This window comes from Citrus clementina, unplaced genomic scaffold (genome assembly GCF_000493195.1).
Source record: "Citrus clementina cultivar Clemenules unplaced genomic scaffold, Citrus_clementina_v1.0 scaffold_5, whole genome shotgun sequence".
NCBI lineage: Eukaryota > Viridiplantae > Streptophyta > Magnoliopsida > Sapindales > Rutaceae > Citrus > Citrus x clementina.
The window spans coordinates 34462545-34529480 of record NW_006262201.1 but is presented as its reverse complement, the minus strand read 5'-3'; the positions used below and the strand labels follow the sequence as shown (position 1 = coordinate 34529480).

The following is a 66936-nucleotide window of genomic DNA, read 5'->3' as shown; positions in this document are numbered from 1 at the left end:
AGTGTGTGAGTGTTGAATTGACTACTGTTGAAAATATCCTTCGTGGAAAACTCAAGGTTAAGGTTGATAACGAAGTCCATACTTACAATGTGTGATGTGTTGACACATTGTGGACGGTATCACTAACACATGGACGCCCTTGAGGGTCCATGCCCCAGAGGACCACTTTCCAGAGCAAATTCCTTCATTGACACTCTATTTCGTCGAAAAGCATCTTTCTTTCGTTTTCCCGGTTACTGCTAATTATTTGTACTCGTTCAGCACGAGTTTTAACCTTTAAGCTTGTGTAAAGAACATTAATGACAATCAATCATTGTTTTTTGGACATTATATGGTAAAAGAGTAGTTAATCAATTATGATGGCGCAGAATTAGCCGAACTTAACTTGATTAATTATATCAGCTTTGTTGTTATTGCAATTGCCAGAAGAAGCTCGTCAAGCCCCCACTTCTCAACATACATACTGATGATTTTGCAAGGATAAAGCTTCGAAAGCATTTCTTTACAGGATGATCCGTCCCTTACTGTCTGTCATTGAGACTCCGTCCCAGCTGCCTCAGTTCCTTTTTTTTAATCTTTCTATTGCTTTATAAAGGGACCTATTTTTCTACTTTACACAGCTCGGCCACTGCACTCATGGTAACATAGCCATTGATGCACAAGTTGGTAGCTTTGATAAAATTACAAGATTCAACCATCATGCAAATTTTACTTGCTTAAAATTAAAGTTGAAAAATCATGCATGTACTAAGTAGAAATGTGTTTCATCACCGCAAAATTTAGTAACAATAATATACAGGTAATTATGTAATCATCCAGTTATCTTCAGGATTTAACAGGAGAAATGAATAGGAATATGATTAAACAAACAGAACAAAGTTGACAAAGGGCAGCAACTGGGGGGTGACGTGTGCAACTGAACTGTAATCGACCCTTTTAATAACTTAAATTAATAAAGATGATGATGTTCGGTTAAAAATGTCTTTATTAATTAACAAATGATGGCCGGTAGGAGTTCGAAAGCGTCATTACTTGAGCAATACTTCATATAATAATTGGTCTTAAAGTAATTAAGCCTTGTTAATCACTATTTTCACTTTTACACTCAGCATAATACCCACATTGAAAGCGATTCTAGGCCTAGGAATAGGATGCAAATCACTTTCAGCACAGCGAGGCCCCATTACTTTTCATATATAACTAAAGGAAAGCAGAGTGTCTTTTTAGTGAGATAGTGGGCAAAACAGAATTGGCTGCAGATCAATTAGCAAACTGTTTGGTTGATATTTGATAAAGAACCGAAATGGGTGGTAACGAAAGTCGCTTGAAGACGAAGAGATGTCCTCAGTCCTCATGCTTTTGGATGTCTAGTCAACGAGTTTGGTTGGTGACATGGAGAAATCCAATCACTTAATTTTTCTTTTGGCCTGCTGTGCTTTTTAGCTGTGATTTTGGTCACCCTCTTTACATATTCTAACAGAAATCACTATTCCGAATTCGCCCTCTGTATGTGCATTATACATTAGTCAAATATTGGTCCAGGATGGGTGGCACCATGATCATTTTGTTCTCTCCATGTCTTTTGCTTGTTTTCTGGTAGTTGTTTGTTAGATGAACTCGAAAATGTACTAATGGTGCATTTACGTGTAGAATTAGTAAAATTAAAATTCAAAATGAGAATGATCGATGGTTGTACTTGTTTAAATAAAAGGATAATGAGAATGGAATATATGGAGTTCACATATTTTTTAAATTAAGGAATGAGAACTCGATTCCCACAACATTGAGAATCAAATTTCATTCTTTTTACTCACCATTTTACTCCATTTAAATTATATAATTTCACTTTTGTCTTCAATTAAATATTGTTATGTTATTATATTATTTTTATTGTTATTATTCTTATTCTTGTAATTGTTGTTAATAATAATAATAAATTTTAGATGATAATAATCACAATTATTATAATAAATAATAATGAAAATGAAAATAGTTAACTTAGGGCAACTTATTAACTTAAAATAATCCATTCTAATTTGTAGACAAAGCAAACAAAACAATGGGAATCCAGTCCACTCTAATTCTGATTATGACAATTCAAATAAATAATTTATTCTTATTTTCATTCCCCATTTGATTTATAACCACCCATTTTAATTGTAGTACATTATGATCACCAATTGATAAATGTACCATGAGGTCAAGCAATATTAAGGGGAAAAATAAATTTATGGGCAGGGCTGGTCGTAGCATATGGGCAAATGTGATTTGTAAGGTTTCCATCAATTGAATACGAGAAATTAATAGAAGCTACAACTAAATTTGACTTGCAACATTTGGGAGCTTGTGGTAGGTATAAAGTAGAAATTGAGCTGTAATCACTTGATAAAGAAAATTTAAAGGGTTTGGAGTTCTTTTATAGATTGATGTTTGGAGTAGTTGATTGGATTAAGTTGTATACCATAACTATTTGTGTTTCCTACCAAATTACAGAATATGTTTTCTTGTCAAAATTATGATAAATAAAAATGTAGACAGTTTGACCAACAGGCTTTTGGCCTAGTGGGAGCACCCTTGCACGCACTTACAATGTTGAATGTAAGTATTCGAGCCTCTATAAAAGTATTATGATGATTAATTTCAATCCTCCTTTAATTATCAAATAATTGAATAGAACTAGTCTATCCGTCACGAAATGTGAGTAGAGTGGACAACCTTCAATTCTCGAATATTTGAGAGTTGTATAATCTGTTTGTAAATATTAATTGTAATATATGATGTAATATTAATAATAGTCATGTATAACAGTATTAAAAAAATATAGACAGTTTGAATATAAAGATAGAGTCTCAACTTATATTGCATATGACATGATATTATTACAAATTATACCACATGTATGACACATGAGACAAATTTTATAAATGCGACGTTATTCTTATTGCTAACTTCATAAGAACATCTTTTGTAACATTCTAAAACATACAATTTAAATCATGTTTAACATTGAGGTTGAGAAGTTATAACTTAAAAAATTTATAACACTAAAGTATTTGTATAAACATTAATTGTTTTAACTTAAAAGTTAAAATTAATTTTATCCATCATTTATATAATGAAAAACATATTATATATTTTATTATTTTTATTAAAATTATTATTTAAAAATGATATTTATTACCTACCATTGACTTTTATTTGATAAATATAACTTTTTTTTTCCTTATAGTCACCTCAATGTCCAACAGAGCAGTAGTTGGGCCAAGGTTGGGAAGGGCAAACTCCACCCTACATGGTTCCCAAGGTCCTAGCCTAGATTAGGGGAAAATAATAGAGCAAACATCGTGGTCCAAACACTAGTCCCTACTGGCAGGACTCTAGCCTTAACACTCGAATCTTGCTCAGAGAATTGAAAGGCTATTATACAACAATGCAAGAAAAATATTTTACACACAAATGAGTTTGTTATTACGTAAAAGGATGAAAGTTAAACATTAACATTACACATAAATGTCAAGTGCATAATAACATGAGCAGAACACACAGTCGATGTTAAGTCTTTCAATATTGATATTACGCTAGCTGATGAGAAAGCCACACACAACATTAAGTAAAGTGGTACTTCATTTTCTCTAGCATAAACTGGTTTCAAGCACCATTGGGATTACCAGGAGGCGAAGGCTTTGGAATGTATGGGATTAGAGGACTGCCATGCTCGATAGGTCCAGGCTGTATGGAAGCCTTTGAACTTGGAACAGGATCGATGCGGTGGTAATCGTCTAGATTCACCTGGCCTACTTGGCTCTTCTTGGTGGTACTTGGATTATAGCCATTCTCCTTCAATTTCCGAAAGAATTGTTAACTCAAAAAAGTATCTCTAGAAGTATAGATGTTTATAATTGATTAATATATCTTCTGAATTGTATCTTCTAGTACAGGTTTAATAAAAAAGAACCCTTAACTACGATTTCTTTTAGTTAAGTGCATGTACCTTTGCCAATGGGCTGGTAGCCCATTGGCAACTCATGCGCCCAATAACCTTGGGTGCATGATTGTTGGGACTCAACTCCCCTTCTAATAGAAGTTTATTTGGCTCTCCGCGTTAGGGGTAGAGTAGATTTCCTCAAGTATTAAGTAAGGGTCGTTGTTCAGGATGTGTCATACTAGAATTATAAAGGAGAGTCTCAATTGCTATCTGATTGTAAATATTAATAAAGTTCTGATTGTAATATTTAGTACTTCAAACAAAAAAAAGTGCATGTACCTTCAACTTTCTGCTTATTGTCGTCATTGTCGTACCGATGTCACTCTGGCCAGAGAACACATCTGGAATAACATTTTAGCATGTACATAAGTTTCCGGTTCAGGGCAAGCAAAATACAAATATATTCCAAAGAAATAAATAATTGCGAATTGGTCAGCCAGTCCACTAAGGCATCAATGTTATGTCATAAATTTCTTAACAGACAATCACAGTACAGGGTAGAAAAATAAGCATTACTAACTTTATCTTTAAACAGACCCAACAAATTTTAGAAGTTAACTGAACAAGGACATATAAGACAATAACTTGAGAGATGTAATCTATGGGGACTAAGGGTCAAACTCTATGTGATGGTTGTATCCCATGCCTCAAACTTACCAACCATGCTCAAATGAATTAACAAGCAAAGAACTTATGAATCAAATTCCCAATCAGTGACCCCAAAAGATGACTTACTCCTCCCGAAATCTACCAAAGAAAATGGCAAAAGGACAAGCTTCTAAGTAAAATTCTCCGAGCCATAATTCACAATTCACACGATTGCGTTACTTCTCAGATGACTGCTTCAACATTGCCAGGGCAAATAATTCTAAAAGGATTTCACTTTAGAAACACTAATTAACTCAAAACTTCTCATTACCATGATGTCGACATGTGATAACAAAATGATCGTAGCTAGGCATATTGTAACGACACCAGCGAAAAGTACCAAATTGTTCGCTGGTTTGAGAAAAGGTGAAAGGGATCTTTCAAGCACAAGTGCTCTCTACTTCATTTGCCGAGATCAGAATATTCGGAACCATCTGAAATTATGCATTAATATATCTATACACCATTCTAATTTCATTTTGCATTAATAGCTAACCACTAATTAAATATTATTAATTAGCAGAAAAAATAGGAATTAATTTCAAATCTACAAAATGGAAAAGCCAAATTTCAATATATATGAGAACAAAAGAAAATAAGATTTAAATTCAGTACTGATCTGATCTCTTTATTAATTTTTTAAAAAGTCACAATTAGTAGTTATTAAGTAAAAATATAAAACTAACTCTTAATCTTATATTATTATGCATGCACGTAAGATAGAAGATTATAAAAAAAATTGAGTACAAATCAGTTCAAAACGGAATTCAAATGCAAGAAAATAATAATATATGATATTCAGAATAAGTCTCTGAATCCTGCATTACTAGATTTTGTACAGCACCGACACAGAAACGGTAATTATTTAATTAATTGCCGAGAAGAGAAACCAAAAGAACACATACCGGGAATTGAGGAGCTAGCTTTGTAATTAGACAAGCTAAGAAGCATTAAAGCTGTCCCAAGCACAGACAACAGAACCCAGAATCCAGAAACCTTCATTGTTGAAAAATTCCAATGTGACACAACACACACAAAATTCTTTTTGTCAAATTCCAAACCCTAGTGTCTTTGGTTAGTATAACGCTCTGCAAAAGACACAAGACTCCTTTCAACTTTCATGCAACTCAACCGACGAATTTTATATAAGTTATGTCACAAGAAGCCTTTCGTCACTCAAGATTCAGTTAGCCAAAGTCCACCAGAAAATCCGTGGAGATAAGAAATTCTAAGACTTAAGAAGAGCCCATGCTCTTGAACAAGTAGTGCAGTGTTGTTGTGTAGTAGGTAGACTTATTTATTTATTTATTTTGAAATCTAGCTATTAATAATAATAATAATGGCGGCAAGTGAACAATAAAGAAAGCATGTGATCATATTATCGGTTGTCTCGCATCGCTGAAGAGATGCAGGAAAAGAGTAAATGCCTTCATTGTTAAATTGTTGCAGAGACAGTGGGGAATGAAGAGAGAAATTTAATGCTGGTAATATAGTTGTGTGTGCTGGAACGCAAGCCCTTGGGGCACGTCTTGTGGTGGCTGTTAATGTTTGCTGCGTGCTGACACTAATCACGATACGTTTGTATTTTGGCGCCAACAAGCAAGAGTGTTTATTGTCTTCTTCCTAAGACAATAACATTGTCGTGTTGCAAAATCACTCATCCGTGTCAAGACACTGGGGGTGTAGCTCATATGGTAGAGCGCTCGCTTCGCATGCGAGAGGCACCGTGTTCGATTCCCCGCACCTCCATACTCCATTAGTACTGGAGTAATTAGCTTTTATTTATGCGGCATTCTCTTGGGGGTTTTGAAATAGCTTCTTTCTCCTTTTATCCATTTATCTATCTTGTAGCTCCCAGCACCAATCATGTACTTGTTAAAGGCTCTCCGATAGGATGTGTCATGTGCTAATGAACAGTGCTTTTAAAACTAGTACATTAATTGCTCTTTGAAATATATTTTAAACCATGAGGTTTTACGTGACCGACTAAAAACATGTATAGATCATATCAGCCGATGATCTCTAGAACTGTACCATCCTTCTCTGTGGGCCAGCGGCAGTGGTCTTGTTAATGCTGTCACATGTGATACCTTGACTGTTGGGAGGCATTAATAGACTTCCATAAGGCATTATATAGTATTCAATACCTATTAGATATCGACAAAGCAGCGTCTCTTTTTTGACAAGAGTGATTTTGGAAATGGGTTAATTTTGTCCTGCCCCCAAATGTTTTAATATTTTTTTTCACGCACCTATATGTTTCGAAAATACTCACTCCACACCCAATTCCGTTATTTTGACCGTTTATTCTAACGGTCAAAGGGCAAATTTGAAAATTCGTATTTTAAATATTATTTGATGATGATAAATTAAATTTATTTAATAATTTAATTAATAAAATTATTATTAATTATCTTTAAATAAATTTTTTTAATGTAAACATTAATTATTAAATTAATATTTTATCTCATTTTATTTTTCTCTAATTCAAGATAAGGGGTATTTCGGATATTTACTTAAATTTCAAATAGGACCGTTAAACATAACGGTCAAATTAACGGAATTGGGTGTGGAGTGAGTATTTTCGAAGCATATGGGTGCGTGGCGAAAAATGTTGAAACATTTGGGGGCAGGACAAAATTAACCCTTTGGAAATTCAGGGAGCGGTTTGCGCGGCACATCAAGCCACTGCCGGTGACGGTGACTAGGATGGAACAGAGAGCCTTCCCCTTCAAGGAATACAATGGTTCAAAATACTAGAGGAAATGCTATTTTCATTAGTAACACAGTGGATAATCAATCACCCATATATAAATATATATAACAGGACAAACACATGAAGTCATGAAGGCATGAACCATAAACCACATATCAGTTTATGTAATAGGATAGAAGACCTGGAGAGAAGGGAAAGAGGGACAAAGACAAACATTCATTTAGAGACCATATCCCAAAGATGAGGCAATCCTGAGTCCGATTCATTTCATTACAGTGAAAGGATTTTACGAGCCACCAAAAAGTGGAGGACTAAGTGAGATATATATATCACGGACATGGATATGGACAGCTTCGGCAGAGATGTGGAGTGCATGAACTTCTAGCCCACCCGAAGAAATTCAAACATAATCTCTTTTTGCTCCTGCTTGGTGATCGAGCAAGTTCCGGTTCATTTCTTTTTAGCATCTCCCACATCACACGCACATCTTCGTACTCGCAACTTCTCACATCTCGTCGCAGCCTTAATAAACCTGTGCTATTTCCCAAACACGATAACTGTTGAGAAATTTACTTTAGAAAAGAATTACCGCTCTCACTTCTAAATGCTTACATAACAACAACAGTTGTTTCATAAATTCTCTAAAATGGGATGGAAAAAGAAACTACATTCAGGAAATGGACCAATAAGCAGACCAGGTTACTCTGCTTTGAATATGTGTAGACTGAGCATTAAGGTCAGGCAAAAATCATATTTCAAACCAATATGGTGGTAGTCAACGACTTAAAGTCATCTCATCCATCTTAAGCCATTAGCTACAAATCTGTTGCAGAGTTCTGGTTTCTTATGCTTTATTGGCCGCGGTTTGCCTCATCAAGTCAAATATCAACCAAGCATAAGAAACCACAATAGCTATAGGAGGGGATTAAAAAAAAAAAAAAAAAGGTCTCAAATGTTGCAAAATATTTTAGAGGAAAAAATTTAAAAGAACCAAACACATAGAAAAAACCACAATAGATTCAATCTAAATTTTTTTCAGAAAATCGAGTGTCAAAATTTAGATTGAATCTACACCAAGAAACAAGTAGTTGCGTAATTCAGATAGCATTAAAGAGACCCGGACACCTAGAATACCATATCAGTCGTTCATCAGTTTAGAGCATGTATGGGATTGTGGTGGATTGTCAAATAAGAAAGACGAACTTTTCGATAATCACTTATTTGATGATTGTTATAGTATTGAATGCAAAAGAAAGAAAAAAAGAAAAAAATCGGCTGTGTTTGATAAAATAAATGGTTATTTGACAATCCATCACAATCCAAAACATATACTTAACATGCATAAGTGTAGCAATCAAATCAACCGAAAATATAAGATAATAATTATTCAATGCAAAAATGATTCGTGAAAAAAGTTCTGAACGATCTATATACATTGCAAGTTTTACAAGCACCCTATAATGTAATATCAATACGGAGACGTAGCCAAGGATATCAAGTAATAATACCATTGAGGGCAGGGTGAAGGGGGAACTCACCGCTTTTGCGAATTCCCAGACGTAAAGCGACGCCGTTCCAGACTCTCCTCATAGGTAACGCCATTTTGTCCCACAACTTCATCTACTCCTCCTCTTCCAGCCAGAGAAGAGAGAGAGAGAGAGAGTATTGATTCGAAAAAATTCAGAACTTGGTGGAGGTCAGTTTACTGCCAAAAACCAGCACCTCTTAATTAAGCAACATCAATCATATACAAAATAAACCAATATTTTTGTATTTCCGAAATCGAAACAACATCAACAGAAATTAGTGGAAACGTTTTTAATAGGAAAAGTTCTGAAATTAATAGAACAACTAACTTTGTCAACACTGCCCCCCTTTCTCTCTCTTTCCGTCTTTCTCTTCCCTGCAGGGGCAAAGGGGTCACCATGTTCTGAAATAGTCGCCAGCTTACGTACGCGGCTTACGCGATCGTCTACTAGAATTTGACACGTGTCGTTTCCAACCGTTAAGGATTGTGATTCGAATGAACGGGCGCGCTTGTGCCATTGTGTGTTCGTTTTCTCTCTCTACAGGGAGACCACGAGATTTTGAAATCGTACGGTCCGTGTGAAGATATTATGATCCGTGCCTCCGTGGCGTATCACGTAATTTTTATAATTGGGGCCATTGCCCACGGGAACGCCAGATGTTAGGAGATGAATACAACTGTCGATGCGGGCACGTCAGCGATCAGAGAGGAAGTTACGTGGCATCCTATGACAGGTCGGTCGGGTAATGACACATCAATTTATGGGAATTCGAGGTTGTATTCTACTCGTTGGAAGGTCGCTGTTCCACGATCAGCTTTAAACACCCAGGCAAGTGCTTCTCCAATCGTGCATGATGATGTACACTTTGAAGTTAAATGGTTGTTAGGCCGGCCATTAGTTGTGGTTGTGGAGCTCTGATTGTGATGGTGAAAAAGACTCATGAGTTATATAACTAGAAGACTCAAATATAAAACATATAGATATTTTTATTTTAAACTCTCCTTCCTCTCTCTGGTATTAGTGGGGAAGCTTGGGATAAGTTACACCAAATTTGAAATCAAAAGTAGAACTAGAACATCTATCTGCCACTTTAGACTATACATGCCCCAAGCCCCTTTGCACGAATAGGAAGTATTTGCTAAGCTTATTTAAGAAGTGCTTATTGATGTAGGTGTGACGATCATAACTAACCGTCAAGTAAAAGTCATTTGTTATCATACTTAGAACTTATTTCAGTTTTTTTTTTAATTCCGCTAATCATATTTTGGAGGTTTCTTCCACCCCCCCCCCCCCCCCCAATAAGCAACTATGGAAAATAACCAGGAGTAAAGACAAGATGCAAGTGTTTATGAGCAGTAGCAGCTTGCCTTCGACTGGTAAGCTGCTAACAAGCTAAAACAATCAGGCCGTAAATCCTACTTCAAAACAGGCCGTATGATGTTAATGCTTGGCGTTAGTGGGGTAATTGTAAAATTAACTTAATAGATTAGGCCTGTAAAATGTTATGGTGCATTAGTTGATTACCACTTCTCAAATCATGGAACAGTATCCAAACTTAAAACTTGAAACACCATCTGCTTGCCAGGATTAATGCACCCATTCAGTCAACCATCAGCAGAAAAACTAACCACAGGTCAATTCATCAAGCAATCACTTCTGTAATAAGTATAAAACAGAGTTCAGACCTAGCAATATGTTCCCTATCTGGTTAACCATTGCTCTGTTATCTACATTCAAAGCCAATGCAGAGTCTGTACCAGTCAAATTGTGCAAGATGCCAAGATCTCTAATCTAATTTAATGAGAATAAAACTTTAACATCAACAATCAGGTCTGGAAAAGTCATTAATTAGATTTCATGATACAACCATTATTGTAAATTAATCTGATGTGGTTGCACAAGCAGGAAACTAATGATTGATTTCAAAGAGTCCTAGAAATTGGAAAATCTTGCAGGACTTTTTATTTCATGTATATGGTGTACCTCTAACTGCTGCTCACTTTACTTAAGCTGGCCTTGTACGTCAGATAAATTGTCCAAACATATGCAAATGAACTGTTCACTAATGGCTGCAAACAAACATCATAAAAAATTAACCCTAACTGTTAGTTTTCAAGAATTAAGTGGTAAAACAGACTTTTACCCTCCAATCAGAAAAGTGAACAAAGAACTTCTCTGTTTACCTGTAGATGAACAGGTATAAATTTGAGTGTAATAAAATCGCAGATTGGCCAATACACAAGATTCCTTCCCATTGTTGGAAGAAGATCTCGTTTCAATCTGGCCACAATCTCACCAGTGGTTTCACCTGAAAAATTGACACAGGAAAGCAATTCATGATTACAGGAGTACAAGCGAAGTATCTTACATAACCAGAAACTAGAACTTCTCACAGAATGAGTACAAGAGATAAACTTGGTCTTTACTTTGATTTGCCATGTAGCAACACTAAAACCCTGTATACCCAGCTCTATAGCCACCAGGATTCATGGCCTCCAAGTTAAGCTAGCCAATGTCTGGAAAGTTAATAAGCTAAGAGCCAATAACCCCAAACTGCCCCTGTTGCACATGCTGGCGATAGCCAAGTAATGGTGATGTTACAACAAATGGAGCTTAGAATTCTATCATGTCCAAACAATGAGTATTTGTCCCCAATAGGAGACCAGCAAGTGTTGTACTTAACAGAATCTGCAAGGAATTGATGGTTAATACCATCTGAATCCACTTGTAGACGCAAGAAAGTAACCTCTTAATAAGTCATGCTATTTCAGGAATCATGAGATGTCATGAAGGTCTAGATGACCAGCAATAATGAGTTCACCTATAAAGATGCTCAAACAACACCAATAGAAGTATAGCAGTGACGATACGATTTTTGTTTACCTTGTAATGCTGCATTATAAGAGAAGAAAATAGTGGTTGTCAACGGTCCATATATGGCCTGCCCCATAAAAATCTTCTTCAAGGTTGTTAATGCATCCCGCTTTGGTAAAATTCTAGACAGAAAATTGAACCAATAATGCTGTGATGGCCCTAAAATTAGCATCCCATATACTGCCATGCGTAACGTCCTTATTGAGTCAATAGAACCAGAAGGTGGCAATGTAATCATCTGAAGTAAATATTAATTTAAAGAAGAAGAAGACAATAAGAATGAGTAATTGAGACTGTGAGATTACTGTTAAACTCAGATTCAATTAACTAACAAGTCACTCAACTTATGCACCACCTGAGAGAGAGAGAGTTCATTAGTTGGACAATATTTGCAGTACAGACACTTATCAATTAAGACTCCCAGCTTTGTATATCAAGTTTATAAACGAGTTTTAAAAATAAAATATTTGATAAATGGAATAAACAATTATGTACTGCTACTCTGCTGTGCACAACCTGCATGTATTCCTAAACTATATAATGCAGCAACACATACAAAGGCAAGTTCAAATGCGTAAGAACAATTAACTAATGTTGGACTAGTATTTCCAGAGGGCTCCCATTTAAAGAAGGTGAAGGGAGAAAATAGAATCAATCTATTCAATAATGCAGTGTCTGCACTCTGCATAATAAAAATGGACCACCAACTTGGATCATAAGTCCCGGAATACGCAAACTCACTCACTTATTGAACTATCAATCAACATCATCTCAATTATGCCATCCCCGATTCCAAATAATATCCAACAACGGAAATGTTGTTAACACAAAACTTTATTTTTTAATATCAATTTTTATGATCAGAAATCTACCAAAATATCTATTGAATCATTGGTATTAGTTATGCCCATTTGACATAAAGTTGTTGTCACTAATGGTGATGGGTACTTTCACTCAGGACTTCCAAAATAAAAATAGCTTGCACTCCCAATTAGTTTATATTTTCCACAAACTGCATTGTTGATAGTGGTCCTTGTCCCTTCAAGGAATATGAGTATATGACCAGTAACAGTCGTTAATAAAATGTTATAATATATTGCATACCACACGGACAAATTAATATTCTATGTAATGTGCCAACATTTGTTATTGCCAAACTGGGAACAATTTGAAATTCACTAGTCCCAGATACCTCAAACTCCTAAACGGCCGTTGATATTCAAAAAAAAAAAAAAATTCCAGAACCGAAAGGAATGTGATTTCATATATCCTAAGCGGCAATCATGAGTCATATGATAATTATTAAACAATTTCTCTTATAAAAATACAAAATAAACAAATAAGAATACCTGAGATGTTAAGTCAGCGGCCACGTAAATAAGTGAAGATGAAATGCCCTTCGTGGTAAGTGGATGCGATTCGAGCTTGCCCAAATACCATCCCACAAATCCAAACTTTGACGAACTTGAATTAGACGAGAATGAAGAAAATGAATGAGAGTGAGAACGATAACGAGACGATAAATTCAAAGAACGAAAGATTTTGGGATCTCGAATTTTGCTGAGTGGGCGCGAACAATAAAATCTCCTCCATTGTTGGTTGGTAAGGAGGGGCTGGATAAAGGAACTAACTCCGTGAAGAGATTGTTGTTGCTCTGAGAGTCGAAGGAGGAAGCTGTAGCTTAATGTTTTTACGGATTTGCATTTGCTGCCCATTTTTCTCTATATCATTTGGGAAAGGCTGAAAGGATTTCTACCGAAGGCGGCATATGGATTCAGCCATTCGGGTCTTTGTAATCGTCTAGCTACAAATTTTTAATTGTCAACATTTTATTTTGATTAGTAAATGAGTTGGTGAGTTTTGACCCTTCACTGTATCTCACAAATCCTTATTAATCATTTATATTATAATATCCATTTTATTATTATATAAAATAACTTAAAAGAATAAACACTTCTAAGTGCGTTTGCATAATAATTTCTATTAATATTTAATTTAACTAATCTAATTTATTAAATCCTAATTTTTTAAAAAATTTTAAATTATTATCTATTCTCAAATATTTTATACTCGACTTTTACAATCATAAAATAAATTAATTTATAGTACTTAATAGAGGATGGTGAAAAAGTATCGAATTTATTTTTAGCGTCCCGTTAAGCTAAAACTTCAATAGTAATAGTGGGATAAAAGTGTACTAGTGGATGAGATTCAACGATTCATATTAATTAATTGAAATTAAGTAAAATATCAAAATTTATTGGGTAAAAAGAATTTCACCAGTTAAAGAAGATTAGATTGAGATGTTTTACTAACTAAATAAGATGGAGAGTCCAAAAAAATACATTTTATGTGATAGCATTCTAACAAATCACAACTCCTTTAATTTTCTCTATTCAAATATAAACAAAATAATTTATACTAAAATACTACAATATTATATTTGTATTAGAAACTAGAGGCATAATTTCGTTCACACGTGTCAATTCATTTATAATTTTGTTCTAAGGGCCAGTTTAAGAATACTGTAACTTTTAAAATAATAATTATTAATTGTTCTGTAAAAATAATCATTTACGAAGAGAATCAGTTAAGTGTTTGGTAAATTTTATTTTCAGAAATATTGTGAGTTTTGAAAGCAGTTATGAATGTTTGATAAATTTTATTGTTAGATTGCTAAGAGAAAAAAATGATTAAAATGTATATAATATAGGATAAAATTTACTTATATATATAAAAACATGTACATTCAATATTTTTAACTAAAAATAAAATTTATAATATATTGATTTTTTTTAAAATTTTTTATCTTAAAACAAGTGATAATTAAATGTATAAAATAGTGAAACAAATTTAATAATAATTCGACCAATAAATTGATATTGATGAATTATAAAAAAAAATATTAGTTTGGTTTCCAATTTGAATAAGGATAATTTTAGGTTTAAATAATAATTTTAAGGATATTTATGAAATTTTATTAAAGGATAAAATTAATTCTCAAAATCAGAATATGAAAGTTACTTTTTACCTACTTTTCAAAATTAGTTATAGGAGAAGTTGATTTTGAAAAAAGTGATTTTGATTTTTTTTATCAAATATTAAAATTAACTTTTAAATTATTTTGAAATCTCTCAAAAGTAATATCAAACGGGCCCTAAATACACTAATAAATTATTTTAAATTTATTGATACATCACTAATAATTAATTTAATATTTAAATTTTAAATTACAATATGTATAAGTAAAATCTATTAACTAATCATATAGTTTATTTTTAAAAATAAACATATGAGTAAAAACTGGAAAAGAAAATTAAGTCAAAAAATTATATTTTAACTTAAAAAAATTATCTTCACTAGATCAGTGTTTTTTTAATGAACTTAAAAAAATCTATAAATAATTAAAAGAACAATTTTCTTTTAAAAAGATAAGGAAGTTACTTAAATCTAAGGGTTGACAATAATTCTAATATTAATGATGTAAAAACACATACAGGATCATTGAGAAATCCCTATTTTACGGTTATGACAATAATGGATAACACCTTTAAAAATAAAGAAAGAAATTATAGTGATTTTGAGTTTTTTTTTTCTTAAAATAGATTTTATAAGTTTTATATGGTGGGTGATTAGGAAAAAGATAAAAATTATAATAAGAGTAAATTCGAGATTAGGTGAGATATATTGAGAGATAAAAATTAATTTAAAATTTTTAATTGAGTTAATTAAAAAGTGTGAGCTAGTGGATATAATAAGAGAGTCAAATATAAAAATTAATATTGTGTTTATGTGACTAGTATACAAAATATGTATCTAACTTCCAAGAGATGTGTCACATAAATTTTTCAAGCCATGTGTCACTGTCTTTTCTGCATAGACACTATTTATTGTTGGTCATATCGCGTGTCATCTAATTTTAATATTTATTTATTTATTTAAAATTTAAATAAATTTAAATTTTATTAAAGTGTAAATATTTCAATAATTATTATTTTTATAATATAAGTGATATCTAGTATACTTTTTATAAATAAAAAATTTGATATTTATGTTAGTCTAAATCCATTGAATTTTATAATTTGGAAATAATATATTTAACGAAAATATTTTCAACAATATAGTATTTATTTTTTATTCAGATTGTTTTCAATTTAAATAATTTTTTTAATTTAAATACAAATATATGAAAATTAAGAAAAAGGAATAAATAAATTTAGAAACATTGAAATTAATAAAATTTGGGATTCCATTATTACCGCTTAGAAATTTAATTAAAAAAAAGATTAAAAAAGGAAAAAAAAAAAAAAACCACTGTTAGGTTACGTCTGTGTAAAGCCGAAGCCAATAAAAGAAAAGCGCTTTCGAATTCTTTTAGTGTTTTTATCTTTCACGCACTGGAGCAACTCCGTTTTCTCATTTGTGATTCACTCACATTTGTCAATAATTATATAAGAGCCCAGATTCTAGCAGTAAGCGAAGAATAACTGCCACCTGGTTCCAGAGAAAATTCTCCAGTGACCCATCGGTGAGGCAATACGCGACCACAGTCGGAGGCGCAGAAAAATTATAGTCATGGACCCTTCCATAATGAAGCTCCTCGAAGAAGACGAGGTTGTCTCTATTTCTGTTTTATTATATTATATCGGATTATATTAATTTTTTATTCTGCCAAATTAATGTTCTTTCTTGGCTCTTACAATTGACACAGGACGAGTCTATGCATTCCGGTGCTGACGTGGATGCCTTTCAGGCTGCTTTAAATCGGGATATAGGCGGCGATGTGTCCACTTCTCAGCCATCTGATTCGGAGTCCGGTATGAATTCACCTTATTTGTATAACATATATATTTTTTTAATTTTTAGTTGTTTCTACTTTGCAATTTTATCTGTTTTTTATGTGAAAAACAAAAAAGAGAGAGATAGACTGAGATGTGAAATTGAATCTCTTTGGAGCCAGAAAACTCATGATTTTGGGAGCAATAGTTGGCAGGAACTAGCTTCTTCGATAATATGCTGAATTTTTGCTTTTGCTTGTCTATGTTTGTTGATACTTTTGCAAACGATGGTGCACATGGATTATCATTATTACAGCTAAAAAATATGATGCTGTAAAAGTGAATTTAAACAAATTGTTTTAAAATGAAGAGTGATTTCTGAGCATGCTCTATCTCTTCCTCTCCCTCTCACTTTCTTTCATAGCAAGATTTCTTTTGGAAGAGTTTGTCCTCTAAAGCCTGATCAATAGTTCTGCATGCATAGGGTTGTAACAGAACAATTAATTCTCGAGGAATGTGATTTTGCTGCCTTCATCCATTCTTTTGCTTTTTCTTGATTTTACCTTTGAAGTTATTTTATTAATTTTCTTGGGAAGAAAAAGTCATGTAGTACTAATACACTGTTGGCTTTCTTCTATCTCCATTCCATTGCTTCTATCTGCCACTTATCCGTTTTTTGATGTCTCCTGCTGAAAATTGCAACAGCATTGGTTCAAGGAAACGACAGCAGTAATACCTTGAGTCAGCCAATGGCTCAGTGGCAAAATGCTAGTCAGGATGAAAACACAAACTTTCATAGTCAACAAGGTCCAGAAAGTGCACGGCTGCAAGAGCAACATTTGCAACAGATGGAGCTAAAGCAACATGGATCTGTCGCTGAGAATCAGCAGCAACAGCAGAATGAGAGTTCAGTCTCTGAGGAAGACAATCGCAATCCTTTGCAACAGAAACAATCCCAAGATGATCGCCAGCAAGGGCAGGCCGAAGAAAAAACACTTAGCCAGATTTCTCAAACCACTGGAATCCAGATTTCTGAAAAGAATCCTGTTGCAATGCATGTGCCAGAGAGAACACAAAATCAAGTTGGTGGACCTCAATATCCAAAAATGCAAAAGATGAGTAATCAACAGGCAGTAGGTGCAGAGCAGCCTGGTAACCCTATGAATCGTGGTAAACAAGTACCATTTGCCTTGTTGCTTCCTGCCTTGGTACCACATCTAGATAAGGATAGAGCCATGCAGCTCCACACACTATATGGTAAACTGAAGGTTGGTCTCTTACCAGTGACAAACCCAAACATTTTATTCAGAGGGGGCTACTTCTAATAACAACAGTAATATATAAAATACAAGAATTTATTTTCCCTTGGACTTGTCTCAAACAAATTATCTCATTCAGTTAAAAAAAGAAAAAATGTGTGGCTTAATTAATGGTTTACTTAGGGATGCAATGATATTTATATGGACTACAAGAAAGTTAAATTGTCTCCGCTGGTCTCATCATGGGTCCGTCAATGTCTCTGACACAAATTTATTCATAAACTATTCCGTTTTTCTCTTTTGCAATGGGCTATTCCTCTCATGTTTTGAGCTGATATCTCTGTTGTTTTCAGAAAAACGAAATTGTTAAAGATGTCTTTGTCCGACACATGAGGGATATTGTTGGTGACCAGATGCTTAGATTGGCAGTCAATAAAATGCAATCACAGGTAATTACAGAATGACTTGAATCTAGTCATAGTGCACTTATTGCCCTCTTGATTGATTGCATGGCAGGATCAAGTTAAACTAGTGTCTCCCAAATTTGCAGATGGGTTCCCATCAGTTCCCCTCACAGTCCCAAGCCTCAGCACGGCAACAACAGTTAAGGATGCCATCTGCTAGTGCTGCTGCCTCGCAGTTTAGTGATACCCACTCATTTGCACAGGTTAATCAGAAGAGCAACTCCCCAACAGATCCAATTCATGGTCCTGCTTCATCAGCCCATGTGCAGGTTGGTTCAAGCTATCCAATTAAAGAAAACAGTGCTCAAAAATCTCGAGAGCTGGAGCACCAATCAGCTTCTCATGGAATACATGGTAGCCAAATATCTTCTTCCACTCCGAGCACTGTCAATCAAGAAAGAGAGCGCTCTTCGGTTGTACAAGGACTGAACAAGCAGCAACAACAGCATTTGCACTTTCCACAAACTTCCTTTTCCATGTATGGCAGTGGCAGCAATAGTTATCATCCGTACTCTGGGACAAATGTGAATAATCCAGGATCATCTCTGAAACCACAACCTCATGATTCAGCAATGAGGCAAATTACGCATCATCAAAGTATGGGATCAACACCTTTAGGAGGGGCGAGCCAACCCATGAATGTAATGAATGTGCCAAAGTTTGAGAAGCAAAATAATATGAATGATCCAGGAAAAGTGCAGGGTGGTTCAATTTCTCAGTTTACAAGCAATTCAACATTGCAACAGAGTTCTGTTCCTTGGCAAGCTTCTGCAAATAAAGAGCAGAGTTCTGGATCTTTGCCATCAATGGCATATGTAAAGCCAGAACCAATTGATCAGGGAACTGATCAACCGTACAAATTGCATTCCTCTACCCCACAAGGATTTTCTGTTGCACAGGTTGAACCAGGCAGTACAGTACCAGGAACTTTGAAGGATGAAGCTTCTGAGAAGCAGTCTCCTAGAATGGGTTTTTCTGCATCTACTAGTATTGTGCCCTCAAATTCAGTTTCTCCTTCGACAACAACACTGCTGGATTCTAATGCAGTAAGATTATTCTCATTCATTATGTTTCTTATGTTGCATTTACGTTGCAAGGTTTTGTAAATTGTCCTAACTCATCCTGCTCACATTTTCTTCATATTCTGTTTCAACCTCGAAGAATTGTTGCTTCATTTAAGAAGCTATCATATGATCATATAGAATAAAAGCTTGCTACCTCTGGGGATTTTTTTTTTTTTTTTTCATTATATCAAAAAATTCATGTCTAAGTGATAAGCTTATAAAACTATGGCCCTGTCGCATTTGGTGTCTAGTTTAAGAGGAGATATTGTCAGCTGCAAACAGCTATTTATTTAAAGGTTTACAATGACTCGGCAACTACTTGCAATACCTCTAATCTGACGTGATATGAAATGCTTGGAACTTTGCAAATAGTAACATATGATATTGGGATCAGCATTTTAAGTACATTGACAGCCAAAGTACTACAGTTGAAGTGGCATGTGACATGCTTTCTCCTTGCTGCTTTTGTCTTATCAGTTAAGCTCTCGGATGCCTGCTGTGACATCTCCAGCTGGGGTTAATGCAAGGACACCTCCAAAAAAGCCGTCTGTTAGTCAGAAGAAACCAGTTGAACCTCCTGGTTCCTCGCCACCCATGCCAAGGTAAAATAAACTTTTTTGTTGCATAAACAATCTGAATGATTTGATTGTTTGATTAAAAATTACTTTCATCCTCAGTATAACACATTGCATCTAACATGAACATATGTACACAGTAAGAAGCAAAAAGTATCTGGGGCCTTTTCAGATCAAAGTATTGAACAACTTAATGATGTTACTGCTGTCAGTGGAGTTAATCTCAGGGTATGATTTCTGTGATCATCAACCAACCTATCAAATTTTAATTTAGCAAGGGGTGCAAACTCTTTAAGTGAATTACAACTGCTAATTCTTCTGATGTTGTGCTCTTATTCAGGAAGAAGAAGAACAACTGTTTTCTGGGACCAAGGAGGACAGTCGAGTATCAGAAGCATCTCGAAGGGTTGTGCAAGAAGAAGAAGAAAGGCTTATTTTACAGAAAAATCCCTTGCAGAAAAAATTGGCTGAGATCAGTTAGTATCCTACATATTTTCTGTAATTCTGTATATGTGTAAATTTTTTGCTCACATAAGCGAATCTGTCAAACAGCATGATATTTATTTTTCCTCTGTATCGCAGTGGTGAAATGTGGCTTGAAGAATATGAGCAATGATGTGGAGAGATGCTTGTCCTTGGTATGACGCTAGCTACCTGGTCCTTTTCATAATGTATCCTTACGTGTATGCTCATATTACTGAATCTTCAGTGTGTCGAGGAGAGGATGCGAGGACTCTTATGTAATCTAATCAGATTGTCAAAGCAGGTCAGTCTTTTGCTTTTATTTCTGCGGGCTTCTATGAGCTCCCATCGTGTTTTTCTTATTTAAACACATTCTATAGCGGGTTGATGCAGAGAAAATTAGACATCGGACCGTTATTACCTCAGATATTCGGCAACAAATTATGCTTATGAACCGGAAAGCTAAAGAAGAATGGGAGAAGAAGCAGGCTGAGGCTGAAAAACTCCGAAAAGTTAATGAAGTGAGTGTGACTTTGCAGTTTATGAATTATGTATCCAGGAGTCAAGCTATTGACTGCACATAGATCACAAGGACACATGCTTAAAGAGATATGCATTTTCCATTTTAACTTCCTTTTGTTAAAGTTGTGTGTATAATGTCTCCTGAATGCAGCCTGATGGTGATAGTGGAATTGATGGTGAGAAGGAGAAAGATGATGGTCGTATAAAATCAGTGAAGGTATCAAGGATTAACATTCTGCCAAGCATTGGATATATTGACCACTCGTACAAATGAAGTTCTGTCTTGTGTAAGTTTTTGCAGGTAAACAAAGAGGAGGATGACAAAATGAGAACGACAGCTGCAAATGTTGCTGCTCGCGCTGCTGTTGGGGGAGATGACATGTTTTCGAAATGGCAACTTATGGCTGAGCAAGCCCGGCAGAAACGTGAGGGAGGAACGGATATGGCATCTGGTTCTCAGGCAGGAAAAGACACCAACCGCAGACCTCTAACATCTGGACGGAATACAAAGGATAATCAAGATGCGGAGAAAAGAGGCCAAACCACTCCTAGTGCTTCTGGTAAGCATTAAACAAGTTAATCATTAGCCTGTCTAGAAATCTTTAGCTGTAAAGTTCCAGTCAGTTTTATCTATCTTTGATCAGCACCCAGTGCAAATTTCTGATTCGGTGATGACTTCACTTGCCTGTCCAGAAATCTTTTGCTGCTAAACTGAGTTGGTTTTATATATCTTTGACCAGCACCCCAATGCAAAATTCTGATTAGGTGATGAGACCTGTTGTTGGTGACTTTTTATTTTTTTAAAAAAATTGGATTTTCTAATGTGGAAGATGGATCTCATAATTGCTTGTTCATCATACATCTAGTTAATATGGATTAATAATTACAACACGAAACTTGATATGTATGGAAGCCTATAAAAAATATCCTTCTATGGTGGAAACTCTAAAGCCACAGCTGCTGTGAAAAAAAAAAAACTACAATTATAAAATAAAAGTTGTAATATATAGTAAATATGACTTTTGAATAATAATTTCAAGAAGAATATTAAATATGTTATAGGTTTTTCATCATATAAGTGTGAGGATTAAATATCTTAATTTCTAAGTCATAACTGCAAACGCTTCGGTGTTATAGTTTTTAAGTCATAATTGTTTAATCTTGATACCAAACATGACCTTATGGCCTTATAGTTGTGGGGCAATATTTTGAAGAAAAAATTGGGTGGTTTTTTGTACTCTTTGATATTCTATTCATCATAGTTGTTTCAGTTTTCTCATGCTTTCTTTCAACAGGTTCTGGTAGAAAATTTGGAAAGACCCAAGCTACGGTGTCTCAAACCAAGGTGGCTCGTGCTATTACTGTTAAGGATGTGATTGCCGTCCTAGAAAGGGAACCCCAGATGTCCAAGTCAACTTTGATTTACCGCTTGTATGAGAAAGTCAGTTCCGATGCTTCAGCTGAATAATAACAAACCTTGTGAATGTTACTGTGGTTTGCCTTATCAGTAAGGATTTGTCTGCAGCCCAGCATGTCAGGTAAAGGAGAACTGTAGTCAATCCGACAGCTGCAGGATTGGAACCAATTGGTGGATCCATTTATTCAGCTTGTATTTCTAAATTCTTAAGTGTAGTAAATTTGCATCATCGTAAGCGAAGCGCATTTCAATTTCCAAGGATTTCATGCCGCGATGAGAAAAGCTCAGATAGATGCAGTGGATGGTTCTGAAAATCGGAGTTATTACACAATTTTATCGATTTTTTGTCTACTAACTTATGGTCTACTATTCCCTTACCCAATTCCAACAAATGATTTTAAAATTGCTTACGAACTCAATCATTCTAACTTGTGGTCTTTTCTTAGTGTAGATCTCGTCAGGTCTGTGTGCCGCCTTGGTATTAAGGGTGCGATTGGGATTGAGGTTTAAGTTACAGTATTAAAATATTTTGATAAATATTAATTATTGTAGTTTACAAGTTAGATTGATGTGATTTTTTATTTGTATAATAAAAAAAATTAATATAATTTTAATAATTTTATTAAAATTATTATTTAAAATTTATATTTATTATATATTATTAATTTTTATTTTATAATTATAATTTTTTTTACAGCAGCTATAATTTAAAATTTACAGTACTTTAATTTTAAACGCACTTTAAATTAATTAATCAGGATTAAAAAGCGTGTTAGTCTTGTCGTATGTTACCTTCGTGCATCATGTATGTCTCATAACCGTGTAACAGAAGATATAAAAAAAAAATGATCCGAAACCGAAAGTAGGGGCAGTTTTTGTTGATGCCAATTTCTATAAGTTGAGTGGGCACCAAAGTAACAGTGATTCAGCAGTTGGGAACTCATTAATTATATATATCACCATCATCAACAATAATAAGGACGGTCAAATTTAGGAAGCTCTTCTCTCCTTGATAGATTGTTTCATTACGTTAAAAATATAGCCATGTCAAGGGCTCGAGTCTACGCGGACGTCAACGTTCATCGTCCTCGAGATTATTGGGACTACGAGTCTCTCACCGTTCAGTGGGGGTAATTATTGTACCTAATTAAATTGCTTTAAATGCTTTCAGCTTAAGAGTACACGATCTATGATTCTAAAGTTTGGTTGCGTTTGATAGGCCCGTCGCTTGTTCATATTGTATTGTTTTACTAAATCCTGAATCTGTGTGGAAGTTTTGATAGAAAATTGAGTTGTCCCCTGAGTCATGTCATTTGGTTATTGAAGACTGTTTTGCCATGTGATTCTTCGGAATAAAAAATGGTATTTGCCATGCTTACTTAACATGGAGTCTCCTTCCCTCATCTTTTTGAACTCAGTGATCAAGAGGACTATGAAGTTGTTCGGAAAGTTGGAAGGGGAAAATACAGTGAGGTTTTTGAAGGTATAAATGTTACCAACAACGAAAAATGCATAATCAAGATCCTTAAACCTGTCAAGAAAAAGAAGGTGATTGCTCTTACTCTTTCCTTTTCCTACAGCAGGATATTCATGATAGCTAGTAGGCCTGGTTGGCATAACCATGTTGATTAATGTTACGCCCTTGTGGCCTCCCAATTAGTGGAAGTGTTAGAATATGACCAAGTAATTGCTTTCTTAATCTTTCAGAATGATGCAGCGAGTTGTAAAACCAATCCTGCCATCGTTAGTTGAAATAGAAATCTCACATCTCTTGACTGTCTTCATTGATGTAATCCTGCCGTCACTGATGTGATCTTTTTCTTTCCTGATAATTTGTGTTTTTGTGCATTTGATGTGGTATTTGCTGAAGTCTTCCTTTCATGCACATATAGTCACTTTCCTGTCCTAGTAATTAAAATTTTGCATAACCCTTTCTTAGTTCTGCTCGCCCAAAATAAGTTATCAAATTTTATTCTGCAATAGTGTTTCATGAAATTTTCTTGAAGGGTTACTGGCTTAGATCATGCTGCTTCTATCATTGGTGAACATTGATGATTACTGTTTGCACAAAAGTATTATGTACTAATACTGATTGGTGCTGATGCAGATAAAAAGGGAGATAAAAATTTTACAGAATCTTTGTGGAGGTCCAAATATTGTAAAGCTGCTTGATATTGTCCGAGATCAGCACTCAAAGACTCCTAGCTTGATTTTTGAACATGTGAATAGTACAGATTTTAAAGTCTTGTACCCCACACTGACAGCTAACGAGATACGCTACTATATATACGAGCTTCTTAAGGTTGTTTCTTATGATCTTGTCCAAAATTTAGACTATTGAGACTACTTTACTTATTGTCTCCTTTACTTTTCTTTTACTTCTTGGTTTATGCTTTCCATGAAGTTATGCAAAGAATGCTGTATTTATTTAGGAAATTTTTAATAACCTAAAATTTTACTTGACTAAAAATATAGAAAGCATAATAGATTTCTTCCCTTGGAATGGGTGGGTGATTGCATTCACTTAATCAGCATGCTATGCCGCGTAAGGTAATTTTCATGCCAGGTGAGGGCCTGATGGAGAATCAAGACATTTCCGTTTGGGATTTACAAGTTATTTAAATTTGATACCTCCATGTTAGAATTAGAAACACCATTTGGGGAGTCTGTGTAATCTTGATATAAATCTGGTTAATTACATGCAATTTGTGATTTCAGGCTCTAGATTATTGCCATTCTCAGGGCATCATGCATAGAGACGTCAAGCCTCACAATGTCATGATTGACCATGAGCAACAAAAACTTCGCTTGATTGATTGGGGTCTTGCTGAATTCTACCACCCTGGCAAAGAGTATAATGTCCGAGTGGCGTCAAGGTATCCATGACTAACATCACATTTGCTTGACCTATTTTTCATTAATTTACAATTAGTATCATAATGAAGAACTTATTGTATATGTAATTTGTGAAACATGATTTTATTATACTGAAGTTATGCATGTTGTGTGAGGTGATGCAAGAGAAATGCTTATTTTGTTTTGGTGTCTTTCTCTCTTTGTAGAGAAACAGTCTTTGGAAAGGGACAGTGGATGTTCTTCATTTATTTTTTTTGAATTTTTTCTTTCAAATAATCATTGGTTTTACAGGTACTTTAAGGGGCCTGAGCTTCTTGTTGATTTGCAAGACTATGACTATTCATTGGACATGTGGAGCCTCGGCTGTATGTTTGCAGGAATGGTGAGCATTATGTCTAAAATGGCTATTCCATTCACTTTATTTTAATTATTTTGCTTTTTCATCAAGAAAGCATCAAACAACGGTGTTTTTGTTGCCAACAGATTTTTCGCAAGGAACCATTCTTTTATGGTCATGACAATCAAGACCAGCTTGTCAAAATTGCAAGGGTAATCCTAAATTTGTTCTATTTGAAATGTGTTAATGGTCCTAAGCTATCTACTGCAATTTTTGCTATGCAGACTTATGCAATAAGTGCCTGTATGGTTGGTTTATCTCATTTCAGATACATGCTTTTTCCAGGTTCTGGGAACCGATGAGTTAAATGCATACTTGGACAAATATCATTTAGAGCTTGATCCGCAGCTTGAAGCTCTAGTTGGAAGGTATACCTGACTCGCTTATGATTTTTTTCCCCTTCCCCTTAAACCTCAATGCTAAATCATAGAACTTCATGTAAAACTTCAACAATGAATGAGATCTAATTTATTGCATGCTAAGAAAGGCAATTTCAGAGTGAGACACAGAATTCTTGTGTTTGGATATTATTGCCTTACAGAAAGAGGGTTTGGCCTATTCCCAATAATAAGAAGCTGCAATTCTGCAGAAGTAGCAGAACTAGTACAAATATCTGCATTACCTTCTCTCCCTCCGGATTCCCTTTTTAAAACCAACCCTTTAATACAACTTCCTGTTGTAGGACACTCTAGGGATGGCAAAAATCCCCACGGGGACGGGTACCCTCGGGGATTTTCCCAATTCGGGGAGGGTATGGGGATAATTTCATACCCAATTTCTTATTCGGGGAAGGGACGGGGAAATTTTTTTACCCAATTTCTTATTCAGGGAGGGGACGGGGATAAAGTGGAATCCCCATCCCCTACCCATTTCCCCATTTTAATTTTTAATTTAATTTTTATTTTTTAAAATTACTAGTAAATAAATTATAAAATTTGAATTATAAAATTATAAATATTGGTAAAAATAAAAAATATCAAAATATTTATATTATTAAACTTTTAGGCCTAATTAACTAATTAAAGTCCTAAATTTTTATTTAGGACATTAAAAAGACCGGACAAATTCTATTAGCCTAAAACTTTTGTTTTAATTTTAATATTCATTAAATATTTTAAACTTAAATCTATTATTTATTTATTTTTAGATGTTATAATTGCCCACAGCAAATCACAATTTTAATATCTAATCTAATCTAATATTTGCTCTTGATTTGCTTCGACTTAACTATTGTGTTGTAAATGGAATAGTCCATATTTATAAAGTGCCCACACCACCATTGAAAAGTTAATTTTGAATCTAAATTTGATTTTATTTGTAACAATTTTGTATTAGACTATTAATTTGTTCATGATAGTTTGTATCCCTTGCATGCTGCGTTACTTACTAATTTAATGTATGTGACTTTTGTAATGGATATTAATGTAAGATATATTTCGAACTTTACTTTTATTTGAATTTTTTTTATTTTAATATGATTAACTCAAAATCGAAAACAAAAAAAATGTATTAATTATTCGGGGATCGGGGACCCTCGGGGATCCCCTGTTATTATTCGGGGAGGGGATGGGGATTCTCTAAAATAATTTTGACGGGGATGGGGAGGGGACGGGGACATACGTAAAATATCGGGGATGGGTACGGGGAGATTGGTCCCCTCCCCTCCCCATTGCCATCCCTAGGACACTCGCTCATTTTTTCTAACATGTATTTAATTTCTATTTCAGGCATAGCAGGAAGCCATGGTCCAGATTCATTAATTCAGATAATCAGCATCTAGTTTCCCCAGAGGTCAGTTAAATGTTTTGTTTCTCCAATGTTCTTTAGATGATTAAAAGTTTGTTCATGGTTTACTTATCAGTTTATTTTTCTCAGAATTGTTTATTCACTTGGGTATGATTTGTGTGATGTGCAGGCCATTGATTTTCTTGATAAGCTTCTTCGCTATGATCACCAGGACAGGCTTACAGCCAGAGAGGCAATGGTAAGTTAATGGGATTTACATCTATAGTATATATACAAAATTTCAGTGATGAGAAATAGCATCTTCTTCCTTTCTTATTTATTTTTATTTTTTTGGCCTGATGGCAACTCAGTCTCATCCCCACCCACGTCAGGGGAGTTTGAAACCCAGACCAGCACCCACAAAGTAGCACCTTCTTCCCAACGAAGAAATATAAAGAAGCAATGCCTATTTTGCTTAGTAAAGCCTTGATCATAAAAATAGATTGGACTACATGCTATATTCATCTCAATTTGTTGGAAATTTTCAACTAAATAGCTCATATCCTAGACGAAGGCATGAAATTGAGGATTGCACCTCTCTTCCCTTTGCTCTCTGTGGTTTTTATGAATGCTGAAATATATGTTCTATAAATAATGGCCTGATATGCATCGTGTTCTTAGCATTTTTATCATAAACTGTTCATTTCTGTACTGCAATTTATTCTGACTTTGCCCACTTCTCCATGTTAAATTGGTTTCAGGCTCATCCTTATTTCTATCAAGTGAGGGCTGCAGAAAATAGCAGAGTGCGCGCGCATTAGCTCCATGCTTAGTCCCTTCCTGAGTATACTTGTATTTCATTTGGGCCCATTCTTATGGATGGAGTATATTTCTGGTCTATTGATAAGTCGTTGTACCAGTAGTCTATAGCTCGCATCCATATTTTCAGATGGTCTATTGACAAGTAGTTGGTAGTATACTTGTATTTCATTTGAGCTTTAATGTTGCTCGTGTGGACTGTACAGCTTGTTCCGTTGTGTTTGCCTTATACATGTCAATTATTTGTACAAAATTACAGATAATAACTTTTCTTTTGATGTGGTCATTTAGATGTCTGCACTGCACCGCACTCTATTGATTCTGCAATAGTCTGGTTTAAAATGTGTTAGCGCTCAGAGCTTTCTAAGTCTGATAACAGAAAAAGCTGCTTCGCTTGTGCAGGATTGTCTGCTGTCATTATCGAATCAGATTCTCAAGATGCAGTTGATTTCGTTAACAACGGGAAGAGCAGCAGAATTGAGATCTACGGGATTATTTTAGAAAAGCAAAGCAGAATGAAGGGATTTTAATGATATTAAAGTCTAACATACACCAAAATCTCGTAATTCCATTGCTTATTCTTTAGTTAGATTAGTTATAAAAAAATGTGAAACTGTTGTATGGGTAGGCTCGTACTCCTGAGAAGTTTATATAGTTCAACTCTTTGAAAGAATGAAAATTATTTTCCTCTAAGAAAAGAGAGAGAGAAAGCTGCTTCCAAATATGCCAGTAAGGCAGAAAACATCACAAAAATAATTTAGCATGCCAAGGCAACAATATATATATATATAGAGAGAGAGAGAGAGAGAGAGAGAGAGAGAGTTTGCAAATAGTTAATTATTAGTATTGATAAGACTGGAAGGATCCCTCTTTTTCCCAAAATCTTTCTAATTTTAACCCACAGCAAGACACATACTGACGAGGGCTTTAAACCCATCTCCAAATACATAATCAAATTATTGGTTTTTCATTTCTTTAAATGGGGGAAACATGTAAATAAATCAGATTTGGGGTGTCTGGCTTCGGCATGTTCCTTGCACTTCACCTCAGATGTGGTGCAAATGAACGTCTGCATGCATACCTTGCACTGCAATCAACAGCAACAAAACCAAAAAATGATTTTCTCTCATCACTGTTACATTCATCCCTCTTCACAATTGAATAACTAAACATCACAACATCAAGAAGACGACAGTGACAAGTATTGTACCCAAGCAACACAGCAATTCGCAGTCTGTGACTGCGATAACCACCAACAGTGTCCATGGTCAACAAAATAACTGACTAAGGAGCAATAGTAAAACCAGTTTTCTAATCCCTTTACCTTGGGCACAAATAATTCAAAGCAATTTGAGTTGCCTCAATTGCTCATGTGAAATTCAACATTAATGATTTTCCTCCACATCTGACAATGCTGGCCTCTATATATATATGTGTGTGTTCTTAGAGAGATCCGTGATTAGTTAGGAATAGGATAAAAGACAAAAAGATACAAATTTTAATATACATAGATAAAATATATGTTTTTTATTCCAAAAAGATACACATAAATTCACAAAGTACAAACCATTCATACAAATTGAGTTGCTTGTTAACTTAACCAATTCTTTAATTAAAATCAACCATTCTAAACCCAAAAATCGAGATTCGATATTTTGACTTTTACATGACAATCAAACTGATCAGATAAGTAGGAAATGATAAAGAGGATAAGATTAGAAGAGCAATCTAATAACATTACTGCATTAGCAGCAGCGTACTGCGTACCTGGATGGACATGGCTTTCTTGTTTGACTCCAGCTGACTCCCTGAGCAAATAAAGGATCGGATCGGATCAACAACAATAGTTGCACCAAAAAATAAATGTAAAAGAAGAAAAGAAACCCAATAGATCTTTGATAAACTAAACTGCAAAAACCCACGTTTCGATAACTTAAAGAATCTTCCTTTTAACTAATTAAATGTTTTATTTTTCTCAGGGAAAGTAGAAATAACGTACCCTTGCCAGCTGCTCTCTGCTTCTCCATGTTCTTCTCACGAGCCATCTTTGATTTCTGGCCGTTGCCGCCTCCCATTTCCTTTACAAACCACAGAAGCTAACAGGAATCGTTAAGTTACGAATAAAAATACCCAAAATAATTAAAGATGGGTTTTGGTCATCAGCAGCTGTGGATGACAGAGTTTATATAGGCAAATCCAATTTGGTACAGTCTACTGCTACCTTTTTTTTTTTTTTTATCTGAATAAATATACACAACACGGCTAATAAAACGATATTTTTTTTTTCTCTTGAGTTATTTTTATTTTTATACTACTGTTCTGATGTTAGTCACTCGCCAAACTTTGGAAACTTCCTCTATTATTTAATTAGTTAAATGTTTATGTCTATTTTAAATTTGTGATTCATCTTCCTTTTGTTTAAAATGAATTGTATGTTTTGTATAAAAAATAGGTAGTATAATAATCCAAGTGGATATGGAGTTCTGAAGTCTGAACCCATCAACACACGTCGGGGATAAGACATGGCAGAGGCACTAAAAAAAGGTGTCGGCCTGAAAATTCTGCGTATTAATTAATTAATACCGATAATAATCTACACCTTTTTTTTTTTCTTTTTTAAGTTAGAAAATAAAAGAATGAGCATGATAATGCAGTGCATGCAATATAATGTGGGGGTGTATGTTTTCTTTTTAGGGTAAAAGCTCGTTTACTCCTTATATTTTGAAGTTAGTGTCCGTTTAGTCCTTATATTTTTAAAAATGCCTCAAACCATTCTTACCATTAAATTATTGACACTTTTGCCATTATCTTTTGTTCCTTTTAACTTATTTTTATAATATTGCCCTATTATAATAATTTTTTAGACATTATTAAAAAGAAAAAAATAACCCTATTATAATAATTTTTTTAGACATTATTAAAAAGAAAAAAATAAATTACCAGTTTAACACCAAAAAATAAAATAAAATAAAAAATATATATTAATTTTTGTGAAACACACTCTTGAGTTAAAATATTAATTTTTCTAAAAAAATTGATAATGTAATTTTTTATGATATTAATTTTTTAGACATACGTGAGCTTCCACAAAAATTAATATATACCTTTTTTGTTTTTATTTTATTTTTGAGTTTAATTTGATAATTTAATTTTTTATTAATATCCAAAAAAGAAACATTATTGTAAAAATGTAATATTGTAAAAACAAGTTAAAAATAATAAAAAATAATGGCATAAGTGTCAATATTTAGTAGCAGGGACATTTTGAGGTGTTTTTAAAAATACAGAGACTAAATGGACACTAACCTCATAATATAGGGACTAAACAAGCTTTTACCCTTCTTTTTAATACTAATTATATGTCAGATTATTATAAATTATTACATTAATTTTATAAAGTATATGTCTGGACATATAACCCTCACAGATAAAAATGTCTTGTGATAATTTTTTATTTAATTAAAAAAAATTAAGTTTATGAAAACTCGAATTACTATTTTTATAAACTTACTTAATTTTAAGAATAGTGGTTCACCACCGGACTAAAGCCCAAGTGCGGAGTGTATGTTGGTTATGTGATGTGAATTAAGATAAAGAAGAAAAGCACATATTGAAATTGAGATGAGATAATGGAAGTGCTTGAAGTATATAACAAATACAGCTGGAGCTCACTATATGTTATAGGCGGTGGTAGTAGAGCTGGCTCATAAATAGCCATGCAAGTGGTGGAACCCATATCCAACTCCCACCAGGATGAAGATCGGAAGATACGAAACAACAATAAATGGCCCTTTCCTTTCAACAGCCAACTACTGCTGTGATAATTTTCATCCGACTTGGCGTTTGGAGAAATTTTAAGATATATGGGAATTATTTATTAGTTATATAATAAATAAATAATATTATAATATATATATTTTTATTTTAAAAAATTAGTATGGTAGTTATATAAAATTTAAATACATATATCATGCATGCATTAAGTAATTACATTACCTCTTATATATTCTAAAATTTCTCAGCTGTTAGATATTTAGATGGTAGTTTGGAAAACGAAAATGCAAAAATGAAGAAAAAAGAATGAAACAATACTCAAAACCTCTAAATTTATCCCACCAAACAAACAAACACCGCTTTTGAATGCATTCCAAAAAAACTTTTACGCACATACAACTGCCCAATTTGGTAAAAGTGTGACAGCCACGTAACATATTTTGTGTAGATTGTTCATCTTTACAAGAGTTTTGAAATAATGTATTATATGTCTAAATTGGTATTGGTAACCAAAATCAAGTTGAAGTATCACCATCGCGTAATGCTTCTAGATAATTAACTTCGTGTGACGCTTTAAGAGATCCAACAACACAAAATGCTAATAATAATCATAAATCTATGATATGATTCTTCTAATTTTATTTATATATTTTGATTTCTGTTGGAAATTCAGCTAATTATATATGGTCGAAACGACGTGTTTCAATGACTTTCTTCTAGTGAATTTCACATTTTTCTTTGTTTTTTTTTTTTTTTTTGTATTTATAGTTTATATTGACTTTCTTCTAATATACGTAAAATAACTCGTTTTTCCCTATAGTGAAAGAGAAGATAATACCCACAGTATTATACTTTTGTTTATAATCAATCTTGTAAAAAAATATTGAAGAAGTGCATATCGAAACATTCTCTATTCAATCATCTTTGAAGACTCATGCGACTTCCAAGTATCTTAAACGGCGGTGCAACTCAAAATGCTTTAGCAACGTGGAAGTACGCAGTCGCAACAAAAGTTTTAGTTGAATCCACCTTGTCGCACAAAGTAGTAAACAATGATACAAGTTTTGACTTTTTTTTCTTTTAAAAAAAAATTGGTTTAATGTATATAATGAAAAATATATTTTTGAATTTTGATTGGTAAAGTTCATGGAATTCTTCTTGCATAATAAGCACATATTTGCTTGCTAACATTTTTTTTTTCCCAAAGTTAGTTCATTCTTATCTAAAGTATCCTAATTTTAGCATTGAGGCTTGAGGTTTCCATTAAAATGACGAAAAAAAATCATATGGTTAATTTTCGCACACCTCTCTTATGAAGTGACAATCTTTAAATTATCCTTCTTACTTTTGAAAATATCAAGTTATCTCCAAAAAATATTATCTGTATTATTATTTTTAACGGCAAAAAATGTAAAATAGTATTTATATATACAATTATACATTCTCCTAATAGTCAATTAATAGAAAAAAAAATCAAACTTCTATATGAACTAAATTTCATGAATCCAAATCTTTTTATGTTTTTCAAAACACACACGAATATATTTTAAATATTTATATTACACACCCAAATACGTTAAAAAAATTTTGTTTTATACCCCTGGATACCAACGCGCAGCCATGGCAACCAAATTCATGCCATGCACAACCAAGGCAATCAAACCTATGGCCGCGTGTGGCCATGACACCCAAACCATTGGCCACCCGCGGCCATGGCAGCCAAACCCATGGTCACGTGCGGCAATGGAAACCAAATCCATGCCCACGCACTCAAACCTTTGGCTATGCGTGGCCATGGAAACCAAACCCGTGTGCAAAATTTTAGAGTTAGAGATCCTGATCGGCAAACTCTAAAAATCTGCATAATGAAAGACTATCAAGAAAAGTACCATATTCTCTCGGCAAACCAAATGAGAAAAGCCAGTAATAAAAATGGCATTGTTTTAGTTTCTACTTTATTTATTTATTTTTTTTGGTTTCACGGTAACCAAACAGAATACAACACAACAAAAGAGTATGTAAAAATTGAGATTATTTTCCAAGGAAATGCGGCCATGGCCCATGGGGACCAAACCCATGGCCGCGTGGGGCCATGGCAGCCAAACCCTTGGCCACGCGTGGCAACCAAAACAAAACTATATTATTATTGTATTTTATTATTGATTTATTTTTTTTTAGAGTTAAAATCTTTAGTTAACAAAACTATTAAAAAATGATATTTTTATACTTTAATAAATCAACGGCGGTCAATCGTTAAAATTAATGATTTTTAGGGAGAAACTTAATGTTTTTTAAAGTAATGAGAGAATTTTGAAAACTATCACTTGCAAAATATTAAAAATTTATAATACAAAATAATTGAGAGGGCCAACATAAAAAATTTACATAAAAAATAAATTTTTAAGTTTTTTTTGGGGAAAAAGGACCAAAGCGCCCTTGTACCTCCACAATAATTATGTCTGGGCTGATGCTACTGCTATCTAAACACTTTCTATGTGCATATAGAGATGACAATGGGCACCGCCTATAGCGAGTTTGTCACCAAATGCAAACCCGCACAAAATTTAAATTACCAAACTCACTCGCAACCCGCAGCAGGTTTTGACAATTACCAAACCAGTAATGATATCCGGCGGGTTTTTTTACAGGTTTGTACATTTAAAATCACAAATGTTTTATATATAAATTGACAATAATAACCTCAAATTCCACATAACATACTCAATTTTAAATTTAACCAATGTAAATGAAAAATTAAAATTTCAACATCAATCTAACAAAAATTTTCAAATTTAAGTGTAAAATATACAAATTCATTAAAAAAAATCATAAGCTAGTATTTAAGAATAACAATTACATTTCATATTATTAGTCAACACATGCTCTAAGAAAATATCATCATTTTATTCATCACCATTAGCAACCAATCAACATGATGCCTACAATAATTATTAAAATTAATATTTTCCAAAGAATAATACTTTTCAAACATTAATCTACAGAAAAAAATTATAATAATGAAATAATTCATGCATTAAGTTAAATAAAAATAGTCCATAAAAATTATAATAAGTGTATAATAATCCATGAATTAAGTTAAATAAACTTAGTTCCTTAACTCATCAACAATATATTCATCGTCGGAGAATTTACTATTTCCTACTTTATTAGAAAATTATGCATCTACAAGTAACAAGTATATCAAGAAAAAATATAAGTTTGTAATGTATAACAGACATTATATTCTATTGAAGTAAAAATGCATTTTGATACCATTAAATTCAGCACACAACCAATTTTGAACACACATTAAAGCCTCTAACGTCTTTGGATGAAGCTACTACGAGTCTACGATGTTATTTGACACTTTGCATAATTGCATTATTTTTTTAATATATTTTTTTGATTTAAATATTTTTCAATTAAAATTAAATTAAAAATATTTAAATAAACATTACAGGTCTGGATATCCGTCGGATATTAGACTAATACCAAATCCACCCGCATCCAAGTGTGAGTTTTAATTTGTAATACCAAACCCCGCAGCCCGTAAAATTATCTGCAGCTGACAGATTTAGACGGATTTGCGGGTACAATTACCATCTCTATGCACATATAGACCCAGAGGCAAGTAATTAAGCCTGCAAATGCATCGTAATTTTCCTTCTTTTCTTGTTTTTTCTTTTTTTATATTAATTTTCCTTTTTTTTTAAAAAAAAAAAAAGGCGTTCATCTTAGAAAAGCTTGAGAATTGATTAGTCAATAAACCAAAAGCACAAATATCCTCTTTTCTCCAATCTTCTTTAATCAAACGAAGTCCGAACCGCCCAAATTACTACAGCTACCAACAACCAAGCATTTCTACTTACCCAAAAAAAGCAAAGTATTTTTCTTAATAAAATTTTATAACTTGTGATACGCATACCCTAATTAACTCCAATTAATTTAGTCCTTTTGTGTTGTAGATGTTTTACTCGTATTTGGCGTTTTTAGACTTGGCAATATGGCCAAAACTCAGTGCTGCTTTTAATTTTTTTTTTTTTTATTGAGTACTAAATTAGAAATCGGTTGATAAGTAAAATATAAAAATAAAATTTGACGAATGATTCAATATCATAAAAATTCAATTCACCACCGAATCTTAATCTATTATTGGCATATCCCAAACAATTTCACGAAACTAACACGTTTAAGTGCTAATTCGTGACGAGTTTTGTTAATCGATAATTTATTAAATAAAAAAAAACCCACAATCACTAATATTAAATAATTAATCACTTCGAGTTCCACATGAAAAAGAAAAAGAAAAAGAAAAAGAAAATAGGGGGCCAGCCAGCTATTATGACTTATGAAACACGAGGCTTGAAAGGGATAGAAACCAACATGGAACATCAATAAATGATAACGAAGACAGTTAGGTCAGGCAACCGGATGAATAAGAACAAGAAGAATGAGATTAAACCGATGACGCAAGCCGTCGCCTAGTCAGAGCTCCCTCGTAGAGAAGTCCGTGAAGTGGGACCCGCACTTCCCCCGTAAATTTAGCAAAAGTGCGATTCAAAGCTTTGCTAAAACCACGACTGACATTTACAGAACAGAATATGCTTTGCTCCCTCTCTTCAAATATACTTTCCCTCTTTATTAGTCTCCTCCTCTGCTTTTTAACCATATCCCTTCTTTTTTTAATAATTTTTCTCCCTTTTTGCTTTCTTTATTTCCGTTTACTTTATTTATTTATTTATCTATTATTTGATCATTTCTATTTCTATGTCTCTGTAATATACGCAACGACATAACATTTCTCACTTTCTAATCCTCATCGTCGTCGTCGTATTACTGCTATTATTATTATTATTCGTCCGTCGTCTTCAATTTTCTTGTAATCTTGATTTGTGACACCCCCCCCCCCCCCCCCGTTCGGTATTAATATGGAGCTTGTTCAAGACTTGGTTCTCACTGCTCTGATTGCTCTGTTATTTTCTTATCTTATTGCTAAGCTTGTTTCTTTCGCCATGTCTGGTGCTGGCGATTCTGCCTCTGCCTCTGTTGTTGAGGACTTGAAAGACGCTGATGATGAAGTTATCATGGAAGAATTGCAATTTGGTGCGAAAATGAACGTTGGGATCCTTGAAAATCAACACAGAGTCGAGTCTGTTCAACAAGAGACTGTAGAGAAGGTTGATCAATTTGAAGAAGTTGTGGGACCGCGAGAGGATGATTTAGTTGAAGAGACCGTCATTGAATCGGCTCCTTTAAGCGATAATGTGATTGTGCAATCTGAAGAGAGTAATGTGGTGGGCAAGGAGTCAGAGGATGGCGTGGCGAGTGATGACGATGATGATTGGGAGGGGATAGAGAGGAGTGAATTGGAGAATGTTTTTGCGACGGCTGTGAAGTTTGTGGAGGTATCTGAGTCTGGTAACAAAAAAGATGATGCGCTGAGCGATGTGCAAATGGAATTGTATGCTCTTCACAAGATTGCTACTGAAGGACCTTGCCGTGACCCCCAGCCCATGCCTCTCATGCTCTCTGCTCGTTCCAAGTGGTACCAAACTTTCCTATTGTATCTTTTATTTTAAATGTTTCCTTTTTGTTTTCTGTTTTTGGGTTCTTTGTTGTGCTTTGAATGGCTGTGATAGTAGGGATAGGAACACATATACTGGATAGCCGAAACAATTAACCATGTAGCTCATTAGGCAATTCAACCGTGCCCCCCGATATAAACACAAATACTAGAAAGCCGAAGCAATTAACCAGGTAGCTCATTTGACAGTTTAACTGTGCCGCCTGTTCAATCAACTCAGAAATTGTCTTTAGAACGCCAGTAATAAGACAATTGAGATGGCAAACTAAAATAGGATATCATGACTTTTAGCTGATGAATTAACTGGTTAATTTTAGTTTGATTAGATGTAACTTACATAATTAATTACCAAAAGAGGAGACAAACTTAGAAAGAACTGAAAATGGAAAACACCATAGGACTTGGGGCCTACCATATACGAAGTTGCACGGTATAGCTTGATTGCTAGTTATAATAACAGGGTTCAGAGCTGTGCTATGTGTGAGTGATGGAAGGCACTGCTTACGTTGTGCAAGGAATGCTTGGCAAAAGCTGGGGAACATGAATCCGGAGGAGGCCATGGAGCGGTATGTTGCCCTTCTGTCTGATAGAGTACCTGACTGGAAGGAAGAGAATTATCACGTGAGTCTTCATTTTTTGAGGCATTGTGAGATTATGATTTCATGTTTTCCACCTTGGAGATGTTGTTTGGATTGTTCTACTGATATGCCGTTGTTTATGCAGGTAAATGATAAATTGGAATCAGAAGAAACAGTGAAACCTGATGCTGTAGCTCCTTCTGACACGGGTTCATTTACAGGCGACCAAACTGATCATACGCATGAAAGGTGGTCTGTAGATGGATTTATTGGTCAATATAAATTAATTAACAGCAGTCAGTTTTGGATGCGGTTTTGTGCTCTTGCATTTGGTTTCTCTTACACTCTCTTTGGTAACCTGCAGGAGCCTGGAATTGCCGTCTGGCAGTGAGGGGAGCGATCTGACTGCAGCCTCAAGCACAGTAACCACGGTATGATCATTGTCATTTTTCATTCTGCATTTTCCCCTGGATTCTACTTTCAACTGAGTTCTAATTTCATTCCCCGAGAAGAAGAAGAATTGCAATGTCACTGGCCTTTGCAGCATGTCCACATCTTTTATTGGGCTTTATGAGTCTAGGGTAGATATGGAGGATTAATTTTGAAGAGAATCCATCCTGACACCTTTTAAATATCCTAGCATTAATCTGACTGTTTTAGATATCACAATCTGTTGCCTTACTAGGCTCAGAAGGCGATTTCATGTTTTTAATCTCTAACCCGACCTGCAATTGCACTCAAGAAATGTGCTATTAGAAATCTGGGGTGCAATAACTATTAGCTATCTGGGGTGCAATAACAAGTTTTTTCCTAAAACTTAATAATATCCTGCATTTTCTCAAGCTTCATTTGGCTTTTCTCAATTATGTCTTCAGTTCAATTTAAACAAGCCTCATGTTCTCAAGTTTTCTATTAAGTGTGCAACTGATAAATCAATTAATCTGCAGTGCTTTCGGATAACTGGTTTTCACTCTGTGGAGACACTGTTTATATACTTTGTACTAATGATTGATGCTTCATCACTTCAATGTTCATAACGACGAATGTAGACTCTATATAACCTACTTCGATATGAAAATTTTCAGGCCAAAGAATGACAGGTATCGGTTTGCTGCTTGATCTACCCAGTCACTGGGGCCATTCTCCTGGGTGGTCTGCTTGACCAGTAACGGACTATTATTAATTCCAAGTATGCTGTTTATGCTATCATTCACCCGCCCTATTACTATATTGATGCTATTTGGTTAAGGAAACCATTGGCATTGTGCATACATGCATGTATATAAATATACCTCAATAAATATATAAATAAAATAATCTGTGTTGCCTGTAATTTATTTTCTGGGTGGTTGTTGAGATTGTTGAAGTATGTATTACTGATCATATCTCTTGTACATAACAAATTTGCTGGCTGATTTCCAACGCTGTTTGCCCCTTTATCCTGATTGCTGCTTTTTTATTTTGTGCACCTTTGACCCTGGATTCCTTGAAGTTGAAGGGATCAAGGGATGCGTTGGTGTTGTGTGAAAGAATATATAAAGATATATAGAGGGGCAACGTGCACATAGATGATGATGGTCAAAATTTCTGAAGTGAAAAATCGTAATGCAACCAAGACATGTAAGTGCCCCTCACGTTTGCAATTGTGCTATTTTGTTGGTATTTTGGAGAAACAAATTAGATAGTCAATGTCTTCCTGCATGCTGATTTGTTTACAGTGGATATGTTGATTGTTGGTCTGTGTTCAAATGGAAAACAAAACAGCTGCCGAGGTTGACTAAGGGACAAGTAATGACAATTTAACTTGTGCTTGAAACAATCGGAGAAAGCCTTCTAGAATCAAATTGGAAAATAAAAATTATCATTAATTTTCATTAGCTAGGGTCAAAAGACTTTATTTATCAGAGGACAGGCTAACCTGTACTCTTAATTTGTTGATGATAGCATAATGGAGAAATCTCATCATTATTAGTTTGATTAGTGTGTCCTGTTTAGTGCAACAATGGAGCATGGCCTTATCCGGAGCCAGGGCCATAGCCGCCGCCACCTCCTCCTCCTCCACCACCACTGCCGTTACCATACCCTGAGCCCGAGCCTGAGCCAAATCCATTTCCTCCACCATTGCCACCCCAACCAGAACCGAAGCCACCGCCCCCACCACCACCACCGTTACCAAAACCGCCGCCACTACCAGAACCATATCCGTGGCCCGAACCAAAGCCACCACCTTGGCCCATGCCGCCCCCAGAGCCATAGCTCCCGCCACCACCTCCTCCTCCAGTGCCACCACCAGATACAGGATCAGCACCACCAGAGCCATAGCCTCCCCCGTAGCCTCCAGCTGTAATGTGATAGCCAGCTGCCTCTTCAGCGACTATAATATCCCTCAGAAACCTCGCCACTCTGTTAGCTTCTACAATGAAACAACTAGAAAGGCCCAAACACAAGAAAATGAGACCCCACGAAACCACACCAAGTCTTACCATGGCCAAAACGTAATCCTACGCATAAAATAGTAATGCAAATGTAATTATTTCACGCAAATTAACCAGGAACGTATAGCTTAATAGGGAGTGGGGCACCAACGTGTAATTTATAGAGGGTGAAAGAAAACTGAGGTGATCTCCTTCAGGCATCAAGGGATTGATCAGGGTTTGTTAAAGCGGAGAGTGTGTGAAGATAACTGGCGCGTGCGAGATCTGGTTCTGGTGATATGGGCAATTTGCATGACCACAACGCAACGATGCATTAATGTTGCCGTCTATCTATCTCTGTCCGTGCTCTTCATTTTCTAACTTAATGCTCCAAATCTTCGGTAATTACTAATTAATTAGCTGAAAATCTTCGAAATGTTTGCGTCTTGCAGTTTCAACATTCGTTCAAGATGGGGGGAATATAGTTAATTAAAAACGCATCGTTTTAATTAGTTGCTGTTAATAGATTAACAAAGAACACACAGGCAATGTGAAATTGGCTAAATCTTATTTTGAAACTTATTCGCTCTCATGTGTTTTCTATCCCAATTTTTGAATCGCAAACTAAACATAATTGTTTGGGTGATAAAATAGAGTGACCAGAATCAAGTTTTTCTTGAAGCTTAATTCTGCCCATCTTGCCACTTAAAATGACTTGGAAGAAAACTGGCGAGCAAGCGATTGAAATTGGAGACAAACACGGTCAAAACAATCTTTTCACCTCACCCAAAAATCCAAGGATTGAATTCTATTCACAAAACCCATAACCCCATGATCCTATGGAGTAAGGGAGATTAAATTCTATATATAAAAAAAAAAACTCATAATCCTAGAATTTAGGAGGGATGAATGAAAAGCTCTATCAAAAACCCTGATATACCATAATTCATGGGAAGAGATTTGATTCCTGTAAAACTCTTAAAAATGTCAACAGTTGAGAACTTTTTTCAAAAATTCCTCTCATCGCAGAATCTCAAAGATTTACTTTTTGAATTGATTCTTCATTCTCACCCATCTCTATCCTTCCTTATTCCATCCTTACTTTTTTCTCTTAGTTTAAGAGAGAACTTCTTTTTATATTTTCTTTTTTAATTTATTTTTATTTATTTTATACAAAATTTATGCACTTTGTTATCTTACAAAAGTCCTCGATACTAATTTAAATGTCGGAGGGTTAACATTAAAAAAACTTTCGACACCTTTGATCAATTTTTTTTTTTTTTTGTTGCAAGTGCCGCCAAAATAGAATCGTGCTTGCCATCTCCTGCTTACTGATTTGGATTCCTAGTCACCAATTTCTACAGAAATTATTAAATTCAGACTACAATCTATCTCTCCACACAAATAAATTTAAATGCTGACATTAGAATCTAATCTACCGCCAACACACCGACACAATCAGATTTTGACATCAACAATTAGATTTTGGCTCGATCAGGCAACACGAAGGGATTGAATAGCTAACTCCACTCCATTTTCTCTCTTAATTAATTAAGCCCCAGCCGAAAGGTCAGCCATCGTTTTCACGGGGACATCCCATGTGGCCACAAAAGTTGGTAATAATCGCATGCATATGTGATTACATATGGCTCCTTTCTTCGATAGCCTGTGCCTGTGTGGACGATATTAAAGCAGAAATAAACCTCGAAGGGATTTTGTGCTGTTAATTTATAATGTCATTAGGAAAACTCAAAGCTGCAGACACAGAAAATCATACATATCAAATTTTGAACATCGTTATAAAGTATCTACAAGATATAGATGACAAATTTGGTTGAATCTATCAAGGTTGTCAAACAAATAAATTAGAAACTATCAAGAATCTGTTTTTTTTTTTTTTATAAAAAAATTATTATTGCACCACTTTTATTTTACTTTATATTTATCTAACCACCACAAAATTTTAACATGCTCTCTGCATCACATTTCTTTTTACATTTGTATCAACTAGCCACTTTTACACTAACACCGTTAAATAATTTAAACAAAATGATAATTTTACCCCTAAATAAATTAAAAGTCCATTTTATTTTATAAAAACTTTGAAAAATAAGAAAATTATTATTATAAAAATATCCCTAAGTTTAATAAAAAAATAAATCCTAAAATTATAATTTTTATTTTTAATAAAAATCTAAATGAAAATTATAATTATAAAAATAATTACAAAATTTTGGGATTTCAATAAAAATCCCCTAAATTATTAAAATTTTGGGATTTATTTTTTGGTAAATAAATTCAGTTATTTTAATAAAATTTTGCAAAATTTTAATTTTAATAAAAATAATTATTAAAATTTTACAAACTCTTAAATTTAATAAAAATCAGCTGAGCACCTCTATTTGGGATTTATTTATTTTATTAAATTTAGAGGTATTTTTATAATAACAATTTTCTTATTTTTCAAAAATTTTATAAAATAAAATAATTTTTTAATTTATTTAGGGGTAAAATTATCATTTCATTTAAATTATTTAACGGCGTTAGTGTAAATGTGAATAGTTGATATAATTTTTTTAAAAAAAAAAAATAGTGCAGAAAACATGTTAGAATTTTGTGGTGGTTGGATGAACATAAGGTAAAATAGAAGTGGTGCAACGATAATTTCTTTTTTTTTTTTTTAACTAATGAATTAGCTAGAATGGGTGGAGATGAGGACATTATTTTATTTTTAGGACTGGCCTAAAAGTATGGATGAGGTTATTGATTTAACAAGAATTAAGCATGTCAATACAATTGAACTCAATGCTTATGGAATTATAAGATTTTTTTTTTTCTTTGTTTTGATTTCTTCTGTCTTGTCTGCTTTAGAAATGGAGATAAGAATTACAAGTGGCAATTCCATTCACAGAACATGGATGTAATCGCAGTATATTCATGATATACTTAAGTGGATGCATAAATGTATAAAATTTTCAACTTCGAATTCAATAAGTGGCCGTATGTATAAATTATTTAAAAGTTCAGCTAATTGTCACTCTCAATTCTGTTTGAGTGGAGAGCGTAGCCGCCCGACTGATTTGAAAAGTCAAGGAAACAATATGGCCAATGCTGTATTCATTTGTGATGTTTTACATCATCTGATAACGAAAATTTGTATGTTTCGGCTTCCAACCCATCTTAATTATGCGCATTAAAAACAGATCAAATGCCTCAATAATGAAGTTGGTAGCCCATAAAGTTGGTATTGTCAGTTCTAGTATGAATAGACCATCGAAGAATTGAACTATGGAAGCAATCAAATGCGGAACCGAACCCCCCCAACTTTGCGTGGTAAGGCGAAACTTTGAAACTCCGAATAATTTGTATAACTTGCTGTAAGAGACTGTTTTGTTTCCGAGATTACTCAAACTCTCGAAACATGCAAGCTATATAATTTTATCGCGTAATAATATCTCGACATATTTTAAGTTTAAGTTTTTTTTTTTTTTAATTTTTATTTTGTTCTGGTATTGACTAATAAGCAACCTAATCTACCAAGCAAAGAGATTTTACAAGATAACGAACGCCCACAAGAATTTAAAGTGATATATTATTATATATCTAGCATTACGCGATAATGAAAGCCATGAATGACGGTTGGCATGGGAGCTGTAAATTTTTATGGTTAGAGATGAAGCCATTAGCCACGAAGGATCTCAAAAGCAAAGCTAATGACTGAAAAAAGGGTCACAGCCAACTGAAGATTATGACATGGGACAAAGCGATAAGTTTAGCTAAGGCAGCTTGAAACTATTAATGGAGCAAACGGTGGGAGATGTAGTGGATCCAATTATCTATAATTGATACACGAATATCCAGTGGCCCATGAGAGCTTGATTCCATTATTGAGCCAAGGAATCTCGAAGGATACAAAATCAAAAGCCAATCATTTTTTTTTCTCATTTTTTCCCCTTCCCTATTTTTTTTGCTTTCTTCAATTTTACGTCTCTATGATTGCCCAACTTGACAATCCCCTCTCGGTCTTGCACTCTTGTTCATATATATATATATATATATATATATAATCAATCATAATTTAATGAGGAGATTTTTATTTTAATAAAATAAAGACGAAAATAAAATAATCAATTACAAATTCGGATAAAAAAATATTATAATGAAATATGTGTTTCTTTCCCTTTTACTAAAATAAGATCACTCATTATAGACACACACATACATGGAGACATCCTTCACATTTGAATACTACTATAAGGTAGCATTTACATCTTAAATTGGAACGTGAATCATGGGATTGAGAGTGTGACGTGAGAATAGCAGTAAGTTATTCGCCTACACTAAAATGAGAATATGGAATCAGAATCAGAATTCAATTTATATGTTTACTTTATCTTTAATTAGGAGTAAATGATTTTAAATGATAGTTTTACTCTTATTTAAAGAATTATAAAAAATATATTTGAAAAATAAAATATTTATTTTATTATATTTATAAATTAATATTAATTAATAATATTTTTAATTATGTAAATAATAATTTTTATTAATTTTAATTTAATTATGTAGATTAAAAATCATTGATAAAAGCAACACAAATGAAACATTATTATTAATAACATAGTACGAAATTAATATTTTCTTATAATGAAGTATTTATTGTTATTAATTATTAATATTAAATAAATATAATAATATTATATTTAAATAAGTTTATTATTTATTTTTAATAAATGTAAAATATAATATAATAATATTATTTAAATAAATATGATATTATTTATTTCATTTTATTTTGTTAAATATAATTGTATTAAATTTAATAAAAGAAATGCAAAAAATGGGAGGTAGACGTGGGAATGGGTGAGACTTATGTAGCGGGATGCCCACTCTTCCCTTAAAATATAGAAATAAACACATGAATTACATAGAATAATATATTATGTGAATATAGGGTCCAGACATTGTGCAACTGTGGTATGATACCATTGCTGCTTTCAGCCATTAGATCCAGTTAGGGTGACAACTGTGACTGGATCTAATAGCTGAGTGCAATTGTGGTATGGTACCACAATTGCACCGTAATTTTGTCAATGAATGTATATACAATTATACACACGTTACTAACAAAGCCCAAAACCAACTTCTTACTAATTTTTTCTTTGAATGTTAACATGATAGTAATAATTTCTGCCGTCTCTTAGAATAGAATTCAAACATTAGAAGAAAAAAATGTTCAATTACGTAGGCTTAATAACAAGTTCCTTCCAAGAATTTCGTGGCAGAAAAATGAACAAATTTTTTTGACGAGTGGGGCCCTTCCCAGCTCATTAATAGCTGGCCAATTATTTATGTTTGCAATGGTTAATCATTGTAATAGTTATATGTTCAATAAATGGGTTATGAATCTCTATTTATTTGTTTGTTTATTTTTTTATTTTTTTTATAGTAAAACCTTTCATATAAATAACTATTGATTTTGTCCGTATGAATTACCATGAGTCATCGCGTATGTTCAACTTGCTTGATCATACTCTTCGAGAGAAAAAAAGAATGAAAATCTTCTTACTTAAAAAAAAAAATTATATCGAGCATCAACTATGATTTTATTTAACATAAGTATTAAATAGTTATTATTTATTTGTGCAATAATTTATAGAAGGAACATGCAATTCTGCAGATCCATTCATGGATTTTTTTTTTCTTGGTTTTATATAGTTAAAGGAAAATATTAATGAGTGGGACTATTGGCACCCTTCCAAATACCTCTTAAAATCCCTTTAATTATTTTATAATTTTAACTTTGATTAAAATTATATGATAGGACAATTCTTAAAATCCTACTCCAAATTCAAATAAAATTTTTTCTTAAAAAAATCTAACATTATAGAAATTAAAAAAATTAATTTTCCTCTAATTTTTGGGTGAAGAATTTACCACCGGTGATTGCAATGGAGAGAAGAAAATCGGTTGTTTTTTTTTTTTTCTTTTGAATGGAAGAAATCCTATTGTTGAAATGGGGTTTATTAATAAAAACAAATAAAAATTAGAGAATGAAGTTTACACTAATAAGTTTTCATTAAGGGTATTTTTGTCATTGATGAAGGTGTTAAAAGAATTTATAATTTTTTAAAATAGTTTAATGGGGTTAATTAAAAAAAAGGGTATTAAGGGATATTTAGAGGGGTGAAAATAGTCGCACTCAATATTAATAAACTTAAAAATTCTCCTTCAAAAACAACATAATTGACAGCTTTTGGCGTGATTTCAGAGTCATCTTGATTCTTCATTCTCAATTTGCCTCTTTTATCCGGTAATGATGCCTTAAAAAAGATTCCTTGCAGTGATAATTAAATTTCTTAGGTAAGATGATTGGATAGAAGCCAAAGATTGGAGCCAATAATCAGCATCTTAATTACTGAGATAACTAGTGGTCCGCCGTTCGTCCACTAACCTCTGCCAGTGGTTTATTAGTATTATCGAATGTGGGTTTTTGGGAAGAGTCATTTCCCATATTATCTTATACCGCTAGAAAAGATAACATATTTTAATCACCACTCAAAAAATTGTAAATGTTATTACAAATGCAATTTACTATTCTGGCTATTAACATCCTTATTTAACATATTTTGCAGTTGGTTGAGAATGTTTACCACAATTGAATGTCTTGCAACAAGCCTAATTGATTAGAAGCATGCACTTTAATTAATCAAATAATAGTTTAAGCTGATTGGACCGCAGGATGCATAATTTCCGCACAAATTTGACGGGCGACCACCCGAGGGCCATTTGATCAAATGGACATCGACCTGTAAAGTATGCAATAGTGTAATTGCATAATTGCCAAGGTTTTTTCACACACTGTACACCCCTTATCCCACTGACTGAGACTCGTAAAATTATTGGACTGCCGTTTTCTGACCCCCTATGATTCGATTATTTTAAAGACTTTAGATCGTACCTATGCATGCTTTGATGGGTTAAAGATAGAACCTACCACGACCGAAGCTAAGCAGTACAAAGCAAAATATAATAATCGGACAATATTGTGAAATAAAAAGTTCAATAAAGTTAAAGATCGAAGACTATGTGACCCAATTGGTTTATAATAATCGTTGTATGGCTCCAAATTAACTTAACGTCCCCATCATGCACTGTTGTCTTCTCTATATAAGACACTCTTATGCCTATTCGAAAGCAACAGTAGTACCACTGAGGAGCAAGCGAATCTTTCTTGGTCCTTAGTGAATCTCTCTGATGTTCTTAATTGAACTTCTAAAAACTCAAGCAACTAATAAATAAATACTCACCGAATTGTCTCAACTCTACAACCGAGGTTCCAATAAGATGTTGAAGTTGTGGCTTCTGCAATTGAGTTTAGTTCTGATATTCTGCTACGCATGTGTTGTGGCAGAAGCAAGGAGCCAGCAACTCAAAAAGACTTATGTAGTCCATATGGACAAGTCCACCATGCCAGCAACTTTCAACGATCACTTTGAATGGTATGACTCATCTTTAAAGTCAGTCTCAGCCTCTGCAGCGATGCTTTACACATACAAAAATGTAATTCACGGCTTCTCCACAAGGCTAACTGCCAAGGAAGCAGAGTCACTTCAAAAGCAACCGGGGATTGTCTCTGTTCTGCCTGAAGTCAGATATGAACTACACACAACTCGAACTCCAGAGTTCCTTGGATTGGGAAAGAGTGAAACTCTCTTCCCTGCATCTGAGGCACAGAGCGAGGTAATTGTTGGAGTCTTAGACACTGGTGTATGGCCTGAGATCAAAAGCTTTGATGACACTGGAATGGGACCAGTACCAAGAGGCTGGAAAGGAGTGTGTGAGGTGGGTAGAAACTTCAAATCATCAAGCTGTAATCGGAAACTAATTGGCGCAAGGTCATTCTCAAGAGGGTATGAAGAAGCAGTTGGACCTATTGATGAAACGGCGGAATCAAAGTCGCCAAGAGATGATGATGGACATGGAACTCACACATCAACCACAGCAGCTGGTTCAGTGGTCAACGGAGCAAGCCTATTTGGTTTTGCTTCAGGGACAGCACGTGGAATGGCTGCACAAGCCCGGGTTGCCACATACAAGGTCTGTTGGCTTGCCGGTTGTTTTGGTTCTGATATACTAGCAGGCATGGATAAGGCCGTTGAAGATGGCGTGAATGTTCTATCCATGTCTATTGGGGGAGGACTAACAGATTACTACAGAGACACTGTTGCCATTGGAGCTTTCACTGCTATGGCACAGGGAATTTTTGTTTCATGCTCAGCTGGAAATGGTGGGCCTTATGCAGACAGCATATCCAACGTTGCACCTTGGATCACCACCGTAGGAGCTGGAACTTTGGACCGTGATTTCCCAACCTATGTTAGGCTTGGAAATGGAAAGAACTTCTCTGGCGTCTCGCTTTATAGTAGGAGACCATCATCTGGTTCCATGGTGCCAATAGTTGATGCAGCAGATGTTAGTAGTACATCAAGTGGGAATCTCTGCATGACTGGCAGCTTGATTCCAGCAAAAGTTGCAGGAAAAATTGTGGTCTGTGATCGAGGGGGAAATTCGAGAGTGGAAAAGGGTGTGGAGGTGAAAGATGCTGGCGGAGTTGGGATGATTTTAACCAACACTGATTCCTATGGAGAAGAATTAGTTGCAGATGCACAGCTCTTGCCTTCAGCAAATGTAGGCGAGAAAGCTGGTGATGCGATTAAGAATTACATTTCATCAGATCCTGGACCAATGGCCACAATTATTTCCAGAGGCACTCAGTTGGGGATCCAACCATCACCAGTTGTGGCAGCATTCAGCTCTAGAGGTCCAAATCCCATCACTCCAGAAATACTCAAACCAGATCTCATAGCACCAGGAGTCAATATCCTAGCTGGCTGGACTGGTGCAGTTGGTCCAACTGGGTTAGAAAGTGACAAGAGGCATGTAAGCTTCAATATCATTTCTGGCACATCGATGTCATGTCCCCATGTAAGTGGGCTAGCTGCACTCCTCAAGGCTGCTCACCCAGAATGGAGCCCCTCAGCCATTAAGTCTGCTCTCATGACTACAGCCTACTCAACAAATGGCAATGGCAAAACCCTACTAGACATTTCCACTGGACAACCATCAACGCCATTCGACTTTGGCGCTGGACATGTAGATCCTGTAGCAGCTCTTGATCCTGGCCTTGTCTATGATGCCACTGTCCAAGACTACCTAGACTTCCTCTGTGCCTTAGACTACAGCTCGTTTCAGATTAAGCAAGCTACAAACAGAGACTTCGCCTGCCTGTCAAGCAAAACATACAGCTTGGGTGATGTTAATTACCCATCTTTCTCTGTTCCATTTGAAACAGCATCAGGTACATGGGGTGGTGTTGGCGCAACAAGCACTGTGAAATACACTAGGACTCTAACAAATGTGGGCACTCCGACGACATACATGGTATCTGTGTCTTCACAATCTACGTCAGTGAAGATCTTAGTTGAACCAGAATCACTGAGCTTCAGTAGACAATATGAGAAAAAGAGTTATGTGGTGACATTCACGGCTAGTTCTATGCCGTCTGGTACTACCAGCTTTGCTCGTCTCCAGTGGTCTGATGGGAAACATGTGGTTGGAAGTCCAATAGCTTTCAGCTGGACATGATCATGGTAGCATTTAATAATTGGTCTAATAACTAAATATAGGCCACAAAGTCCCAGAATCAAAGTCCCAGACTTAAATAGTGCTTCACTCAGTCTATTGGACATTTGTGTGGCACCTTTGCTTGTGTTCCAGCAACTGAGTAAGCACAGCCACTAGCTTTTGTAATCAGTAGATTGAAAAGGAATAAATAAATAAATAAAACAACCGTACATAAAAACCATGTAAGAGATTGCTATTTGAAATTCAATGAACATTAGTTTCCACATCTTTCTACAGTCAGATTTTTTTTTTGCTCATCAATTATTGCTCGCAACATTGAACTATTTTGAAGTAGCTATTGGTGGTTTTAATCAAATCATTAATGAAATCCATAACCCAATGTCATGAAACAATTACGAGCATCCCAATTGGTTGTTGCACACCATGGGTAGCAAGTCATTAGCATTGCCAATTTCCATTGAGGTTCTTCAAAAGCAAAAGTGATGATGATTGAATTTTACAGCGACTGGTACTTTAAAAGATTTTTAGATATATTTTCATTAGCAGCAATCCAAACGCACCACAATTTCCCATTAATTTGGTCATCATTTTTGGAGTATTACGTACTCCATCTTTCTGTACACCATAGAAAGCAGGTAAAATAAATACCCAATAAGCTGAAGCAAGTTGCATTAAACTTGATTGAAAGTTCTCTGCCAACTAGAAGAGGACAGGTGCAAATATAAGTTAGGAAGACACCAAATTGAGTCAAAAGTTCCAAACGTTCTTGCTAAGAGGTCTTCTCCTATAAAACTGCTTTTACCTACACAAGTGGGTTCCCTTCTAACTATACCTTATTTGAATACCATCTCCAGACATGATATGTTTAAGCTGGGAGGCCCGTGGTTAGAGTTATTTTTGCAAACTATGAACAAGCAAAACAATCTCATTAATGGTGTTACTAGTGAAATTTTCTATATGTTGTTGGTGCTTCATATTTTTAACTCCATAGTGACAAATGTCCATGGTGTCATAGTCTTCAACCAAAACACAAGATACTATAAATAATCTAATAAGCAGAAGATAAGAATTATCTGCTATACCCAATCCATCCAACGTTACAATGATGAAGAGAGATGAAATTATTAAAATAAACTAACTTTTTAAACATCTCGAGTGCTTTAAACATTATAAAGGGAAAATTGATAGTCAAATAATACATCATTCAGAATCCTGTAAAAATTGACAAACCGGGAGATAATATGTATCAAGCTGCCAATATTTGTGTTTCACACCTTCCCAAACTTCTTCTCCCAGACAATTCTTAACGGGCAAGGGAATTAATTGCATGGAAAAGCCCAAATTCTCGAGTTCTAAAGAAACTAAGTGACAGTAAACAACATGGAAGAATGCATTACCTCCACAAAGTCCATTGAAATATGAATAGATTCCTCCAGGCTTCAACAACTTAGGCAGATGTTGGTGAAACTCTCTAAGGTCTTCATAATACTCTCCATAGGTGTCAAAGAATATGCCTGAATAGTTCAGCCAACATTAGTGAAAAGCTATTAAATTGGAAATCAGATTACAATGGTGGGTCACAAAAAACAGCTAACAAGTAAAAGTTTCTTTTCCATTCCAAAAGACATGAGCAAAGAAAACAATAGGAGAAAAGATGGCATTTAAAGACTGTCACTTTAGTTTTTCTAAGTTCATTTGTAAGTCCGAAAAATTCCCCATGATGTTAACCTTGTTTATTTGAGCTGCAGTGAAATCAAAAGGTCAAGGGGAATGAAGTACCCCCCTCATACCAACCTTATAGGGGATTTGATTCAATTTCAGTGTGCACGGGGTAGGGTGGGGTGGGGTGTGTAATAACCTTCAAAATAAATAAATAGAAAAAATAAAGTTTATCCTCGGTTAAAATTGTATCCCAACTTAAACGGTGCTAATTTGTATCACCACTAGACACAAATCAACTTTCTGAATAACATTAGGAGTGTGTATCCCATAAAATAAAACTTTCTCTATGGGGGGTAAAAAAAGAATAAAGTCACGAAGCAAAAGTGACTTGTCAATGTCATATTGGTAGATAATTGAATTTAAATTTGCAAGATGGCATAAAATGTTGTGTTGTAGACATGAGTCCACTAGAACTTCCCTTGAAGCACTTGTGAACTTTTTTTTTCCAGAATCAGATGCATCCTACACCCTGCCATCCATAGAGAAGCAGGAATATATCATGCCAAAACTCTAAGCGGTTACATATCCTCCTGATTTAATCATCAAGGTCTTCAGGTATCAGAGAAAACTCAGAAATTTATTTTTGATAAGAAAATATTTAGCTCATAGAGCAAGAAATATTGCACGCTTTTATACAAAATATACAATTACAATTCAGCTGACTAATAGAGGAACCCATAGTTCTTCAGAAGTGTAAACATAACTCAGGAGATAATAGTGGTATAGTAGCATCATAAATGCAGAGAATATTCTGCCCGACAAAATTCGCACAAGGGGATCAACTGATTGTATCATCTTATATCTGAAAGACAATATCTTAAAATTGGGATACATAATAATACATATCTGTTGCTATAAATCAAATGTCACAGTAGACATGGAATCATCTTAAGTCAACCCTCACATAAATAGCAGAAGGCAATGGTTCAGAAAATAGATATAAGAAAGTAAACAATAATATACCAATGGGAGACACAATGATAAAATTGTTTCCCCTAGCATAGACATTACGGATAAATAGTGGCTTACCATCATAAGATTCGAGTTGAGAAAGATTGTCTTGCCAGCGACCAAATATAATCTTTACATTATTCTTTTCACCCCAACCAGTACGAAGCATACGCTCATACACCTCAGGGTGAGCCTCCAGGATTGTGTGTGTAACAGGAGAATACTGCTGAATGGCTGTATCCACAAGCCCCATTCCAAAGCCAATGTTTAGTATATGACCACCTCCTGAGCAAATGGCTTTTGCATGAGCCTCCATCAATGGCTTCTCCCAAGCCATCATGATAGCCTTGCTATCTGAATCCACGAGCTTGCCCTCGCTAAAGCTGACCCTATCTTCCAAGTAATCCCCGTTAGAATTACTGTTTTTATTACCCGCCCTTGCAATAGTTCCTAGAATCAACTCTGCCTGAATTCCTGTTCTAACATGAACATTAGTTGGTAATCAACAAGAAATCGACACACCATTAGTTAAGTGCATAAAAATTGTAAAGAACGTACCATCAAGCGCTCAATAAAATACTTTAAGAAATTGTAATCTGGAATTGCATATAATAATAATAAAAAAGAATGAATCTCATAATAATGCATGATCAACTGAAGTCAAATAAAAAATAGTGAAGCAGCAGAGCATTAACCAGCATTAAGAAGGACTTCAAAGACCTCCTGGTGACCGGAATCCATGGCGAAGTCTCCGGCGGAGAGGTTAGAGGGCGAGAGAGCGTTCCAGGGTGCGCCGGCTTCGAGAAGGGTCTTGACCAAGTTGGCGTGGCCGAGCTTGGCGGCGTGCATGAGTGGGGTCAGACCATCGCTGTCGAAGTAGGACACGTCAGCTCCTGAGCCTATGAGAGCTTTCACCTTGTCTATATCACCATTCCTTGCTGCCTCGCACAGTTGCTCTCCTTCTTTCTCCATGGCTGCTGACAGTGTTCCACGCTCTTGTTGGTACGGTACCCTGTTCCTCACTTCCTCTAAACCTTCAAGTATGTTAACTATTGTAATTGCAATTGCCTCCGCTGATCTTCCTCGTATTTTGAGCGTTCCCCTCACATTTCTTTAATTACGCTAAACCCCCGGTACATTTATTTATTAAGAAAAAAGATCCTTTAAGGCATATGTTTATTACAATATAAGATTAAGATTAATCACGATAATATTTTTATCAAATAACTAATACTCACAAATGCAAAACAAAAATCATAATACCACAACATATTCAAATCCTAAAAATATAATTAATTTCTTTCCTGCATTAAGAAATGATCATTTTCGTAGCATAAGTGGCCTACTCTTCTTGGACTCAAGTTGTTGTAAATCACTTGCACGATACAAACAGTTTACTTCTAAACGGTGTAAAAACTTCCTACATTAGAAGTTACATTATTACTAATATTTGTATTGAGTTATATTTTATTATGTGTTATTGTATTCTAAACGTTAGTATCTTCATCAATATTCTCCTTTATAACTTATACTTGTTATGAACATAATTTATTATATTTATGTACCTTTAATTGTACAAGTCCCTTGTAACATTCCTACAATGTACTAATTAAGGTGAGACCAAAACATCATTATAAATCTATGCTAACTTTATATATATTGATCGTAAAAATACAAAATAGTACATTTCATTTGTGGTGAATAAGTAAACGTTAATGTATAACATAGGAGTGACTATAAGAAATATATTTCATGCTGACTTTCAAAATTATTAATGACAAAAATATATACATATACGGTCAAATTTACGACAACGCTTAAATTATAATATATATAACTTACATTATACATAAGTATTTATTTTATATGACTCAATTATTATCGGCCAAACAATTAAAAAGTCATACAAATAACTACTCAAAGGTTGTTGATGGTTGTACCTTAGCATCCAAATTTGTATCACACGAGCGAGGGGAGTCGGGCACGTGTGCCTAATCCGATCGCACATCACTTTTGACCCAAATTGTATCCGGTACTGCTACAAAGTTACGACGAAACGACATCGTGCAACAAAAAAGTTCGAAACAAGCCGCGGCGGCTTTTTGATCGACCCCACAACAACAATAGATCGTCTTAATTGACGACGCCGCTTAATTGCCGTGGCTCTTCTTCTCAAGACATACCCGCAATTAAAATAAAAACACGTTTTTTCGCGCCCTCTCTTGTTCTAGATTACTAGTATCCGTCGATCTATATGTCTGCAGTAACAATGTTATAGCAGAATTTCAATTTGCTAATAGCTAGAACATTTTTTTTTTAATATTTTAATTTCGTTTAATTTGGTTGTTAATTAATTAATTGGAGTTAGTGGTCCTGAAATGGCTACCAGCTTTGACCGGTGGGAGAAGGATCCGTTTTTCTCTGCGGCTGAGGAAGTTCAAGAATCGGCTGACAGGTGAGTGGTCTCGTTTTGCCCCCTTTTTTTTTCAATTTATTATTGACTTTCAACGCATTATGTAATTTCTAATGTCCATTTATTTTTTCATTTTGGTAATTCTGATTCGCTTTGAATTAAGCCATTAAGATTCATATGCTCAATTCCTTTAGTCTCCGTGACAACCACCGTAAGCTTTGATTTCATAAACAATCCTGTGTGTTGTGTTAGTTTGTGTTATTCGGTTTGGTTTTACGTTATTAAAATTGTTGTCTTTGTCGTGAAGGATGGAATCGACATATAGAACATGGATTCACGCAAAGAAAGATGCTTCAAATATTTTGGATGCCAAGGAACTTCGCAGGGACCTGCATACTGCCCTTGGCACGACCAAATGGCAGGTCATCTCTCTATCTGAACAATGTGTGCAAATTGTTGAGTGTATCTGGTTTGGGCATTAGTCGTATCAGCTTTGTTAATAATGTTCATTGTTTTTGGGTGGAAATTGCAGTTGGAGGAGTTTGCAAAGGCTGTTCAATCAAGCTACAAGAATGGTTTGGCTGATGATGCAAGAGATAGGCATCGAGAATTTATCTCTGCAATTGAGGATCAAATTTCAAAAATCGAGAAGTCATTAGAGGAATCAGCTCGTTCAGAAGGCAAGGTGTCGCTACCTTGGGTGCGTTTGGATGAAGGCGAGTGCAGTGAACTTGCATTATTTTTGTCTGGACCTTCAGCGCCCAATGATAAAACAATTGCAAAAGTTAACGGCAACGACAATGAAGTATTGCAAGCAGTGGCTGAAGATTCAGCACCTAATCATTTAAAGAATTCAATTCAATCTGTTGGGTGTTCCTCGGATGCTAGGGAGGAGAAGCCGCATGGGCATAGGAGGACTGCTAGTGCAAGCGCTGGCATAGGTGCTTGGCAGATAGCAATTAATGATGATAGTTACCTACAAAATTCTTCCAATGGACAGTTGCCTATACTTCCACGGAAGATACCCAGTGTTTCTGGGTTTCTAAATTCCATGGAATCTGCAGCCAAGTTGAATTGGTCAAAGAATGGAAATAGAAAGTGGAAGGCAGCAGATCGTTTTCAAGAAGCTGACACTGCATTACTGAGATCTTCTCAGTTGACCAGGGTGATTATTTAATATGCTGCTTTTATAATTTCAATAACTTGTTTTGCATTATATCAGTTGTGATTGTAATTTATTTTACCTAATTTTGAATAGGGTATAAATGCTTGTTATGAAAAAAGTAAGAGTTGCCTGGACAGTTGTGATGATTATTATGATAAGCAGCTCTATGGCTGGTATGGAGCTATTCAGAGACAGCTTCAAAGGTCTCAATATCAGATGCAGTATAGTCGGCCTGTTCAAGTGACATTTTGGATTGTTGTTCTTCTTTGCCTGATTGGTGAGCTTGCCTCAACTTTGTCCAATTTGTTTTTCTTCTTTGAAACCTTATTTGCACTATCATGATCTTCACATAATCGGGTTGCATTTAAGAAAGCTTTATGAGTAGCTTTCTGGGGTCACCAGTTCAACTGTTGAGAATCCGGTTGCACTGCTCAATTTGCTATTGAATATTGTTAGAAAGATTACTATATTTTCATGATATGGCTATTTTACTTTGGTTATTTCCTCTTATGAGGCAGATTTCTTTAGGTTCATCATGGCTAATGGTTGTTGGTTCTCTATGCAGCTTTAATTACATTGTATGCAATTTAAAAAGGAGATGTAGAATCTTCATCCAGCTCGCTATGTAGGTGGCAGGGTGTGGGCGGAGTTTATTGAAGAAAACAGATTGCAGATTATTACACTATCACTAGATAGATAGAGAGGTAGAGATTCTCTAATTATCCTGTCCAGAAACTAAGTTCTGCACATAGTTGGATTTCGTGTCATTAACACTTGTCCTCCTTTCTTTTCCTTCTTTTTCTTACTACTACTTCACTTCTATTCCTTCCAATGGGCTTTGGATGAAGGAGACATTCTGTTGCATTGTTATGACAGACGGGATGGCAGAGAAGCAAGAGTCAGGCTTTAATCCAAGAATGTTATTTTTATGCTATTCCATTTGTATTTTTGTGACTATGAATCATGTAGCATTTAAAAATTAAAATTCCTTCTTCCTTCCCTTTGTATCTTTAGTTTTTGTTTATTATTCCTTTTTAACCAGCTAATTATAGAATTAACCATGGGATATTCAGAAATCAGTCCAACACGTCTCTTGTAATGGCAATTACAACTCTTTTGTATCATTAACTTCTATTGTGGAAGTTGTTTTCAGCTTATTTTTCTGGTTTATATAGAAGAGAGAACGTATAATGTCAAAATTTGATATGTCTTGATCGTGATGTTATTTTGCTACCTTAGTTTAATGGTTTGCATTCTCTGTTATATTGAGTTTATTGATGCTCTAGTAGTCATTCAAATGAGTACATGAATTGGTTAGTGAGGAAAAACTAAGAAAATTGTCACATTCTTTATGAACTCAACTGTTCAGGTACATATAAAACAGCCTCTTAACAGCTGGACATGTCAAACTGAAGTCATGGAGTCGACCAGCTTTATACCGATAACACAAATTGGGTTGATCTTTTGGATATTGCTAAATTCTCGTTTAACTCTGTGGATAGTTTTTCTTCTGGAGCTAGCCTTATCGAGTTGGTAGAAGATCCTTTCAATTGGTTAACATCTGTTACTTGAATTGACTCTGTGATGGTATATTTTGTGCCTCGGTTAAAAAATGAGTAATTTTTAAAAACCTCTGCTGAGGTTTGAGCTTATTGCAAGTAGATGACGACAATTTATTTATTTGTAAAAAATTTTCTACCGTCAGTTAATTTTAACATTGACCGTTAGTTGACTGTGTAAAGATAATATTACCCTTAACAATAATTTGTAGACGGAAATAACTAAAAAAAAAATCAAAATTGTTGGCTATTTTATCCTCTTTAAATTATTGATATTTTCTTAAAGTTCTTACAAAAAAGATAAATTAAAAACTTGAAAAATCCTCTTTAAATTATTGATATTTCTTTAAAGTTCCTACAAGAAAGATAAAATTAAAAATTTGAAAATGAAAGTCATAATCTTTACCTATGATATTGTAAATTTTTGAAATTGACAAGGATAAAATTGTCAAAAAATAAGATTTGTACTTTTCGCGCCAATAATTTTAGTTTTTTTTTTAGTTATGTCAGTCTACAAACTATTGTTAAGGGCAATATTGTCTTTGCACAGTCAACTAACGGTCAATGTTAAAATTAACTGACGGTAGAGAATTTTTTACAAATAAACAGATTCTCGCCATCTACTTGCAACAAACCCAAACCTCAAGGGAGGTTTTTAAAAATTACCCGTTAAAAAATCGATCTTTTTTTACCGATCACACATTGTCTAATCAAATTCAATTCCCTACCCAGATTTAGTCTTAGCCTTCCTCTCACTTAAAGCGAATGTAACATAATCATGAGCGTTGCTGTGATACTGGTATTTTACCATGAGTTTCAAAATGACAACTCAAATTATTGACATTGATCAACTAGAAGAAAAGTACATGGTTAAATCATTCGTTGCCTTGCCTACTGATAGCGAGACTTGCAGCAATTCATCAAGCAGACATATAAGAGGAAGCGGATGATCCAGTCAAGGATGTTCTGGGCTCAGGCCAGATACCTGTAAGCAAAGTAGGAACCAGCAACCAAGAGTGGCACAAAGAACTCGAGAAGAGCTGCATATTTAGGCACGCCATTATCCTTGACGACAAAAGCCTCCATCTCTTTCTTTTTGGGCTCCTGGAATGAAGCATTATTGGATGTTTCTGTGTCTTCTAACTCGTAACCTTGAAGAACACCCACCCGGTAGTTGAAGAGCAACTCGTGAGCAGCCTTGCTGTGTCCAATTTCCTCAAACTGCTTTGTTGCATCCTTCCCTGCCGCCTCCATCAGCACTTCTTCTCCTCCTGGGTGTTCTTCCAGGAACCTTGTAACGTTCAGTACCTGATAAAACAATTTAAGTCCACGCTTTTATTATATAACCGAAGGGGAAAAGAAAAGTAAGATTTAATTACCCCACACTATATACATTATGCATGGAGGTTTGTAGATTATTACTCTGCCATTGATGGCAAGCCAGCAATCTTTCTTGGATTTGTGTTCGGCAATCTGTGAAAGCGTATAAATTTTCTCAGCCATTTATTTTTTTATTTAACGAGGAAATTACTTGAGCAATTTTTGCTAGCATAGCATATTTATGACGAAGGTGAATGAAGAAAGGGAAGAAGGAAAGACTCCGAGAAGAGGAGATGGGTAACTACCAACCCGTGATGCAACCAACCGAACAATTTTGTTGACAAATGACAATAAGGTAGGTTAACTGAAGTTACTGAAGAGCGAATATGGAGGGTAGGTAGCACGAGCCACTAGCTGCACTGAGTTGGATATCTTATTAATTTACATAAGCGTTAGACAAATTAATTGCTTAATTAGAGCTAGCTCTTTTTTTTTTTTTTTTTAAATTACAATTATATAAGTCTACTCATATTTACGTTAGATGTCTATGAAGATGATCTAAATTACAATTAATATGACATAGTTTACTGTCACAAATATTGGAGTAATATTTACTCTACTCACAAATTACAAAGAAGAAATTTACCTTAACATAATTATTTAATTGGTAGAGGAGGTTAGTGACTCTTCTAATGGGAATTATCTCTATTGATAGGAAAATTTTACACTTACTCCACCTCGAGGGAGAAGGACCATCGGATAGAAAATAAAGATCTTTCAAGGGAGGGAATGAAAATTTTTGGATTGAGATTATGAATTGGTCAAATATTACTAAATCAACATGGCAAAAATGTAGGGATAAAGTTTAACAGTAGAGAAAGTGGTTGAAACACGGTTGAAGAAGTTGACTACAAGATCACTAAGTGCACAAAATAGGGGCATGACTCCTACTCCTAAAAATATGCTCCACTTCGTTTTCAAAAGGTATTTGAGGAGAAAACCATGAAGGAGAGAGGTATGAGAATCTTATCAAAGTTTAAAACTATTCATTCATCTAGAATTGAAAACTTTTAATGACTTAAACATTGGTAATGAGAAAACCATGAAGGAGAGAGGTATGAGAATCTTATCAAAATTTAAAAATATTCATTCATCTAGAATTGAAAACTTTTAATGACTTAAACATTAGAGTAGGATGGCTGAAAACACCATTTTAGTCCCATTTCACTACTTCTGGTACTTAGTTTTAAATCAAAATGGGAAAGAAACAAATATCAACAACCTCTTCTCAAAATTGTGAGAGCTAACAGTTGACTACTCGGCCACAGATTGAGTAGTCAGAACTAGTTTTAAAAAATGTAAAAAAAAAAGCTTTATTTTTAATACATAATTTACTTCTTAAATAAATTTTTTATTTTATTTTCTTTGTAGTGCAATTAACTTTTTTGGTAAGACGTAGAATGAGATGAAGATTTCATAGTTATAAGATGAAATTTCCAGCTAATATATACCCTCCCAATAAAATTTTCACATTACCTAAAAATCGAACCAATGCATGTCAAATAAATCATATTAGACAATCTAAATTAGGGATGGTAAAATGTTTGGTATGGCCTGGACTTGGCAAAATCCGAGCTCGGTCCTAGCGTGTCTTTTGTCGAACCAGGCTTGACCGAACTCAATTTTTTTTTTTATTGAGACAAAAAGCCCAAATTTTACATTCTAAAATTTTTTAAAATTTTTTTAAACATAATTTATAATTTATAAAATATTATCTTTGGATTAGTTATAAGATTTAAAACTATAATATATGTTATGCATAAGTTAAATATATGTAAAAAAAAAAGTGTATTTTAATTGAAATAATATATTTTTTTTAATTTTTAAATTTTTTTTATACTTTCGGGCTGGACTTGGAGTTTTTAGGCGAGCCCCGAGTCTGAACCCAGTATTTATAAAATATGCCCAGGTGGGGCTAAGTCTGACCCAAAATACCCCATCTCAAGTCGAACAGGCTTTCTTCATCGTCCCTGATCCAAACAGCGATTTCAAGGCATTGCTGCCTTCTCCTTTGATGCAACTATTGTTCTTTGAATTGGAAAATTAGCACTCTTTACTCTCTCTTGAATCCAATCATCTAACTACAACTTGAGATTATTCTTTACCGCTCCTATTTTGGGTTTTCTTTTCTTTTCTTTCCTCTAAAAAATGGAGTAATGCCGACGGTAATTGCAAGAGAAATGCTTCTAAAATTAGTAAGCACCATTAATTCGCATTAAAGCAGAGTCCATTGCTCAAGATCTCTCTTCGCATCTAGCAACAATGATTACTGATTTTAGGACTTTAGATCATCAAAATTTCGGCGTCGAATGCGTTAAATTCATGTTGGTTTTGCTGAAAACAGATCACATGCCACTGCCGACAATAAATTAGGTCGGGGTTAAGTGGTTTCTTTTGTTTTGTATAAAGAAAAATTCATTTGAAGGTCAAAGAGTCTTGTACATTTTTCAATTGTGCTATTCTCGGAGATCTTTCAATTCATGTAAAGATACAATGAAACAAATCTCAAAAAAGGGACACTGACAATAACATTTTGCAAATAAGCAGCACTTTATTTTTGCATCAGGAATAAACGGAAACATATGACAGTAGAGGCTGAAGGGTTTTGGTACTGCAACGTTCACTCGGTCTAGATTGCTTGAAATCACTCATATCTCAAATGTACCATACAGTGCTCATTTTGCGTTTAGTCAGAATCATAGAAAAAGTCAGTATATCAGACTTACAAAGTGCACTGGTGTGTACAACAACCCCCCCACCCCCACAGAAAAAAAGAAAAAAAAAAACACACACACACACACACACAAAACTCCCTAGACAGTTTGTATTGGAAGTGCATAAAAAATGGTTCAACGACTCTCTTACTTGCACTCTTGGCTTGTGCTATGGCTGGAAAGCTACTGTGAAGCACGAACTTTCTGGGTGCTTTCTCGTATATCTTTGACCTCCTTCCGGTCATTCTTATCCTTTCTGACAAATTCTGTGCCCTGGAATGTGACCCTAGATGACCGGTATTGACTACCAAAGGCAGCGCCAAAACCCCATCCGAGGCCTAACCCAACCCCACAGCCCCCACCTTCAAAACCAAATTTCAATGTGAATGACTAGCCCAAATGGTTATTTGCAGATGCAATAAGCATAATTAAACAAAGATAAGCATGATAAATTAACCGGATACTTTTCTCTAAGTTAAGAGAGTATTCATGTTATACCTGCGCCAAGACCCAGCAAATTTAATGGCATGCCTGCAGGAGAGAAGCATCAAAATCAGTGAATCTGTTGTTGACTAGGCTCAATTATAAGAGAAACCACAGACATCGTATTCATTTCATTGCATTTGATGTGATAACAATAGCAAAATGCCTGTGAAATTGCTACGCATCAGTCTAATGAATTGATAACACCACATAATTAAGTGGAAGACCATCATTTTGCTTCCAACTTCTTTGACAGGAACCAGTGTTTCCCATCATGTAAAACTCTTAAGATTCTTGAATTATGTCTCAACCAAACATCATCTGCCAACAAAATAACACCCTTTTCAGCAAGATATACCTTGCCTAAGCACATTCAGAGCACAATGGAGAACCCCTTAGCTACTGCTTTTTCCATTCACCAAATCTCAGCAAGTGCTTTTCCTTCCCAAAAACCAAACTAAGAGATATAGATTTACTTTCAATGGAGAGATTAAAAAACTTAATTCTCTCCTATTTCTAACCCATCAGAGATATTTATACAAGTTCTGTGCCCTTTCCAATAGCCACCAAGCACATATGAATCTTCTTAAGTTCTGTATGTACGAAGAAAATATCTAACATCCAAAACAAGGTCTCCAATTTCTAGAGTAATTATCCAAGTTAAGCTTGAGAGAGACACAAGAAACAAGAGAGAAGGATAGGAAAGAGCATCCTAGTTAGATTCATAGCCTTGATTGTTTGTTTTTCCTGGGACATAGACATTTTCTCCATCAGATTTCTAGCCAATGATTATATCAGCTCAAAATATCAAACTCCTATTCAGCCAGCTTTCCTAGTGCGGAAAGCTCTATCATTCTCTAGAGAGGTCTCAAGAAAAGCATGAAAATCGATTGCGTTTACTACATGTAAAAAGTGCCTATCAGTCTATCACTTTGCATTAAGAGAAGAAAGCGTAATAGACAAAAGGATATTATGAATTATGAATGGCTCTAAAAAACAAAAATTATTCCTGTTTCAGGAATCATAACTCTCAGATCAAGTGATATTGACTATTAGAAGGTTGAGTAAATTAGAAAGGCCCAAAAGTACGATTTCAAGCCTAAAAAAATCATAAGTTGAAGAAGACAACATAGACAGATTCCCTGTTTAGTCAGAAACAATTACATGACGGTAAAAAGACAGAAAGATGTATGATCACCTAAAGCTCACAAAACTTCAATCTCACTAAATTCATGGGGAGTGGAATTGGTTGAATCAGAGTATTATTTCACATCTTTATGCTTGTCCTACATAAAAATTACAAACACAAACCAATGAACAAACATTAACTTGATTAAGTAAAATGGAAAAATTAAGAATATAACAACTTGTCTACTTTTTCTGTCAATGATACCGGATATTTGAAAGGTAACAATTGTATTCTTTCCCTCTTTCTTTAACCCAATGATCAAATTAGACAAACGAAAAATGGAAGTCCCCTACTTCCTTTCCCTTCTTTCCATTTTTACTTATCCTACGACACAAAATACCTATAACATATATCAATTTCTCCAACTGCCATTGTGAACACCAGGAATTTAAAATCTTCAGGATCCAAACAGACACACAGGAAAATACAACCAATTGCGTGTTTAGAATGAATAAATTAACAAAATAATGAAGTGTTGGGGAAGCAACAGACCTCCAAATCCCCATCCTACACCGAAGCCGCAACCCACGCCAAAACCTGAAAAGGGAATCACAAGAAACTCAACTTTATAAAATGAATAGCCATATGCTAAACAGTTTTGAGATTTATTAATAGGCATACCAAATCCAATACCAGCTCCATCGAAATATGTAAGCACCATTATGTTCGCAGCTTGATGAATTCAGCTACTATAAAACTGCCTAAGTGGCGCAGATAAAAAGAAGAAGAAGAAGAAAAAAAAAGGAAATAAGATGAGAAAATGAAGCTGTGAGTTGTGAGAAGGTAAGAGCATGAATAAGCTTTAAAAAAAAAAAAAAAAGTATTGTTGATACTGCGATTTTGATCTTCCTGTAGAGCAAATAACAAAGTTTAAAACCCACTGGACTGGGCCCAGGCCTGTATAAATAATGGACTTAGACTCCGTTTGGTACAACTTATTAAATAAAATTTATAGCAGTAGAGTTTATACCAATAGAATTTTTGGACAAAAATTTATTGGGTGTTTGATTGTCAATAAAAAAAATACTTTTGAACCATTAAACTGTGTGATATTTTTTATATTATATATTTTTAGAAAAACTTTATAGCCTCTACTCCCAAAAGCTTAAATTTTAGGCTTTTACTAATAGAGCAAAATTAGCTTATTTAATCTAAAAAAACTCTATTAAAAAAAATTAAACACCATAAAAAATTTTAAAAAATACTTATACAATTTAATAAGCACTTTTAGCTCTTCAATAAGCCATACCAAACAGGCACTTAATTTATTTCTTTCTTTATAACTCTATGCAGATTAAATGATGAATATACTATTTTGTCCCTCCTCCATCGCACTTATTTTGTGATTTTTTTTTTATCATTATTTTTATTCAAAACAATTATCATTTACCTTCTCTGCCAAGTGCCAACCAGCAACACATTACACATCAATGACAAGTAATAACCTCGAGTTTCTGGATAAATCCACGGTTTTATTTATTATTTTTATGTGATTCCCAACAAATTGATAAATATCCACAAACATGAATTGCTAGTGCCAGTCCATCATCCGCAAGTCCCAACAAATTTCCGCTTATAATAAATCTATCTGAAGCTAAACGAAACCGGTCACAGTTTACAAAATTGACTCTTAACTCTGTCATCAGGACCGGCTGGATCAGTTCCGTCCACCCAATCGTTTATCTTTTTCATCACTTATCATCCCCCCCGAGTACGATGAGTTGGTGGTGGGCTGGTGCTATTGGCGCTGCTAGGGCAAGATCAAAATCTAATTTCAATAATCTCTTTTGATGGTGATCCAATTATTTGTTCTTAACTGTTAAATCTTTATTCCTGATTTTGCAGAAGAAATTCGAAGAGGATGAGCCAGCAAGAAGCTACCAGAGCGTGGCCCTGATAGTGGGCGTCACCGGAATCGTGGGCAACAGCCTGGCCGAGATCTTGCCGTTGCCCGATACGCCGGGCGGCCCATGGAAAGTGTACGGAGTGGCCCGACGCCCCAAGCCCAACTGGAACGCCGATCATCTCGTCGAGTACGTCCAATGCGATGTATCGGATCCCGAAGAGACCCAAGCCAAGCTCTCCCAGCTCACCGACGTCACCCACATCTTCTACGTGACGTGGACCAACCGATCCACCGAAGCCGAGAACTGCAAAATCAACGGATCCATGTTCCGGAACGTGCTCCGTGCCGTAATCCCGAATGCACCCAATCTCCGACACGTGTGTCTCCAGACGGGGACGAAACATTACCTGGGCCCATTCGAGGCATTCGGCAAGATCAAGCCGTACGATCCCCCCTTCACGGAAGATATGCCTAGATTAGACGCACCGAATTTCTACTACACTCTCGAAGATATACTGTTTGAAGAGGTTGAAAAGAAGGAGGAATTGTCGTGGTCAGTGCACAGACCCGATACGATTTTCGGATTTTCCCCGTACAGTTTGATGAACCTCGTTGGCGCCCTTTGCGTCTACGCGGCTGTGTGTAAACACGAAGGGATCCCGTTGAGGTTCCCTGGGACCAAAGCTGCGTGGGAGTGTTACTCGATTGCTTCGGACGCGGATCTAATTGCGGAGCATCAAATATGGGCTGCGGTGGATCCGTATGCGAAGAACGAAGCGTTTAACTGCAACAACGGGGATGTATTCAAGTGGAAGCATTTGTGGAAGGTGTTGGCGGAGCAGTTTGGGATAGAGGATTATGGGCTTTCTGAAGAAGAAGAAGAAGAAGAAGAGGGTGGTGGTGGGACCCAGAGAGTGAAGCTGGCGGAGTTTATGAAGGGGAAAGAAGGTGTGTGGGAGGAGATTGTGAGGGAGAATCAGCTGCAGCCTACCAGATTGGATGAAGTTGGTGCGTGGTGGTTTGTTGATCTTGTGTTAACTGGGGAAGCTAAATTGGCTTCGATGAATAAGAGTAAGGAGCATGGCTTCTCGGGTTTTAGAAACTCCAAGAATTCGTTTATTACTTGGATCGACAAAGCGAAGGGTTACAAGATTGTGCCTTAAAAGTTGTGGGTGCATTTTTTTTCTTCCCCCTCTCTTTTGTTTTTCTTGTAATGGATTGCATCTCCTCTTTCTTGTTGTGAAGAAATAAAGCTTAAGGGTTCCTCAAGTCAGTTGCTCTCATTCAATTATATTTGATCGAGCTTTGTGGCGAAGTTTTGACTTTTCAAATCATATTATTATTATTATTATTATTGTATAAACAAGAATGAATAAGAATAATAACAATAAAAAAAATATTAATATTATTTTAATTGAAGGCAAGA

At 34.8% G+C, this 66936-nt stretch overlaps 13 protein-coding genes across 16 annotated transcripts; 6 read left to right on the top strand and 7 right to left on the bottom strand.

The window, feature by feature from the left end:
- Positions 1 to 3444: 3444 nt before the first annotated feature.
- Positions 3445 to 5916, bottom strand: LOC18042793. The gene is made up of 3 exons (XM_006433558.2): positions 5539 to 5916; positions 4265 to 4326; positions 3445 to 3837 (listed from the first exon to the last, which is right to left on the bottom strand). The coding sequence occupies exons 1-3, from the start codon at positions 5633 to 5635 to the stop codon at positions 3649 to 3651; spliced, it is 348 nt and encodes a 115-aa protein (XP_006433621.1). The 5' UTR covers positions 5636 to 5916; the 3' UTR covers positions 3445 to 3648.
- Positions 5917 to 7426: 1510 nt separating this feature from the next.
- Positions 7427 to 9782, bottom strand: LOC18042792. The gene is made up of 3 exons (XM_006433556.2): positions 9206 to 9782; positions 8888 to 9054; positions 7427 to 7881 (listed from the first exon to the last, which is right to left on the bottom strand). The coding sequence occupies exons 2-3, from the start codon at positions 8967 to 8969 to the stop codon at positions 7679 to 7681; spliced, it is 285 nt and encodes a 94-aa protein (XP_006433619.1). The 5' UTR covers positions 8970 to 9054; positions 9206 to 9782; the 3' UTR covers positions 7427 to 7678.
- Positions 9783 to 10583: 801 nt separating this feature from the next.
- LOC18041232 (PXMP2/4 family protein 4) lies at positions 10584 to 13592 on the bottom strand. The gene is made up of 4 exons (XM_006433554.2): positions 13102 to 13592; positions 11762 to 11990; positions 11062 to 11186; positions 10584 to 10947 (listed from the first exon to the last, which is right to left on the bottom strand). Exons 1-4 carry the CDS (start codon positions 13465 to 13467, stop codon positions 10864 to 10866), a joined length of 804 nt encoding a protein of 267 aa, XP_006433617.1. The 5' UTR covers positions 13468 to 13592; the 3' UTR covers positions 10584 to 10863.
- A 2498-nt stretch (positions 13593 to 16090) lies between these two features.
- On the top strand, positions 16091 to 22554 carry LOC18041231 (transcription initiation factor TFIID subunit 4b). The gene is made up of 14 exons (XM_006433553.2): positions 16091 to 16366; positions 16464 to 16569; positions 17236 to 17798; positions 18143 to 18238; positions 18340 to 19299; positions 19795 to 19919; positions 20033 to 20120; positions 20233 to 20368; positions 20475 to 20530; positions 20602 to 20658; positions 20735 to 20875; positions 21028 to 21093; positions 21178 to 21436; positions 22172 to 22554. The coding sequence occupies exons 1-14, from the start codon at positions 16328 to 16330 to the stop codon at positions 22342 to 22344; spliced, it is 2865 nt and encodes a 954-aa protein (XP_006433616.1). The 5' UTR covers positions 16091 to 16327; the 3' UTR covers positions 22345 to 22554.
- A 480-nt stretch (positions 22555 to 23034) lies between these two features.
- LOC18041835 (casein kinase II subunit alpha-2) lies at positions 23035 to 28395 on the top strand. Of its 2 annotated transcripts, none has more exons than XM_024183890.1 (10): positions 23035 to 23423; positions 23712 to 23841; positions 24401 to 24595; positions 25012 to 25169; positions 25441 to 25531; positions 25633 to 25698; positions 25832 to 25914; positions 27274 to 27337; positions 27462 to 27530; positions 27643 to 27843. In XM_024183890.1, the coding sequence occupies exons 1-10, from the start codon at positions 23338 to 23340 to the stop codon at positions 27697 to 27699; spliced, it is 999 nt and encodes a 332-aa protein (XP_024039658.1). In that variant the 5' UTR covers positions 23035 to 23337; the 3' UTR covers positions 27700 to 27843. The 2 variants fall into 2 exon arrangements, with proteins under 2 accessions (XP_024039658.1, XP_006433615.1); XM_006433552.2 differs by lacking the exon at positions 27643 to 27843 and adding an exon at positions 28033 to 28395 and having other exon boundaries at positions 23037 to 23423.
- Positions 28396 to 28912: 517 nt separating this feature from the next.
- Positions 28913 to 30498, bottom strand: LOC18041834 (uncharacterized protein At2g23090). The gene is made up of 3 exons (XM_006433551.2): positions 30090 to 30498; positions 29858 to 29898; positions 28913 to 29177 (listed from the first exon to the last, which is right to left on the bottom strand). Exons 1-3 carry the CDS (start codon positions 30163 to 30165, stop codon positions 29058 to 29060), a joined length of 237 nt encoding a protein of 78 aa, XP_006433614.1. The 5' UTR covers positions 30166 to 30498; the 3' UTR covers positions 28913 to 29057.
- Positions 30499 to 36304: 5806 nt separating this feature from the next.
- LOC18040205 (acyl-CoA-binding domain-containing protein 3) lies at positions 36305 to 40446 on the top strand. 2 transcript variants are annotated; one of them, XM_024184008.1, is made up of 5 exons: positions 36305 to 37409; positions 37964 to 38069; positions 38172 to 38278; positions 38391 to 38457; positions 39112 to 40446. In XM_024184008.1, exons 1-5 carry the CDS (start codon positions 36793 to 36795, stop codon positions 39121 to 39123), a joined length of 909 nt encoding a protein of 302 aa, XP_024039776.1. In that variant the 5' UTR covers positions 36305 to 36792; the 3' UTR covers positions 39124 to 40446. The 2 variants fall into 2 exon arrangements, with proteins under 2 accessions (XP_024039776.1, XP_006433611.1); XM_006433548.2 differs by having other exon boundaries at positions 36313 to 37409; positions 38172 to 38275.
- Positions 40042 to 40512, bottom strand: LOC18040204 (glycine-rich cell wall structural protein 2). The gene has a single exon (XM_006433547.2). The coding sequence runs from the start codon at positions 40510 to 40512 to the stop codon at positions 40042 to 40044; it is 471 nt and encodes a 156-aa protein (XP_006433610.1).
- A 7069-nt stretch (positions 40513 to 47581) lies between these two features.
- On the top strand, positions 47582 to 50351 carry LOC18040203 (subtilisin-like protease SBT1.7). Its single transcript, XM_006433546.2, has one exon. The coding sequence runs from the start codon at positions 47788 to 47790 to the stop codon at positions 50086 to 50088; it is 2301 nt and encodes a 766-aa protein (XP_006433609.1). The 5' UTR covers positions 47582 to 47787; the 3' UTR covers positions 50089 to 50351.
- A 712-nt stretch (positions 50352 to 51063) lies between these two features.
- On the bottom strand, positions 51064 to 53801 carry LOC18040921 (protein arginine N-methyltransferase 2). The gene is made up of 3 exons (XM_024182907.1): positions 53457 to 53801; positions 52840 to 53235; positions 51064 to 51602 (listed from the first exon to the last, which is right to left on the bottom strand). The coding sequence occupies exons 1-3, from the start codon at positions 53731 to 53733 to the stop codon at positions 51289 to 51291; spliced, it is 987 nt and encodes a 328-aa protein (XP_024038675.1). The 5' UTR covers positions 53734 to 53801; the 3' UTR covers positions 51064 to 51288.
- Positions 53802 to 54812: 1011 nt separating this feature from the next.
- LOC18040920 lies at positions 54813 to 57516 on the top strand. Of its 2 annotated transcripts, none has more exons than XM_006433544.2 (5): positions 54813 to 55216; positions 55482 to 55596; positions 55707 to 56339; positions 56433 to 56616; positions 56905 to 57516. In XM_006433544.2, exons 1-5 carry the CDS (start codon positions 55140 to 55142, stop codon positions 56928 to 56930), a joined length of 1035 nt encoding a protein of 344 aa, XP_006433607.1. In that variant the 5' UTR covers positions 54813 to 55139; the 3' UTR covers positions 56931 to 57516. The 2 variants fall into 2 exon arrangements, with proteins under 2 accessions (XP_006433607.1, XP_024040541.1); XM_024184773.1 differs by lacking the exon at positions 54813 to 55216 and adding an exon at positions 55240 to 55385.
- A 1053-nt stretch (positions 57517 to 58569) lies between these two features.
- On the bottom strand, positions 58570 to 64487 carry LOC18041167 (cytochrome b5). The gene is made up of 6 exons (XM_006433540.2): positions 64286 to 64487; positions 64157 to 64201; positions 62491 to 62523; positions 62194 to 62354; positions 59321 to 59371; positions 58570 to 59206 (listed from the first exon to the last, which is right to left on the bottom strand). Exons 1-6 carry the CDS (start codon positions 64323 to 64325, stop codon positions 58871 to 58873), a joined length of 666 nt encoding a protein of 221 aa, XP_006433603.2. The 5' UTR covers positions 64326 to 64487; the 3' UTR covers positions 58570 to 58870.
- Positions 64488 to 65046: 559 nt separating this feature from the next.
- Positions 65047 to 66779, top strand: LOC18041166 (3-oxo-Delta(4,5)-steroid 5-beta-reductase). Its single transcript, XM_006433539.2, has 2 exons — positions 65047 to 65419; positions 65510 to 66779. The coding sequence occupies exons 1-2, from the start codon at positions 65381 to 65383 to the stop codon at positions 66671 to 66673; spliced, it is 1203 nt and encodes a 400-aa protein (XP_006433602.1). The 5' UTR covers positions 65047 to 65380; the 3' UTR covers positions 66674 to 66779.
- Positions 66780 to 66936: the final 157 nt, after the last annotated feature.

What these genes read in the sequence shown, in the direction of transcription:
- LOC18042793 (XM_006433558.2), bottom strand. Translation starts at nt 5,635, where the DNA reads ATGAAGGTTTCTGGATTCTGGGTTCTGTTGTCTGTGCTTGGGACAGCT. An exon ending in AGCTAGCTCCTCAATTCCCG is followed by an intron (nt 4,327 to 5,538) that starts GTATGTGTTCTT and finishes ATGTTATTCCAG; the next exon opens with ATGTGTTCTCTGGCCAGAGT. An exon ending in CAATAAGCAGAAAGTTGAAG is followed by an intron (nt 3,838 to 4,264) that starts GTACATGCACTT and finishes CGGAAATTGAAG; the next exon opens with GAGAATGGCTATAATCCAAG.
- LOC18042792 (XM_006433556.2), bottom strand. Translation starts at nt 8,969, where the DNA reads ATGAAGTTGTGGGACAAAATGGCGTTACCTATGAGGAGAGTCTGGAAC. An exon ending in TCTGGGAATTCGCAAAAGCG is followed by an intron (nt 7,882 to 8,887) that starts GTGAGTTCCCCC and finishes GAAATAGCACAG; the next exon opens with GTTTATTAAGGCTGCGACGA.
- LOC18041232 (XM_006433554.2), bottom strand. Translation starts at nt 13,467, where the DNA reads ATGGGCAGCAAATGCAAATCCGTAAAAACATTAAGCTACAGCTTCCTC. An exon ending in TTATAATGCAGCATTACAAG is followed by an intron (nt 11,187 to 11,761) that starts GTAAACAAAAAT and finishes TCAATTTTTCAG; the next exon opens with GTGAAACCACTGGTGAGATT. An exon ending in TTATACCTGTTCATCTACAG is followed by an intron (nt 10,948 to 11,061) that starts GTAAACAGAGAA and finishes GTTTGTTTGCAG; the next exon opens with CCATTAGTGAACAGTTCATT.
- LOC18041231 (XM_006433553.2), top strand. Translation starts at nt 16,328, where the DNA reads ATGGACCCTTCCATAATGAAGCTCCTCGAAGAAGACGAG. An exon ending in CACTGCTGGATTCTAATGCA is followed by an intron (nt 19,300 to 19,794) that starts GTAAGATTATTC and finishes TTGTCTTATCAG; the next exon opens with TTAAGCTCTCGGATGCCTGC. An exon ending in TAATCAGATTGTCAAAGCAG is followed by an intron (nt 20,659 to 20,734) that starts GTCAGTCTTTTG and finishes CACATTCTATAG; the next exon opens with CGGGTTGATGCAGAGAAAAT.
- LOC18041835 (XM_006433552.2), top strand. Translation starts at nt 23,338, where the DNA reads ATGTCAAGGGCTCGAGTCTACGCGGACGTCAACGTTCATCGTCCTCGA. An exon ending in ATATATACGAGCTTCTTAAG is followed by an intron (nt 24,596 to 25,011) that starts GTTGTTTCTTAT and finishes TTGTGATTTCAG; the next exon opens with GCTCTAGATTATTGCCATTC. An exon ending in AATGTCCGAGTGGCGTCAAG is followed by an intron (nt 25,170 to 25,440) that starts GTATCCATGACT and finishes TTGGTTTTACAG; the next exon opens with GTACTTTAAGGGGCCTGAGC.
- LOC18041834 (XM_006433551.2), bottom strand. Translation starts at nt 30,165, where the DNA reads ATGGGAGGCGGCAACGGCCAGAAATCAAAGATGGCTCGTGAGAAGAAC. An exon ending in GCAGAGAGCAGCTGGCAAGG is followed by an intron (nt 29,899 to 30,089) that starts GTACGTTATTTC and finishes TTATTTGCTCAG; the next exon opens with GGAGTCAGCTGGAGTCAAAC. An exon ending in AGAAAGCCATGTCCATCCAG is followed by an intron (nt 29,178 to 29,857) that starts GTACGCAGTACG and finishes TGTTGATTGCAG; the next exon opens with TGCAAGGTATGCATGCAGAC.
- LOC18040205 (XM_024184008.1), top strand. Translation starts at nt 36,793, where the DNA reads ATGGAGCTTGTTCAAGACTTGGTTCTCACTGCTCTGATTGCTCTGTTA. An exon ending in CTCTCTGCTCGTTCCAAGTG is followed by an intron (nt 37,410 to 37,963) that starts GTACCAAACTTT and finishes ACGTTGTGCAAG; the next exon opens with GAATGCTTGGCAAAAGCTGG. An exon ending in GATCATACGCATGAAAGGTG is followed by an intron (nt 38,279 to 38,390) that starts GTCTGTAGATGG and finishes GGTAACCTGCAG; the next exon opens with GAGCCTGGAATTGCCGTCTG.
- LOC18040204 (XM_006433547.2), bottom strand. Translation starts at nt 40,512, where the DNA reads ATGGTAAGACTTGGTGTGGTTTCGTGGGGTCTCATTTTCTTGTGTTTG.
- LOC18040203 (XM_006433546.2), top strand. Translation starts at nt 47,788, where the DNA reads ATGTTGAAGTTGTGGCTTCTGCAATTGAGTTTAGTTCTGATATTCTGC.
- LOC18040921 (XM_024182907.1), bottom strand. Translation starts at nt 53,733, where the DNA reads ATGGAGAAAGAAGGAGAGCAACTGTGCGAGGCAGCAAGGAATGGTGAT. An exon ending in TGAAGTCCTTCTTAATGCTG is followed by an intron (nt 53,236 to 53,456) that starts GTTAATGCTCTG and finishes ATGTTAGAACAG; the next exon opens with GAATTCAGGCAGAGTTGATT. An exon ending in TCAACTCGAATCTTATGATG is followed by an intron (nt 51,603 to 52,839) that starts GTAAGCCACTAT and finishes TGAACTATTCAG; the next exon opens with GCATATTCTTTGACACCTAT.
- LOC18040920 (XM_006433544.2), top strand. Translation starts at nt 55,140, where the DNA reads ATGGCTACCAGCTTTGACCGGTGGGAGAAGGATCCGTTTTTCTCTGCG. An exon ending in GTTCAAGAATCGGCTGACAG is followed by an intron (nt 55,217 to 55,481) that starts GTGAGTGGTCTC and finishes TTTGTCGTGAAG; the next exon opens with GATGGAATCGACATATAGAA. An exon ending in TTGGCACGACCAAATGGCAG is followed by an intron (nt 55,597 to 55,706) that starts GTCATCTCTCTA and finishes TGGAAATTGCAG; the next exon opens with TTGGAGGAGTTTGCAAAGGC.
- LOC18041167 (XM_006433540.2), bottom strand. Translation starts at nt 64,325, where the DNA reads ATGGTGCTTACATATTTCGATGGAGCTGGTATTGGATTTG. An exon ending in TTTGCTGGGTCTTGGCGCAG is followed by an intron (nt 62,355 to 62,490) that starts GTATAACATGAA and finishes TTGGTTTTGAAG; the next exon opens with GTGGGGGCTGTGGGGTTGGG. An exon ending in GGCTTGCCATCAATGGCAGA is followed by an intron (nt 59,207 to 59,320) that starts GTAATAATCTAC and finishes TTGTTTTATCAG; the next exon opens with GTACTGAACGTTACAAGGTT.
- LOC18041166 (XM_006433539.2), top strand. Translation starts at nt 65,381, where the DNA reads ATGAGTTGGTGGTGGGCTGGTGCTATTGGCGCTGCTAGG. An exon ending in GTGCTATTGGCGCTGCTAGG is followed by an intron (nt 65,420 to 65,509) that starts GCAAGATCAAAA and finishes CTGATTTTGCAG; the next exon opens with AAGAAATTCGAAGAGGATGA.